Source organism: Pinus tabuliformis, chromosome 2_1, assembly GCF_031772625.1.
Source record: "Pinus tabuliformis cultivar Carrire ecotype Pingquan chromosome 2_1, CPIR1, whole genome shotgun sequence".
Classification (NCBI taxonomy): Eukaryota; Viridiplantae; Streptophyta; class Pinopsida; order Pinales; family Pinaceae; genus Pinus; species Pinus tabuliformis.
Window position 1 is genome coordinate 790,716,542 of NC_142299.1, and position 72,089 is coordinate 790,788,630.

Genomic DNA, 72,089 nt, shown 5'->3' on the forward strand with positions numbered 1-72,089 from the left:
AAATTTTCATAGCCATGGTCATCCATGGTCAACCATGGTCCAACGTCGCATTGTGACAAAGATTGTCTCAATATGAAGATCAACCATGGTCAAAGATGGTCAGCTATTGTCCAACGTCGTATTGCGACAAAGCTTTTCTCAATATGAAAACCAATAATGGTTAACCATAGTCCAACGTCATATTCTAACAAATATTTTGTGAATATCAAAATCAACCATCATTAACCATGTTTATTTTAGAGTTTTTATACCTTGCGTTTATAGTATTTACCCCTTAGGTTTAATATTATTTACTTGGGTTTATAATATCAATCTCTTGGGTTTATTAATCTAAGAGTTCATATTTTTGAAGTGTAATATTATTCATAGGGTTTATAATATCAATATTTGGGTCTAATATAAATCCATTAGTTTATAATCATGGTCAACCATGGTCCAACATCACATGTGACAATAAATTTCTCAATATGAAAATCAACCAATCTCACATTATGACAAGGATTGTCTCAACATGAAAAGCAACCATGGTCAACCAAGTTCCAACGTTGCATTGTGACAAAAGTTGTCGCAACTGTGGTCAATAACCATGGTTAGTCATGGTCAATAGCCATGGTCACAGTATGACAAAGATGGTCTTTTATTCCAACATCACATTTTGATAACCATGGTCCAACGTTGCATTGTCACAAAGCTTGTCTCAATATGAAAATCAATCATGGCCAACCATAGTCCAACTTCACATTGTGACAAATATTTTGCCAATGTGAAAATCAATCATCATCAACCATGGTCAATCATGTTTATTTTAGGATTTATAATATGGTCACATTACGACAAAGATTGTCTCCTGCTCCAACATCGCATTGTCGCAAACATGGTCATCCATGATCAACCATGGTCCAACGTCGCATTATAACAAAGATTGTCTCAATATGGAGATCAACCATGGTCAACCATTGTCCAACATCGCATTATGACAAAGGTTGTTTCAATATCAAAATCAATTATTCAATATTATTTAATTATTTAATAGTTTATCATTATTTAAATTATTATTATTATTTAATTGTTTACTAAAAATTTAATTTTACTATTATTTATTATATTAATATTTTTAACTATATTATTTTTATTATTAATATTATTAATAATATTTTTTTTATTATAATATTTTTTTAAATATTATTTTTATTGAGAGATTGTATGTTTTCACAGTTATTCATATTGGGAGAATTTCCTAGACGAAACTGTGTAAAAGATTTTATATCTTTTCCATCATCTCAGAATTTGAATTCAAATTCTGAGTCCGTGATGATGGGTAGAGAGTGCACCAAAAACATTCGAAAAGATTTAAAGTCCTCTACACAATTTCATTCGAAAAAATTATCGGATTATTTTTACTATTATATATTTATCAATAGTTTATATGTAGTAAATACAAATAAAACCTTAGGCTATATCAACCACATTAATATCTTTAATGTGGTTGTACTAATGAATAAATGTAATGATTTAAACTCCTACATTATTTTTATTAATATACCGTTTTGTTTTCAATTTAATAAATTTAAATTTAACCTCTCACAAAGTATCCACATCTACCAGTTGTCCTATCCATTTCACTGCACTTTCTATCGTTACTGTTCTGCCGTCATTTCAAAAGAGTGATGATTCTTTTACAGCTAAGAGAAAAGCAATGGTGACCAGTACACACCAACTTGAAGAATCCATGCGAAAAGTTCCTTTCAATGATCCAAGAAATTTCCAAAATGTTTCTTTTTTTACCCGTGTCTTACCACGTCCACATTCAACTGACCTACTGCAAATCCCTAAACAGTAGGCTGCACCTTGGAAGGAGTTCGAGAGGGGAAGAACAAGAGCAAGAAGTTTGAATGCCTTCGCTAACATATCCACAACTCTAGCTCTCGTAGCCATAATCTCCGTGGCCCCATTGGCGGCGCAGGCTGACATCTCATGGCTGACGTTATGCAAGGGAGTCGAAGGCTTTCACGAAGAGGGAGAAGCAGTTGATTTAGTAGCTGAAGAGTAACCTCAAGCAATATGCACCCACCATGGCCATCAAAGGCGTCCATTCTGAAGACCAAGAAACGGTTCGAGAACTACCTAGAAGTAGGGTCTCCTCTGCGACACCCACAGGCTGCCTAATATGGTGGTGGACACATGACGAGGGGTGAGTTCATTGTCCCTAGCATTGGCTTCCTCTACATTTCCGACTGGATTGGATTGGCGGGCCGCAGCTATCTGATTGGCTTATGGGGTGAAAAGATGCCCACCTAGAGATGCCACCTAGTAAATTCGGCAATGTTTTTTTGAAAATTTTAATTCTTATATATATATATATATATATATCACAGACTGTGTGCTTTTTAATTATGTTTAGGAATTTATTTATTTTATTGGAATAAATCTAGCGCATTGACAGTTCGAGGTTACTGGTATAGTATGTAAAACATTCATCAAATTTATAAAAAAATATTGAGAAAATCACATTTTGCATATCAAATTCCATCTCTGGATCTCAGGTGTGAAATGCTTGAAAGAAATAACAGCAGTAACACTGTTACTCAATCGATGATAGTAGCATTAGAAAAAATTTAATTTATGGGGAGGCAGAGGAGAGGACTCTGCACTCTCAAATTGGGCAAAGTGTCTTAGAAATAGGTTGCGGGAAAGTAGGCAAAATCAACTTCAATGGCGGCAAGGTAAATCTTATGTTGCAGTGAGGATATCACAACCACATAGGGACTTAATTAAAACATAAATCTTACGCACAACAAAAACAGAGTAAAACAAAAGGATGTTGCTGTAAATCTACTTGCGAAGAATTAATTCCATAACGCAACTAGCCACACTTTGTATTATATGTCAAAACATAAAGAAATTACATTTGTGTGATAAAAGGAGGCTGCAGCTCCAGGTGAAAAACACAACAAACTTACTACGATTTATGCATAACTAGGTTGTGGAGTAAACTTTTATAAATCTCCGTAAAACTGGTTTTCACGCACCCACTAATATTTCCTCCATGATTTTCTCCTCACCACCTCAAAGACTCTCGCTCTCTAGCTTGCCGAACATAAAAAATGACTTTCACATCCATATTTATCTCAACATTTAAATTTGACATTAATACATGACGGAGCAAATAATTAATAAGCAACATGGGCGATTTTACATAGTAATTGATTTTCTGAACTTGCAGGTGTTGTGGAGTGTGGGCGATAGTTGCAGAGTGAATGTTTTCCCATACTTATGTACTAAACTTCATTAAATTCCTTAACTTTTGTGATGTGTTGTGGAATGGTCCACACTGTACTTTTGCTCTGACTTCAGTCCTTTCACCTACAAGCAAAACTGCAATCGTGATGTGGTTGACTAGGCAAGAATGATGTTTATCAATGTGTTTAAGGCAGTGATGGGAATTAATATTTCCAACACTCCCCCTTAATAACAGCTGCCACTATTAGCAACTCCCAAACAGTCTCTAAGATAAAAAAAAACTTTCATGTGCCAATGGTTTTGTGAAAATATCATCAAATTGTTCTCGTGACCTTTAGTGCTACAACACAATTTCATCATTGTTAATCAACTCTTTGATAAAATGATATTTAACATCAATATGCATAGTCCTCTTGTGAAAAACTGAATTCTTTGATAATGCAATTGCGGACGTGTTGTCACTAAAAATAGTTGTCGTTCCCTCTCGGTCGTGGCGAAGATCCCTCAACATCCTTGTGTTGTGGACATCCGACAAATGATGTAGCAATCCACAACCAAAATAACGTTTTACTTGAATAAATGAAAGACACGTCAATTAGAGTATGTGCATGGATTTCTTTCTGGGGTTTCCGCTCACCTAACTAATCTCTGCCATTGATCTCGTTTACCCATTTCCAATGTATATCATGCTATATCGTGTGATAACTAGCACGATAGATATCAGGTTGATAGCATGCAAGATAGGTGGTTTCTTTGTGCTACGTGTCACTTCCTTAGGTTAATCGCGCAATTTGGAAAAATACCATTTCTCATTTCTTTTCCACGTGATATACCACTTACTACTTTGGAATATTTCCCATGTTCCCAATACAGAACGTTGAAGGAAATACTTTTATAACGAAAAAGGGTTTAGCGCTTAATCTTGAAATAAATCCCTTAATGCTAATTAAGTGCGATTATCAATAAAATGCGTAAATGAAAGAAAAATACCAGGTTAGGGTCTAAACACAAATACGCAAATACAAGAAATTTATGCACCAGAATAACTCGTAACACCACACTTAAATTGATTATTCAATCAAATAGGAATTATAGAGTCTTGGCCCTCTCGCTCGATCAATTTTTCTGACCTCTGTTTATTTCATCCTCAAACCCTATTTTTTCTCTCTTACGCTCTCCCTTACTCTATCATTACATTTTTCTCTTTAATGGATCAAATCCTATTCTAACCGCATCGACAACTCAATCTCTATTTTTATCAGCTCAACAATTAAATCCCCATTCTCAGTATTTAATACACACCTATCCTAACAACTTATCTCCTATTACAAAAATAATACAATGTTCTGATTATTACAATAATTGAAGTAAAACAAATTCGAGAGATCCAACCCTCTCTACTAAAATCGTTTTGACCACTTAGGTCGATGAAATTCACTTCATGTTAGCCACAACATGTGAACATAAAATCACATTGTTGGCTAAGTCCGGATTCTCCTGCATCAATCTCCTGAGGAAGAAAAGAATAATTCATCAAAATTTCATGATTTATTCCACACTTCTGTAATTCTGTTGTTGTTAACCAGCTGACATCCTCCATTAGCAGTCATTTCCATTTGACTAGATACTGAAAATAAACCTGTCCTTTGGTTCTTTTGGACACTCTTTTCTCCAGAATAGCTTTCACCTCTTTCTTGATTGTCTATGGCATTTGTTCTTCCCAATTTAAAGTATGAACTTCATCTTTTGCATGTTCATTCTATAGCTCTGACTCTTTCGCCTTGTATGGATACAAATCTGCAACATTGAAGATAGGTGATATTCCAACTCCTTCTGGAAATTCAATTTTATAAGCATTGGTTGAAAACTTTCTCACAATTCTGCATCGGCCTATCTTTTTCATCTTTATTTTATTGTAAATCCTAACAGGAAACCTTTCTTTCCTCAAGTAGACCATCACTAGATCACCCATTTGGAATCCTTTTTCTCTCCTCTTCATATCAGCTCTTTGTTTTTATTTTCCATTTCTTTCTTGCAATCTGTCTTTGACATCTTCCTATAGTCTCTGCATCTACTCTACAAACTCTTCAGAATTCGCACTTCTTTTCTCCTGTTTGCCCAAATTTCCAAGCTCATACACACCTCTTGGATTCATCCCAAAACAATCTAGAATGGACTCATCCCACTACTCCAGTTTGGAGTATCATTATAAGTAAACTTAGCCTGAGAAAGTGTTAAATCCCACTGCTTAGGATTTTTATACACTAAACTCCTCAATATGTTTCTTAGGCTTCTGTTTACTACCCCAGTCATCCCATATGTTTGAGGATGATATGTTGAACTAAAACAAAGGTTGGCACCTATTTTCTTCTAAAGATTTCTCTAGAAATGCCCAACAAACTTTATATCCCTATCAGACACAATAGTTATAGGCCATCCATGTAATCTTACAAGTTTTGAAAAAACTAGATTAGCAAAATGTGTTGCACCACTGGTCTTTTTGCATGCAATGAAATGTGCCATTTTGGAAAATCTATCTACCACAACATAAATGGAATCATTTCCTCTTTGAGTTTTAGTTAATCCCATAAAAAAATCCATACTAACTTCATCCCATGATCGTTCTGGTATTGGTAATGGTTGATATAATCTTATATTTTGGCTTCTCCCCTTAGCATGCTGATAGATCCTGCACCTGTCAACAAATTTCTTAACATCAGTTTGCATCTTTGGCCAGTAGTAAAAATCATTTACATCAACAAAGGTTTTGTCTTGTCCAAAGTGTCTAGATAACCCTCCACTGTGTGTCTCCCTGATAAGATAATCCAACCACTGGCTTCTATTATGAGCTGCTATATTTTGTACAACTACATAAATATCTTTAAATTCTGCATCATCTTTATACATATCAACCATTTCGTCAAATCCCCCAACACCAACTCTTAATTCTTGCACAATGAAATTTACCCTACTCAGAGCATCAACAACTTTATTCAATTTACCACTTGTATGTTTAATCATAAAAGTAAAACTCTGTAAAAACTCTACCCACCTGGCATGCTTCTGGTTTAATTTTTGTTGGTTGTTTATGAACTGTATTGCATGATTGTCAGAATACAATACAAACTCCTTTGGTAGCAAATAGTGTCTCCATTTTTTCAAAGCTTGCAAAATAGCCTAAAATTCTTTGTCATAAGAGGAATATTTCTTCTTAGCTTCATTTAGTTTGTCACTAAGGTATACTATTGGTCTCTGTTCCTGACTTAAAACTCCTCCAATTGCAAAAACTTTTCCAAAATCAGGTAAAGCTAAAACTGGTTTTTCTGTAATTTTCTTCTTCGTCAACTTAAAATTTCGATCTGCTGCTTTTGTCCACTTGAATGGTTGATTAGTCTCTTTGATTGTTTCAATAATTGGTGCACGACCATGGAAGTTTCTTACCTCAAATATGTTTCTTTGAGTTGGCCAGTTCCAAATTGCTTGGACTTTCTCTGGACCGATTTTTAGACCTTCTTTAGATACTACAAACCCCAAATAGATTAGCTCTTCTTTCATCAAACTACATTTATTCAGATTTATTAGTAGTTTCTGTTTCCGTAAAGTTCTCAGAGCCAACATAATATGTTCCATATGTTCCTCTTTTCTTTGACTGAAAACTAGAATATCATTAAGGTAAACAATGATAAACTTGCCTGCATATTCCTTCAGGACTTCATTCATCAATCTCATGAATGTACTAGGTGAATTAGTGAATCCAAAAGGCATCACTAACCACTCATACAACCCACTATTTGTTTTAAATGCAGTATTCCTTTCATGTCCTTCTCTAATCCTGATTTGATGGTATCCACTCTTCAGATCTATTTTAGTAAAATACTTTGACCCACTTAAACAATCCATCAAATCATCCATGCATAGTAAAGGAAATATATACCTGATAGTAATCTTGTTTATGGCTCTGGAATTAGTACACATGCACCATTCAACACCTTTCTTTGGACTGAGTATAGTTGGTACATCACATGGACTAAGGATTTCCCTTATTAATCCCTTATCCATCAGTTCCTGCACTTGTCTCCCAACTTCTGCATTTTCTTGAGGAGTTAACCTGTATGTTGCTTTATTTGGCAAACTTGCTCGAGGTATTAGTTTAATGTGATGACTAATACTCTTGATTGGTGGTAATGAATTTGGCAACTCATCCACAATAATATCAACAAAATCATTCAACAGAGTTTTGATTTCTTCAGATAAATCATCTATGTTTGTGGAAGTCAAAATTAACTTAGGTCTCCTTATGATAGCAAAATGTATCTTTTCATCCTTCTTGACTTCTTGCAGCAATTATTTCCCACTTATCAGCATAACACCATTTCCAGGCACTTCTTTGCCTGCTTCATCCTTCATTGGCAGTAGTGTGTGTTTGTTTCCATCCTTCTCTAGAGTGTAAGTGTTTCTTCTCCCATCATGCATAGCTTTATGATCAAATTGCCAAGGTCTTCCCAATAATATATGACATACATCCATCGGCATTACTTCACATAATATCACATCCTTATTAGTACCAATTTGGATTTCTACCTTGCATTGTTCTGTCACAATAAGATGATGTCCTTTTTGCAGCCATGATACTTTGTAAGGAGTAGGGTGTACTATTTTCACTATTCCTAACTTTTCCACCATTTCTGTAGAAACAAGGTTATTAGTGCTTCCACTATCAGTTATCACTTTACTGCATTTTCCGTTGGACTTGCATGTAGTTCTGAATAGATTCTTTCTCTGGGCTAGTTCTCCTGTCTCCTTTTCTGCATTAACCAACACACTTTTCAATAACAAGGATTCTCCTACTTCGGGTGATTCTTCCTTACTTTCAATTTGAGGATTTTCTTCCTTTGCCTCAGCCACATTCACATTCCATTGATTTGTTGCTTTATTATGAGGACAATCCCATGATCCATGTCCCCATTCCCCGCATGTGTAATACCAAATTTCTCTTCCTTGGCCTCTTCCTTTGGGTGAAAATGTCCCTCTACCAAAGACTCCTCTCTGTGGCGGTCTACTACTTAAAGCTCCTGCTTCACCCTGAGGGTATTGGAATCATGATCTAGTAGTTCCTCTACCTTTTTGTTGGACTTTTTCCTCTATTCCTCTGACTTTTCTTCCTCAACATCTTCTCTTCTACCTTCAAAGCTGCTTGATAGGCATCTTCAATTGTCTTCAGACTCAACAAACTGATTTCATCCTGTATGTCATATCTCAAGCCATTGATGTATCTGGCTACCTTTTCTATGTCATCCTCTACATGTCCTACTCTAATGCTCAACTTATAAAACTCTTCCGTGTATTCTTTGACAGTCATTCCTTTTTGCCTCAAATTTTGTAATTGTCTAAAAAGATTTAACTGATAATCTTTTGGCATGAATTTACCTTTCAATTTACTCACCATTTTATCCCACTGCTTGATCTTGGGCTTCCCCTTTCTCTCTCTAGATGTTTGTAGTTCATCCCACCAAATAGCTGCATGGCCCTTCAATCTAGTAACTGCAAATTTCACCTTCTTTTTATCATCAACCTCCTCATAGTCAAAATACTTGTCTAATGAACTGATCCAGTCCATCAACTCTTCTACATTGAGGTTCCTATCATACAAAGGTATTTCCATCTTTGGTCTTCCACTTGCTTTGGCCAACATTTTGAGAACTTTGGCAGCTTCACTTTCATCCTCTTCTTCTTCCTCAAAAGATTCCTTTGCAGCATTGGCATCTCCTTCATCAGTGCTCTCCTTTGAGCAGTCTCCATTATCTCCATCCTTGTACGCATGTTTTGAATTTCTCCTAGCAAAACTACATTGGCTACAGGTCTTCCCTGACCTATGCCATCTCCTCTTCTAGGTGGCATTTTTGCTGTAGCATAACTTAATCCTTAGGCTCTAATACCAAATGATGTGGACAACTGACAAATGATGTAGCAATCCACAACCAAAATAATGTTTTACTTGAATAAATGAATGGTACGTCAATCAGAGTATGTGCATGGATTTCTTACTGGAGTTTCCTCTCACCTGACTAATCTCTGCTATTGATCTCATTTGCCCAGATCCAATGGATATCGCGCTATATCACGCTATAACTAGCACGATAGATATCAACTCAAGAGCATGCGAGATAGGTGGTTTCTCTTTGCTACGTGTCGCCTCCTTATGTTAATCACACGATTTGGAAAAATACCATTTCGCATTTCTTTTCTAGGTTATATGCCACTTCTTTGGAATATTGCCCACATTCCCAATACAGAACTTTGAAGGAAAAAATTTTATAACAAAAAAAGGTTTAGCACTTAATCTTGAAATAAAACCCTTAATGCTAATTAAATGCGATTATCAATAAAATGCATAAATGAAAGAAAAATACCCAGTTAGGGTGTAAACACAAATACAAAGATACAATAAATTTCTCCACTAGAATAACACATAACACCACACTTAAATCGATTATTCAATCAAATAAGAATTATAGAGTCTTGGCCCTATTGCTTGATCAATTTGTTTGACCTCTGTTTCCTTCATTCTCAAACCCTCTCTTTTTCTCTCTCACGCTCTCCCCTACTCTATCATTACATTTTTCTCTTTAATGGATCAAATCCTATTATAACAACATCGACAACTCAATCTCTATTTTTATCAGATCAACAATTAAATCCCTATTCTCAGGATTTGATACACACCTATCCTAAAAACTTATCTCCTATTCCAAAAGTAATACAATGTTCTGATTATTATAATAATTGAGGTAAAATAAATTCGAGAGTTCCAACCCTCTCTACTAAAATCGATTTGACCACTTAGATCAATGAAATTCACTTCATGTTAGCCATGGCATGTGAACATATAATCACATCGCTTGCTAAGTCTATATTCTCCTGCATCACCTTCTCATCCAAACTTCCTGACACGCTGCTGCTGTTGCAGCGACATATTCAGCTTCTGCTGTTGACAATGACACTATTTCATGCTTCTTGGAGGCCCATCAAACGACTCTAGAACCCAAATGAAAAACATGTCCTGACATGCTCTTTCTGTCATCAACACTTCCTACCCAATCACTGTCAGTGTAACCAACCAACTTGAAATCATCGGTTGCGATGTATTAAACTCCATACTATTTTGTCCCATTAACATACCTTAGAATTCTTTTCGCTGCTTGCCAATGTGTCTCCTTGGGTGTCTCCATGAACCTCGACACCAAACTCACTGCATAGATTATATCCGGCCTAGTGGTGGTCAAATACATCAAGCTTCTTATCATACTTTTGTATAAAGTTGAATTGACATTGCTGCTGCAATATTCTTTGCTCAACTTCAACCCCATGACAATTGGAGTTGGTGTGGGCTTTTTGTCCTACATTTTAAACCTCTCCAAAATTTTTGCTACGTACTTTGCTTGAGAGATATAAATGCCATTTTCTATTTGCTTCACTTTTATGCCTAAAAAGTACCTTAACAACCCCAATTCAATCATCTCAAATTCATTCTTCATGACTTGTTTGAAATCAACGATGAGGAAATCATCACTGCCTATAAAAATCAAATAATCTACATATAAGATGACAATAAGAATCTTATGATTGCTCTCTTTGATGTAGAGGGTATGCTCTCCATCACATTTGTCAAAACCATTGCTGAACAAGTAGGGATATATCTTGTTGTACCATGCACGTTATGCTTGCTTTAGCCCATAAAGAGCTTTCCTCAACCGATACATTTTGTCTTCTTGGCCTTCTACCTCATAACCAGGAAGTTGCATAACATATACTTCATCTTTCAACACTTCATTCAAGAACACTGATTTTACGTCCATTTGATACACTCTCTATTTATGTTGTGCGATAATCACCACAACTATATGCAATGTCTCCATCCTTGTGACTGGTGCAAACGTCTCCGAATAATCTCTTCCATATTGCTGCTTGTATCATTTGACAACTAGCCTTGCTTTGTGTCTTTCAATCTTCCCATCAACATTGCTCTTGGTCGTATAGACCCACTTCATTCCAATGACTTCTTTTCCTTGCGGAAGTTTCACTAACTCCCATGTGTCATTCTTTTCTATTTCTTCTATTTCTTCCTCAATTGCTGCAACCCATTTTTCTTCTTTGAGTGCATATTCAAAACGTATTGGGTCATCTACATGAAAAAACAAAGAAAATAATGAATTCAGACCACCGCTGCTATCAACCTCATCTTGTACATAAATTTCATTTAGATTTCTGAATTTTTGTGTTCTTGTGCTTGCTAAAGATGGGCTTGACATGTCACTTGGTGTTGCACTGCACATCATGCTTGGAGAAGCACTTGCTTGACTGCGTGACATTGTCCTATTATTTGTTGATGGTGTTCATTGTTGCCTGCTTTGTTTCACTTGAATAGGGTTAGAGGGAGTCATTGTTGAGGAATTTCTTGTTGTTGTCAGTTCATCTTTTTCCTCATGTGGTATACATACTTTCACATTGACTGTCTTCTCTAAACTTCCATCCCATGCTTCCTCTTCTATGAACTGCACATCTCTGTTGATTATGACTTTCTTGGTTGATGGATTGTAGAGCTTGTATGCCTTGGATTCATCATTGTATCCAACAAATATGGATTTCTCCCCTTTACTATCCAATTTCTTCCTCAACTCATCTAGTACATGTGCATATGACACACATCCAAAGACTCTTATGTGAGTGACACTACGCTTTCCTCCACTTAATGCCTCTTCAGGAACTATGTTCTAGACGCTTTTGGTTGGAAATCTATTCAAGATATATGCTACACAAGTGACAACTTCAACCTAATAATCTTTTGGAAAATGCTTTTCCTTCAACATACTCCTTGCCATCTCAATACTGGTTCTACTCTTCCTTTCTGCCACACCATTTTGTTGAGGTGTATATCTTGTTGTAAATTGCTTGTGAATTCCATGTTCCCTACAAAAATGTAGGAAATCATTTGAGATGTATTCACCACCTCTGTCAATCCTAAGTACGTTGATGTAGTGTCCACATTGCTTCTCAGCAAGAGCCTTGTACTGGCGAAAGCGCTCATACATTTCACTTCTTTGTTTTAGGAGATAGACCCATGTCTTCCTTGTGTAGTCATCTATGAAGGTCAATACATAGTAGCTGCCACCAATTCATGGCGTTTTCATTGGTCCAAAAAAATCTGAGTGGACAATATCCAAAGGTTCCTTTTCCCTTACTGACTTTCCTACTGGAAATGTCTCTCTATGTTGCTTTCCCAAGATACATCCTTCACATAGGATGTCCGGTTTTTCTATGATCGGTAATCCCTTCACCATGCCTTTCCTATGCAACAAATTCAAACCTCAAAAGTTGAGATGTCTAAATCTCAAATGCCATATACAGTTTTCATCTTTGACCTATGTTTGATAGTTCACTTTTGTGATAGTTGCCTCGTTTCTTCCATCATCTTGTGAGTTCATTGATAATTGTGCTTGTACACCTTCTTCTTTCAAATCTAATCTTATGTTTAGGGGAAACATTCTATTGTTTTTCATCTGAACCTTCGTAATCAACTGTCTTCTTGGAGGCCTATCCAAAATTGTACACTCATCATTTTTGAAGAAGACATTGTAGCCCTTTTGCATGAGCTATCTAATTCTTATGAGGTTATGCTTTAGACTGAGGACAAAGTAAATATTTGAGATGTACTTCTTGTCTCCCTTCTTTGTTAAGAGATTAACTCTTCCTTTGCCCATGATAAAGACTTTTATATTAGTCCCTAATGTCACTTCAGATTTCACACTTTCATCTAGATTGGAAAACATTTCTATGTTCCTTGACATGTGGTTACCACACCCTAAATCTAGATACCATATATCATTTTTCTTTTCTTGTGCTACATTACAAGCTAAAAACATGCTATCATGGTTTTGATTTTCTTTTGTGAAATTTACACTTGATTTGTTACTAATGTCATATTTCTTCTTTCTACATTCATTTGCATAATGACCATACTTCTTACAATAATGACATTGAACTTGAGATTTATCATACCTTTGACCTTGTGCTTGATTTTGGCTTTGGAATTGACTTGGAATTTGATTGCTTCCCCTTCCACTTGAGCTTGAAGGGTTGCTTCTTCCACCTCTGTGTGGACTTCTTCCTCTTCCTCTAGCGTATGATCTTCCTCTACCTCAAACTTGACCAAAGGAGACTTGTGTCTTAAAGGAATGCTCCAATGAGGAACTTGTTGCTATATTCAGTCTATGTTCATGAGAAATCAGTAATGCATGAAGCTCATCCTCTGAGAACTGTGAGAGATCCTTTGTCTCTTCTATGGCCATAACAATGGCATCAAACCTTGTTGGAAAACTTCTCAAAACTTTCTCAACTATTCTCCTTTCTTCAAGTGTCTCACCATGAGACCTGATTCGAGTAACCAACCGAATTACATGTGTAAAAAATGAATTTACATTCTCAAACTCTTGCATACAAAGTGTTTCAAAATCTCTTCTTAACATTTGTATTTTTGTTGTCTTGACTTTTTCCATGCCTTGGTAGGTTGTTTGGAGGGTGTCCTGCGCTTGCTTGGACTTCGTTGCTGCTGCAACCCGTCGGAAAATACTTTCATGAACTTCTTGGAAAATATAGAACAGGGCTTTTGAATCCTTCTTCCTCTTGTCCCTTAACAAATTTTTTTCTGCTTGAGACAATGCATTGTATGCTGCTGCATCTACTGGTTCTGGAAAACCATTCCCCACCAAATCCCAAATGTCTTGAGATGAAACCAGAGCCTTCATTGTAATAGACCAATTATCATAATTTTTTCCATTAAACTGAGGTATCTGAGGATTATTCAAGCTTGTTCTCAATGTTGCCAATTTTGAGTGTTAAAAAAAACTTTCTACCTACTGGTAAATATGCTAAAAACAATCTGCCCTCAAAACAATTTTAACTCTTAGTAAAAATACTTGTTTTTACACTAACAATATTTAACCTGCTCTGATACCATATTAGAAAAAAATTAATTTACGGGGAGGCAGAGGAGAGGATTCTACACTCTTAAATTGGGAAAAGTCAGCTAGCTTAGAAATAGGTTGCGAGAAAGTAGGCAAAGTCAACTTCAGTTGTGGCAAGGTAAATCTTAGGTTGCGGTGAGGATATCGCAACCACACAGGGACTTAATTAAAACATAAATTTTACACACAACAAAACAGAGTAAAACAAAAGGAGGTTGCCATAAATCTACTTGTGAAGGATTAATACCATAATGCAACTAACCACACTTTATATTATATGTCAAAACATAAAGAAATTACATTCGCGTGATAAATGGAGGCTGCAGCTCCAAGTGAAAAACACAACAAACTTACTACGATTTACGCATCACTGGGTTGCGGAGTAAACTTCTGTAAAACTCCATAAAATTGGTTTTCACGCACCCACCAATATTTCCTCCACAATTTTCTCCTCACTACCTCAGATACTCTCGCTCTCTAACTTGCCCAACATACAAAATGACTTTTACATCCATATTTATCTCAACATACAAATTTGAGATTAATACATGACAAAGAAAATAATTAATAAGAAGCATGGGTGATTTTACATAGTAATTGGTTTTCTGAACTTGCAGGTGTTGTGGAGTGTGGGCAACAGTTGCAGAGTGAATGCTTTCCCATACTTATTTACTAAACTTTACTAAACTTCATTGAATGCCTTAACCTCTGTGATGTGTTGTAGAATGGTCCACATTGTACTTCCGTTCTGACTTTAGTCCTTTCACCTACAAACAAAACCGCAACTGTGCAGTGGTTGACTGGGCAAGCATGGTGGTTGTCAGTGTGTTTAAGGTGGTGGTTGGCATTAATATTTACAACAAGTAGCACCTATCAGGGTTGGAATTTCGAAATAAATTCACCCATCAAATTTGATGGTTTTCACACTTTCATGACTTATTTCTTAATATCAAATAAAAATATTGACAACTTTACAAAATTTTAATACATATTTGATGAGAAAATCACCTCATGACAATTAAATTTCCATCACATTCCATGCATGGGACCTATCAATCTCTAACTTTTGATGGGTGGGCCGCATCTATATAATGGTAGTCTCGGGTGAAATATCATTATTGATATTCCCCTTCTTTCTAGGATTCTTTGGAGAGGATTCACCGGGCCTCTCACTGCTCTCAACGTGGTGAGTAATGGAACACTTGTCGGAAATGACACCAAACTTGTTGTTTCTCCATGGAATGGTAGTAGCACCAATCAATCTCTAACTTTTGTTGCCATGAATGGTAGTAGAACCAGTCGGTCTCCCACTTTTGTCGCCATTAAAGATACGAATAAGTGGTTGTGTTAGAAATCAAAACCAATTCCTTAATCTTCACATGCGAGTAGGGATGGGACAGGTGTTGTGAGGGTTATGGGCCATGATGTACGTGTTATCTATAGAGATCTGTCTAGCTTAAATATCATCCAACTACAGTGCTTTTGGTTAATAAATCACTTTCACCATTCATTGTATACTCCTGTTATTAAGTGACGTTAATTACATTACATTCAGCATTTACTGTATCCTCTTCTTGAAACGGATAAATATGGACACGATTTAAGTGATCTGTTCCGTTTGAACTTGGTCTTCTTTAATTTCCAAGATAATAAAACTGTCGAATAAGGTTAATTAACAAAACACCTACTTTAAACATTTAAACATTAATTTTTTCTTTTCTTTTTTCACTTTATAATGGTATTTTTTCTACTTTTATTTGAAATTTATATATATATATATATATATATATATATATATATATTTATATAATTAAAAATGGATAAAAATAAAGGAATTATCAAAATTTAATATGACTAAATTTTACATTTAAATAAATTATGGGGTTTTAAAAATTATAGCTATATTTTTATTAATAAATTATATTTTTTATGATATGTATATTTGGGTTGAAAATGGTTTTATAGGAAATGTTATATTGTAAGTAAATGAGTGTACACATTTAAATTTCGATTCAATATGAGAGAGATGTTGTAGTCATCGTAATTTACTTTAAACATTTAAATGCTACTTAATATGAGAAGAATATTGTAGTGGTGGTGAATCATTAGATGAAATAATAATAATAATAATAATAATAAAAAAAAAAAAATATAATATCCACTCAATTAGGAGAATATGCTCAACATATGCTTACTTTGAATGCTTATCAAGGGTTGTAATGTGTTACAGAGTTTGTTAAGTTGTATTGACTTTCAAGAAATTTAAAAAATTAGATTTGTGCCAAGTGGCTCCATGCCCACCAATTTCCTAGGGATTTGAGATTATTCCAATTCTAATAAGTTTCTCCATAATAAGTTCTTCATTATTATTTACAACATTCATTTATATATACAATTTTATTTAGCAAAATGGTCCATTATTTTTAATAAACTTTAAAAAATCAGACTTGCATTGATCTAGGAAGATCTCGTCAGATCAGTTGCACAGGGTTTAGTTCATTGTCAGCATGTAGTTCATGTGTGTCGTTCAGTTCATCTTCAACATGTAGTTCATGAGTGTCGTCAGTCACCGTCAGTAACATGTAGTTCAGTGATGTGGTCGTTGGGTTTGATGTCACATAGTGACAATTTGTCGTAAAATGGTTTTGGTAACTTGATGTTCCAAGTTATGAAATACTTGTATTCAAAACATTGTACTAAAAACCTATTGACACCTAAAACTACAAACCTAAACCCATTATTCAAAAATTCATTAAAATACATCAACTTTATGTTATAACCCTCTCGGCCTATGTAATATATTGCAAAAAAATTATAATTACAACCCACAGTCCTAACCGTAGCAAAAGCGCATGGGGAGAAGACCGCGGGGACTATAGTCATGTGAGCGATGGAGTAGCAGTCGGAGTTTACATTACCGCCAGGTTGCATGAGCACACGTGAGCAGACAAAGGGATATTGTTAACCGGACAGAGTTCACAGTTTAGACCACAATAACTAATAGTTGTAATCATGTCGGGTTGTGACATGTGAACAGCAAGGGCGTAACCGCAGCAACTAAATCACGCAGGGAACGAAACCATTAGGATGAGAATGTTCCATGTGAGTAGCATGATTACCACTCTGTTAAGGATAGTCACCAGGTTTCTGACAGTGGTTAGACCCTAACTATTCACATGCTAATAGTTAACTTCTACACGCTTTTATCTGACCACCAACAATTCATTGTTAATACAAAGTTCGATTTGGGTTTTTTAGTTACATTTTGTTCTAAAATTAATTCAAAGACCATGCATGTTATCCCTAGGTGGAAAATCATAACTACATCGAACCTTTGTGACCAAAATTAGAAACCATTGATGCCAAGTTTAGTCCAAAGGAGTTCGAATGAACCTACTGAGCCTATAAATTCATCCTTTTACTCATGAAAATGGAGGAGAGTGATTTTTGAGTTTTGTATGCAAATTCTGGAGGATATAGGCTGTTTTGGTTTCAGTGTAGGAGCATCAGGAGTCAGAATTTGGAACAGAAATAGGCGTTGGAAAGCTGGTTCAGAGATATTTCTTATGATAGTGACCAGAAGTACCTGCATGCACATTTATTTTGGTCAATTTTCTGTGTAACCGACCTTCTCAGATTTAATCCTAATAAAGCGGTCGCCCATCTTGAAAGCGGACCCAGAAACGTAGTCCATCAGGGACAAACTCCATAATCAATCTTGTTGTCTAGTATCGCTGTGTATTTTCTATTTTCACTTATGTTTTTCGTCTTACTTATGTTTTCTCCTCTATCATAAAGTCTTTCTTCTTAGGAGGTTCTCACGGTTTCACCACTTTAAGTTAATATTCATTTCATTGTTGGCATAATCAATTCTACTTCAATTTTAACATATGATCATTTTAGATCATACAATTTTGTATCAGAGCAGGTTGCGTTTGTAGAATTTTTTCAGTGAATGTTAACCAAGTCAAAGTTGCAATGTGGAGAAGGAATCCTTGAGGAGATTGATCCAGAAATTGGAAAGAGAAGAGTCATTCATAAGTCAACCATGATAGGATCTGATGCAGGTGAAACGCCAGAAACTAAGATGAGGGATGAACAGTTTCAACAAACATTCTTGAATAACCAGCAGATGTTGGGAGAACTTTACGAAGATAAGAAGGCAAGAGGTGAAGCTTCTTCTTCAAAGACATCAAAGAAGGATAAAGGTAAAGGCAAGGCTGATAAACCTCCTACACCTCCATCATCTCCATCATCATCATCTTCTTCTTCTTCTTCTTCTTCTTCTTCTAGTGTAGAATATGAATTAGAAAAGAAACCTAAGAAAACATATCTTTTAAAACTTGATGTAAAATTTGAGTTACCTATTTATGATGGTGAAATGAATCTTAAAAAGCTAGATAACTGGATTAAGTAGTTAGAAGTGTATTGTCATATTCAAAACATTTCTAATGATAAAATGAAAATTCAGTTAGCTACACTTAGAATGGGGGGAACAACTTTAATCTAGTGGGAAAGTAAAACTCAAATAGATGTAAATCAGAAATGAAAAGTCATCTCTTCATGGTCTAAGTTTTTAAAAGCTCTTAGGAAACAATTCTATCCTTTAGGATACATGCAGCAAGTTGTTATTGATTGTAAACATTTGAGGCAAGGTAAAGGGCAGAGTGTTCAGGAGTTTACTCAGGAATTCAGAAAGAAATCATTGGCACTTGGTATTTCATTAGATACATGTGAAACTTTATTAAAATACATCATCAGTTTACATTCATATTTATAGCATACTTTATTGATGTTTAATCCCGATGATTTTGATGAAGTGTGTGTTCAAGCCATACATGTTGAATCAGGTGGAAGACCATTCAAGTTTTTATAGAAACAATCTAGGAAATTTGAAATCAAGGATTCCCAAGACAGCAAGAAGAAGGGAAATCTGAAGGGAAAGAGATCAGCAACAACTCAAAAGGAAGGTGAAAGACCTACTTGTACTCATTGCCAGAGGATCGGACATGATGAGTCTAAATGTTGGAAACTTCACCTAGAACTCAGACCAAAGAATTTCCAGAAGAAGAAAGGTGAAAAGAAGGCCAATACAACAATCCGGCAATATTTGGGCTTTGACTCAGGTGATGAAGGTAAAATAGCCGCAATGGTTTCCACAAGTAAAACTTCTGATACTGGTTCAAGTTCTAACACTTCTATACCTTCTTCAAACCGAAATCATCTAAATGACGATAAAAGGGTTGAACTATTTCTCATAAGGATAACTTCTAAGCACACAAAGATAGATACATTTTTTGACACTGGATCACAGGAAAATTTAATATCTGAAGATTTAGTTAAGAAATTGGGTTTGGAGACACACAATAATCCAAGACCATACCCTCTAGGTTGGCTAAATAAAGAGACTCAGATTAATGTCACAAAGCAGTGTTGGTTAAAATTTGCCATAACAAATAACTACATTGATGAAGTGGATTTAGATGTGATTCCAGCAGATATATGAGGAGTAGTGCTAGTAAGTCCTTATCTCTATGATTGTGATGCAGCGTTTTATAGGAAAGAGCATAAATATCATCTTAAGAAAGATGGGATTGAATTTATTGTCAGGGCACATAAACTTAAAACACACTTGGATTTAGTTTCAGTTAATTAGGTAAAGAGATTAATAAGTTCAAGTAATAAATATGTACTTATGGTTGTAAAAGAACAACATAAGGATCGATAGGATGTTTCTTAGGTTATGAATCTCAATTCAAAGATAGATTGGTTAAAGCGGTAGATTCTTTTCAAACTCTATTGAAGGAACCAAAAGATCTTCCTCTTAAAGGAGAAATACAACATGAAATACAATTAATGTCAGATGCCCCTCTTCCTAATATCAGAATGTATCACCTATTAGTTATAGAGAATGCAGAAATAAAGAAACAAATAGAAGAATTGATTGAATAAGGATTTATTCGACCTAGTTCGTCTCCATGTGGCTCACCCATAATGTTGGTTCCTAAGAAAGACAGGACATGGAGAATGTGTGTTGACTTCAGGGCCTTAAACAAGATAACAATCAAAAATAGGTATCCTCTTGCTAGGATAGATGATTTACTTGATCAATTGAAAAATTTTGTCTATTTCACTAAGTTAGATTTAAGAAGTGGGTATCATCAAATCCGCATAGCAAAAAATTGCATCTGGAAGACTACATTCAAAACTAGACAGGGACTATTTGAACGGTTGGTAATTCCTTTTGGTTTGTGTCATCCACCAACAACTTTCATGTGGGTTATGAATGATGTTTTCCACCCATACATTGATAAATTGGTCATAATCTACTTAGATGACATTCTGATTTTTAGTTCCAGTATAGAGGAGCTTGTTAAGAAGGTTTTTGAAGTATTGCACAGAGAAAAGTTGTACCTTAAACTTTCCAAATGTGAGTTTAGGAAAACTTCACTAAATGATCTTGGTTACATAGTTGGAGGTGGAAGTTTAAAAATATATCCAGCTAAAATCAATGTGATTGTTAAGTGGCCAAGTTAGAAGTTTTTTATGTCCAATTTAGTATTGGAGAAAATTTATTACTTAGTTTTCTTTGATTGCTTCATTGTTACATGCTTTAACAAGTTCTAAAGTTCCCTTTTAGTGGGGAGGTAAACAATAAAAATATTTTGATACACTTAAGCAAAAAATAGTCACAATACCAATCTTAGCTTTACCAGATATTCAACAGCCATTTGAAATTGAAATAGATGCTAGTTGTTATGCAATGGGTGTAGTCTTACTTCAAAAAGGGAAACCAATTTGTTTTCATTCAGAAACATTTTCTAAGGAGGTAATGAATTATCCGACATATGATAAATAACTATTTTCTTTGGTTAAAAGTTTTAAGAAGTGGAAACATTATTTAATGGGTAAGGAAAGAGTGATTCACATAGATCATCAGCTGATTCAGTACCTTCAGTCTCGAACTAAGTTGCAACAATATTGTCATTACAGATGGATGGGATTTCTTTAGCAATTTCACTTAGTAATTAAGTACAAGAAAGGTGTCACAAAAAAAGTAGCTGATATGTTATCTAGACCATCTTTGAATGCTTCAGTAGTATTGCATAGTAGTTCTTTAAAGCATGAAAGTTATATAGAACAATATAGTACGGATGTTGATTTCAAAGATATTTATGAATCACTAACTCATGGTGCTCAGGTGGAAGAAATCAATTATCATGTTCATGACAGGTTGTTATATCATCTGGGTAAGTTATGCATACCACAGACAGAAAGAGCACATGTTGTCCGAGAAGCACATTATTCTCCATTTAAGGACATTTTGGAGTAAGAAAAACAATGGAAAAAGTTCAAAGGTATTGTTATTGGCCTCGTATGTATGAAATTGTTGCTAAATAAATTAAAGGATGTGTGATGTGTTCGACTAGCAAACCAGGCAATTGAAAGATTGGTTTATACATGCCACTTCTAGTTCCTTTGCGACCATGGGACAGTATTTCCATGGATTTTGTTGGTGGACTTCCTATGTCCAGGAGAGGGCATGATTACCTGTATTTTGTGGTTGATAGATTCAGCAAGATGTCTATTCTTCTTCACGCAAAAAGCAAGTGACAACTGAAGAGACTGCAAAGATGTTCTTCGATCAGGTATGGGTTCATTTTGGGTTACCTACTTCCATTATTTCTAATCAGGACACTCATTTTGTAGGATAATTTTGGTCCACTTTATGGGAACTCATGGACACAAAGCTAAAGAAGAGCACAACTTTTCATCCACAAACTGATAGACAAACTGAAGTGGTGAACAGGGCAGTCATACATATTCTTCGAGGTTATTGTAGTAAACACCCTAAGTTGTGGGATGAATCTTTATCTTATGTGCAACATGCTTACAACCGAGCCTTACATTCATCAACTAATCGATCGCCATTCGAACCATGTTTTGGTATCTACCGAAGTCACCGATGGATCTCATGTTTGGTGAAGAGGATAAAGTGGGTGAACATGATGATGCCAACAAAGCAGTTAAGCTCATTCAACGGATACAACAAATACATGCAAGAGTGCAGGATTAGTTAGAGAAGATTTAGGCAAAGTACAAAATGTGCCACGACAAGCATCGAGTCGGTCATCGTTTTTAGGTCGGCGATTAGGTATGGTTGTATATCAGTAAAGACACGTTGAAAGGAGAAGGTAAGAAACTGATTCCTATCAAGTATGGCCATTTCAAGATTATGGAAAATATTGGAAATAATGCATTTCGATTAAATTTACCTCCTTACATGCGAATTTACTCATCTGTAAATGTGGAAAATCTGAAATTGTATGAACCTCCGATGATCATGGATCCTGAGGAAGATACACATATTCTGACTATTGATGATTTGGCACCTAAGTATAAGAATCAGTTGCAGGAAGATATCATCTTGGAAAGGAAGTTTTGATCTTCAAGGTATGGATATGTTTAATTTCTTCGAGTAGGACTCAAGGGCATGAATCCGAACAAGGCAAGTTGGATGGAAATTAGAAAAGTGAGTGAACTATACCCTCACCTGATATCTACTTAAAATCAAAATTTTGTGGTCCAAAATCTTTCAAGTGGAGAGGATTGATCCAAGAGGATCTCGCTAGATCAGTTGCACAGGTTTACTTCATGCTCAGCATGCAGTTCATGGGTCTCATTCAGTTCATCATCAACATGCCGTTCATGGGTGTCATCAGTCATCGTCAGTAACATGTGGTTCGGTGTTTTGGTCGTTGGGTTTAATGTCACATAGTGACAATTTGTTGTAAAAGGGTTTTGGTAACTTGATGTTCCAAGTCATGAAAAACTTGTATTCAAAACATTGTATTAAAAACCTATTGACACCTAAAACTACAAACCTAAAAGCAATATTAAAAAATGCATTAAAATACATAAACTCTTTGTTAGAACCCTCTCGGCCTATGTAATACATTCCAAAAAAATTATAATTACAACCCATAGTCCTAACCACAACGAAACTACGTGGGGAGAAGACCGCAGGGACTGTAGTCATGTGAGCAGTGGAGTAGGAGTCAGAGTTTACATTACCGCGAGGAATAACCGCCAAGTTGCACGACCAAATGTGAGCAAGAAAAGGGTTATCGTTAACCGAATGGAGTTTGTGGTTTAGACTGCAACAGCTAATAGTTGTAATCGTGTTGGGTTGTGACATGTGAACAGTGAGGGCGGTAACTGCAGCAACTAAACCATGCAGGGAACAAAATTGTCAAGAAGAGAATGTGCCATGTGGACAGCATGATTACCACACCGTTAAGGATAGCCACCTGGTGTCTGACTGTGGTTAGACCCTAAGTATTCACATGCTAATAGTTAACTACTGCATGATTTTATCTGACTGCCAACATTTTAGCATTAATCCAAAGTCCGATTGGGTTTTTTAGTTATAGTTTGTTCTAAAATTTATTCAAAGACCATGCATATTATCCCTAGGTGGAAAATCATAACTAAACCAAACCTTTGTGATGAAAATTAGAAGCCATTCGTGCCAAGTTTAGTCCAAAGGAGTTCGAATAAACCTACTAAGCCTATTAATTCATCCTTTTACTCATGAAGAAGGAGGAGAGTGATTTTTTAGTTCTGTATGTAGATTCTGGATGATATAGGATGTTTTGTTTTTAGTGTAATAGGAGCATCGGGAGTCAGAATTGGGAACTGAGACAGGTGTTGGAAATCTGGTTCAGAGATATTTCGTATGCTAGTGACTAGAAGTGCCTACATGCACATTCATTTTGGTCAATTTGCTGTGTAAACAACCTTCTCGGATTCAATCATAATAATGTAGTTGCCCATCTTGAAAGCGGACCCGCAGACATATTCCATGAAGGATGAACTTCATAATCAATCTTGTTGTCTGGTATCGCTATGTATTTGTTGTTTTCACTTCTTTTTTTCATCTTACTTATGTTTTCTCCTCTGTCATAAAGTCTTTCTTCTCTATTAGTTCTCACAGTTTCCACACTTTAAGTCAACATTCATTTCACTAATGGCATAATCAATTCTACTTTAGTTTTAGCATATGATCATTTTAGATCAAGCTCCAAGTGGCTCCCGCCCACAAATTTCCTAGGGATTTTACATTATTCCAATTCTAATAAGTTCATCATTGTAAATGAGAATGTCTTTCGCATTAATCACATCATTAGGATTTGGTCAACATTTTGAACCAAATAATTTGGTTCCTCATTATTATTTAAAACATTCATTATATATAAGCAAATTTTATTTAGCAAAATGGTCCATTTTAGAGAAAAATGTGTAATTCATTTTTTTCTCAAGTTAAAGTTGACCATAACATTTTTATACATGCTTAATCAAGTAAATGTGTGCACTGGTAAGGCATTCTTCGTGTTGCAATAGTTTTTTTGTTATATTTGTGAAGCATTCGACTATATCAACCACACTAATATTTGTAATGTTGTTGTACTAATAAAATTAATAAATCAATTCAATTGAATATACTATATTGTAATTTTGCTTTTATTAATATTTGTAAACAACTTCCCCATTGAAAAATCATATTATACCTATCACATTAAAATAAATTTCAATAATCATTATTTTAATAGTAATGATAATATATATATATATATATATATATATATATATATATATATATATATATATATATATATATAGATAGATATATATATAGATGGTCATATAAAAAGAGGTATTCAAGAAAGATATACTAGTTACTTTTTTAGAAGAAATGTATTTGGAGGGGTCCACAAAAGGATTTTGGGGGGTTTCTATCAATATCTAGTGAGATTAGGGTATTCCTTAAAATCCCATGAATAGAGGCAGTATGAAAAATATTGACTAAGTTGATATCATGTGACTTAATCATTGGTAGCAAGTTTAACCATAGTCAACCTTGTTTAACCATCTTCAAACAAGCTCAACCATGGTCAACCATGTTTGCCAATGCCCAACCATAGTCAAGAATAATCAACCATGGTTAACATGGTCAAACCATGAACATCCATTGTGAACATGGAAAACATGGAATACTGTATTCATGGTCAACCATAAATTGAACATATTTAACAATAATAAGCTATGTTCAAACATGGTCATCAAGCTTAGCCATGGTCAACCTCATCAACCATCTTCAACCATTAATTTTATATTAACATTAACACCAATGTAAGATCGATCATGGTTAAAAAACATTAATATAATAATACTAAACATCAATGTGACATAAATACATTGTTACATTAGTTTTTTACCATGGAAAATCATGGTTAACCATTGCCAACCTTGTCAACACCCTTAAACCATAATCATTCATTCTCAACCATCAATAACCCTCAACAAACATGGTTAATTATTGTTAACCATAACCAACCCTTGTCAACAATTTTAATCATAGTCAACCATGATTTACTAATCTAACCCATATGCATGGGTAACACAACAACATTAATAAAGTGGTTGATAGAGTTTGATTCACATCCTTTTCCATTTATATAATAATGATTGACATATGAGAAGTGAAAAATAATGTTATCAATATATATGGATTATTTTATTAATATAATTAAACTAATTAATAAATAAATATATTTCAAATAAAACATGAAACAATAAAATTATATTTTAATTTTTCTAAATAATAATAACAATAACAATAACAATAATAATTTCATCAGAAACGATACACTTATATTTTAAATTATAATAATACTAATTTATCTCGTTTATTTGTTCGTTGACATGGTAGTTTGGAAAGTATTTACAAAATATAACATAAACCTATGATATATACAAATTAAAAATCAAAATATAAACCTTGTAAAGCTCTCATCATATCCTTGCTCAAAAGTTGGGTGTTCTCAACAAACTAGCTACTCGTGCACTGAGAATATCCGATGAAAGGAACCTTGATAAAGAGAAAAACCATCTCCTTAATGTTTTTGTTAATAATGGATATAGTAGGCACCAAGGTTTGAATTCTTTCCTTAAAGCTAGTACAGGTCCTAAGGTTAATATAGACCCTAAAGATCGAATATGTTGGGTACATCTACCTTTCATCCAAGGGACCATTGACAAGATTGCGAGAATCATGAAGAAGCATAATGTTCCCTCAACCTTTAGACCCCTTAACACCATTCATAGTTCCCTTAGATCTATAAAAGACCCTGTTGACCCCAAAGACATGAAAGGTGTTTATGTTATTCCATGTTCCTCTGGGACCCCCTATGTTGGTGAAACTGGGTGCTCTATTAATCAAAGGATTCATGAGCACACAACTGACATCAAACGTGGGAGGACCAAGTCTTCAGCTTTGGTTGAACATGCGGAGAGGACTAAACATCATACATGTATTGAAGCGGCCCTGGCTATTGCTAAGATTACTCATTTTCATCACCATAAGTTTAGGGAAGCCATAGAAATTGAAAGGATGCCAAGCAGTCTCAATAGGGATGATGACTGGAAGATTAGTAGTTGTTGGATCCCCACACTTTCCTCTTAACCACACCCCCCGGTTTTCACCCTTCTTTGTCCTTTTTAGTGGTTTCTTTTCTGGTTTTTCTCCCTCGTCTTCTTGATGGTTTGAATTCTCCCTATGTTCCCTTTTCTTTTGATTTGTTTTTTTTGTATTTTTGTTTTGGTACCCATTACATTTATTTAATCATTATTTTATTAATATTAGTAATGTTATTTCTTATAAGTTTACTAATATTTTATTTAGTTTTAAATTAATAATAAGAGGACAATATACTTCCCTTACTGTTTATTTATTAGGTTAATTTTCTTACCTTAGGTTCTTACAAAAAAGAAAATTTTTTACTTAGTTTTTAGTAATGTTGATAAAAAAATTTATATTCAATCATAACTAGGATTATAAGCATATAAAAACTAATTAACTAATTAATTGATTAATTGATAAATTTTTAGGTTTAATCCTTATTTATCCCTAAATAATTTTAGTAACTTATACATTTAAATGAAAATAGATTAATTTGATAAACAAATTAACTAATTATTATTAAACATTTTTATTTTTATCCTAGTATCATTATAAATTTTATTTTATTTAGTTTTAAATTAAAAGATATTAATACATATCTAGTGACATATATATTTGAATAAATAAACTTAGTCAACAATTTAACTAATTAATTATCCTATTAATAAACATTTATTTTTATTCATCCTATAATATTTCCTTCAATAATATTATTTTATATGCAGGAGGATAATAAATTATTTATTAAGTATTAAAGTTCTCATTTTAGGTTCAAAAAATTTAGTTATTTACTAGCTGATATATGTATTTATATATAGATTTAATATAAAAATGAATAGATCTAACAAATTAACTAATTAATTAATTAACTAATTGACAAAATTTTCCCTATCACTTCGACTAGTCAATTTTAGTTGTTACTGAGTCAATTGTAGCCGTTTCCTTTGGTAAAAAATAGTCGTTTCTTTCTAGCCGTTGTATGTTCGATATCTCTTTTTAACTTTTTTCCATGATCTTATTCTTCATCTTGTTTTGATGATGAACAACCGTTGCTGGTTCGAAACACATTTTTCCATGATTTGATTCTTCATCTTGTCTTGACGATGAAACACACTTGCTAGTTCAAAATGCGTCAACAAATGAATTTTAATATGATTATCCCTGAAATCTATTTCAAAATCATGAAACATTTTCAATCTAATAAATTTAAATTTACAATAAATTTGAAATAAATATTAAATCAGTGATTATAAATCAGCTTTCATATAACCTGGTTTTATTTGGTTACATAATTGTTTAATATGTTAATGTAAACGATGTAAAAAAACACCGTTTTGAAACCTTTTAATAGTATACCCGATTTTGAAAAACAATTGAAATTCACTCTTTGTGGGATCTTTTTATGGCTTGTAGCAAGATCTGAAAAAACAATTAAATATGTTTAAGTGGGGAAAGGTTCCTAACGTTAGAAAATAAATATATTTATTAACAAATTTTTTAGATCAATATGAATGTTATAAAAAATAATGATGAACTTATCATGGAGGAACTTCTTAAAATTGGAATAATCTCAAATCCTTAGGAAATTGGTGGGTGGGGAGCCAGGTGGCACGAATTTAATTTTTTAGATTTATTAAAAGTAATTGACCATTTTTCTAAATAATTTTTTCTTATTTGGCCGACGCATTTGGAATCAACAAGTGTGGTTCATCATCAGGACCAGATAAAGGGGCAGACCATGACAAAGGCTTAATTAAAGAGCAATGTAGAGACATAATTTCAAGTAACAATAATATTTGAGCAATAATATTTATTAGAATTGGAATAATCTTAAATCCTTAGGAAATTGGTGGCCGGGAAGACACGTGGCACAAATCTAATTTTTTTAAATCTATTAAAAGTAAATGCAACCTAAAAAACTCTTTGATACATGTAGTTGATAAGCATTAAGACTAAGCTAAGCATATTCCCTTGAGAATCAATCTAGGCACTCAATTAAAAATAAATAAAAGGGAAAAATCCTCATCCACCTTAAGTTGAATAAGAAGCCTTCTGCAATAATGAATAGGTGAATACTAGATATTTAACTCAATATCTATATAATGTAGTTGAACGTAATTGGCATTATCATAATCTAATATTTGTTGACCTTGGTTGAATGTAGTTGTCCATGTTGAACATATTAACCACGGTTGACCTTGTTATCTACCATTAACTATGCTAACCATATACGACCATGCATGACTATGTTGGAGATAAGGATGGGTGGAGTTTCTCAATGTTGATTTTAATTTGGTCATCTATTATTTAGGGGTGGTTCGATGCTCTTAGATATCTCATATTCTATTGGATTAAAAGTGTTGGGGGGGGGGGGGGGGGGGGGGGGGGGGGTGTTGTAACTGGTAGCTTTCAACGGTCTTTGTGGCATTGATTGTACTGGCCTTGTGTTGGGTTACTTTTCTCTTTGTCCTTAATGCCATGACCATAGATGCACAGTGGAAGAGGGGTTGGAGGCCATGGCCAGCAAGTCTAGTGGTGTGCCCAGACCAATTCCCAAGAAGCAATTGCCATTTATCATTCAGTGACTTCTCCTAGCATTTGGGAGGAGATTCGTTGGCTTGAGACTTATGCTACTCATAACTAGTAAGCATATTCAGATACAAAAATTATGGAGGAGGTTTCTAATTGGATTGTTGACCCTCATCATAACAAGGGAAGAAGAAATCAATACATGCGTTCCATAATTTTACCCGACAACTGAAGACCCTGTTAGGTCGAGTGTTAAAGGAGAAACACGAGGACATAAATGATATCATCTCCTCTCTGAAAGAAATTGAGAGTGTTCAATGGAAAAAAAACCCTTGTCCAGAGAGATTGGATGGTTTCTTGGCACACCAAGACAATAACCTCCAATGTGAGTTCAAGCCCTATACGCTAGTTGGTACAAGTGCAAAGAACCCTACCCTAGTGACATCTCTAGAGTTAAGAATATGTTGTTATCTTGTTTTTATGTTATAATGCATAGTCTCATTTTCATATGGCACCACCATATTTAGTTATTGTTTCTTTTATTTTTGTTGAAAATCCATGTCTTCTTATATCAACCCAGATATTTGATTTCCCTTTTGGTAGATTAAGATCTATATATTTTTTGACAGTTGGTCTATCAAGATGTATTTGGATTTCTGAAAGTAATGCAAATCTAACTTACTTAAAGAAAAAAGGCATAAAAAGTTATATATAAAATTAATTTTCTTTAATATATATTTTCTTTACATGATTAAAATGACGACATTGAATAATAAAACATAAGCTACTTTTATTTCCATTAAAAGGTGATAAAAGGGTGAACTATTTTTCTCCTTCAATAGAAATAAAAAAGTGATACAAAATTGAATTGTTTTTCTCCTTCAATACAATTGTAGAGGACCCTACCTTAGTGACATCTTCAATGTCATGAATATGTTGTTATGTGGATTTTATGTTATATCGTGTAGTCTCATTGTTATATTGTACCACTTAATGACCATTTGTTGTTTTTTTTATATTTGTTGAAACTCTATGTCTCCTTATAATCACAAATAGATCCCATTTCCCTTATGGCAGAGCAAGGTCAATGTATTTTTTTTTACAGTTGGTCTATTAGTGATGTATCTTGATTTTTGAAGGTAATACAAATCTAAATTACAAAATAAATATAGATCCCTATATAAAACATTAAATTTCCTTAATATTTGTTACATATATATGATTAAAAAGAGGATGTTAAAGAACAAAATATAAATTGTTTTATTTTCATTAAAATGTGATAAAAACTTGATTTCCTTTTCTCCTTCAAGATTATGAAATAAGTTGTGCGACAGTAAAATTTAATATTAGTGCATCCATATAAATTAAACCGTTAGAAAATACTAATAGGAATCAAGATGCTTGACTCATGACACATCTCAAATTGTTAATATTTAAAAAAAACTTATAAAAACTAACCAAATAGTAATTTTATTTTAAATTATTATTAATTATATAACAAATAATATATGAGTTAAGCATATATACATTTTTAAAAAAATCTAACAATATTATTAACCATGGAGATTCACCCCTCTTTACCGTGGAGATTCTTAAGCTATATATAGTCTTTTATACAATAACATGGAGTACTAATACCACATGCCCAAAAAACCATAACTCATGTTCATGTGACATTATTTTAATTAATTAATTATATTAAGAGAGTAGAAAGTGCATAACTAATTTTGAGATAAATCTCAACCTTTTAGTTACCCTTCTAATTACTCATCAAGGCAACCAAAAGACTATACATTTAATTGTCAACTCAAGGCTCATTCGGACTTGTGAATTCCCATACACCATATATGTAGTTCACACTTTCTATTTCCATTTGTTTGTGTTGTAATTGTAGTATCAACGATTAATTTTGCAGATGAATCATAGTCAATTTATAAGCTTAGAAATGTGTTGAGAAGTTTACAATACTAAGAGGGGAGGGGATGAATTAGTATTGTACCAATGGATCATCAATTATAAATTTTATATTTTCTTTTAATTAATTGAACATACAATTATTATAAGCACAATATAATAACATATTTGAACTCAACATATGAGTAGAAAATAATACATCAATGAACATAAAACAAGAGAGAAACACATAAGCACATGAGAAAATTGGATATTAGGCAAAAACCCTTCTAGGAGAAAACCACCAAATGATTTTTCTTATTTTTATTCTTTGATATAATCTTATGTTACATCAATCACTCACACCCACTAGTGTACAAGAATCGACTTGTAATATGAGAGAACCTACTCACTCCATGCCACTCCCTGATGGAAGCCACCACTTCTACAACTATATGTAGACACCCATCTATTAGAGGCACCAACTCCCAATAAGTTGAAGGCACCCACCTGCTTGGAAGCACCCACTCTTGAATGGCTTTGCAGATACCGATTTGTTAGAGGCACTAAACCCCAAATATTTTCTCACTCCACCACCTGAAGGAATCCACTACTTCTTAAATTGACAAGCCACCACTGGTCTTAAAGGCCCCAACTTTCAAACCCTTGTGTACCACCTTTCATATATTTTCATACTAGGCCCATGAATCTTTGGTTAAAAAACTATAGACCATGTTTCATCAATTTTCATATTGGATCCACAATCACTCTTTTTTCAATCGTAACAAAATCAAAACTCAAAACCTCTTTGCAACATAAAAATTCTCACTCAACCATAAATACATAAGTAAACCCCACATGCTCTTATCTCTTATCAACAAAGCATCCCACTATCAAAACAAGAATCAACATACATACATATTTCTATCAAGACTAGAAACAACATACACAAAAACCTCAACAACAATATCGTACCATAAAATACACTCAATAATTGTGATGCCTATAACCATGGTTATCTCATAAAAATGCATTGTAATTATTTTGACAAAAATAAAATTTAAAAAGGGGACTGAATCAAGGGACATGAATTGTAGAGTTGAGGAGGAGTTTGATTTCTTGGGATGTTGAGGTATTCTTATGCAATAAAATTTGAATTATTTGGAAAACCATTAAATGTTGGTTGGTGTGTTTAATGAATTGATTTTGATCAAAATTAAATTTGCTACCAGGAGAGGTACATAGGCCTGTGTTGCTTGGGAGATCACTCATAAGACAATAAGGATATGAAGGAAAATTCTAGCCAGAAAAAAGTCAAGGAAGGTACAACAAAAGGAGAGGGAAGGCATGAAAGAGGGAATTCACAATCATGATAACATCATTTAGAGAAGGAAGAATGATCCGGATTTAAACAGGAACACAACAAATTACAGAGATAACCATATACACAAAGATGCAGCGGAAATAATACTTCATTTCATTAATGGAAAATACTGAAATATGCTTACAACCAGAAATGGAAATAAACCAGCTAGGGCGATGGTAGCTTATCTCTGAGAAGAGATGTGGTGGCTACATGCCTCTGAACTGTCTTACAATGATGCTCGAAGGCCTATTTATTGTTGAGAAACAATGGAAAACCCTTAACATTCCAAAACCTAACCCTAGGAGGTGAAACGCCAAACTATGGGCCCTGTTTGGGTAAATTGGTACATCAACTTCCCGGGGTCGTAACTTTGGCATACGATCTCTGTTTGACGCATACAATAGCTCGTTAGAAAGATCTATCCGAGAACTACCACTTTGGGAAGGGAAACATCGGTCCATGGACCCATGTTGCCCCCAGATTTCCCAAAAAACGTCGTTTAGGGCCTCAAAACGGCTCCAGAAGTTCAGGACCCAAAAAACTGCTAAAAATAGTAAGTTGTGCTACAATTAAGGAAACTGAAAATGCTGAGAGAAACAATGGTGGGGGTCTAGGTGGACTTGGCAGGTGGCCACCAATATCCACCTGGATCATTCCTCCCCCCTTAGGAAGCAATGGTCCCCATTGCGTTGAGTTCCTCCATGAGATGAGGAAACTTTTGCTGAACTTGTTCCCTGGTGAGCCACTTGCCCTGCTGAAGGAGTTGGCCTCCTTTGACAACTCGATACAATTGGATATTCTGTTGGCGAGTGTTCTTGATTTGTGTATCCATGATACGATTAGTGGCAGCTTGTTCCATGTAATCTGGATTTAATTCTGTGGGTTTGAGCTGTTCTACAATGTCAGATGTGTCTAGCAATGGTGGAAAGTATGGCCGAATGCGGTCCACATTGAACACTGGGTGCAGGCCAAGGAATGGGGGAATGCTGAGCTCAAATGCATTGTCTCCCATAGCGTTAGTAATGGTGTAAGGACCATATCAGAGTGGTCTCAATTTCCGATAGGCTCCAGTAAGGCGTTCCTTTTGCAAATGCAACCAGACTTTGTCGTCCACCTGAAACTTGTGTGGCACCCGATGTTGATCATGTCGATGCTTGTACTTGGCATTTGATTTCTCCAAAATGTCATGGACCTGCTGGCGAATATGTTGGATGCGCTCAGTGAAGCTAGTGGCCTTATCTATTTCGGACTGGACATGAGCTGAATTTATGTGAGTAGCTACAAGTGGCATGGCCACATCAATGGGGCATAGCGACTGTAAACCCAAACCCACCTAAAAAGGGCTATGGCCAGTGGAGCTGTGAAGAGCTCGGTTGTAGTTGTGCTGAACATGGGGGAGGCTCTCGTCCCATATGCGTGGATGCTTTGAGTTATACATGCGCAGAATGTGCACAATCATCCTATTGACAACCTCTGTCTAGCCATTAGTTTGAGGATGGAAGGCTGTGGACTTCGTGAGTTTGGTGTCCAGCATTGACCAGAGACTGGACCAAAATGTGCTGAGAAATCGACTATCCCGAACTGAGATGATGGACTGTGGGATCCCAAAGTGCACCCACACTCGTTCAAAGAAGAGTTTAGCAGTGGCTTCTGCTGTGATATTCTTCTTGCAGGCCGCCATAATGGCCATCTCCGAGAACCTGTCGACGACCACAAAAAACACAGTCATTTCCATGCTTAGTGGAACGAAGGCCTAACATGTAATCCATGGAGATGGATTGCCAAGGTCGACTAGGGGTAGGCAATGGGGTATAGAGGCAGTGCTTCTTAATGGTCGGTTTGGCAATGGCATAGGCAGTACATGATTTGATGTACTTCCCAACATCCTGTCGAAGATTCGGCCAATAGAAGTAATTTTGCAGTACTGCCACTGTTTTCTCGACCCCGAAATGCCCAGCAGCACGACTGTAGTGTGCTTCCCAAATCATCTTGGCACGCTCGCTTTAAGGAACACAAAGGTGACCCAGGTGGCATAACAGGGCATCCTGGAGGTGAAAATCTGGAACATGCCGACCCTCCAAGAGTGTCTGGTATGTGTGGCCGAATTCTGGGTCGCTTTTCTAGAGAAGTGGCCAGTTAGAAGTCTCATGCCCACAAGAGTTGAGCACGGTGGTTAACGCCATGATCGGTGGTCGACTGAGGCAATCTGCAACATTATTGGTGCTGCCCTTCTTATACTTGATATTCAAGTGGAATTGTTGCAGGTATGTAGACCACTTCTGATGGCGATCATTCTGCAATTTCCCTTGGGTCTGTATGAACTGCAGGGGTCGGTGGTCTGTGTGGATGACCGTTTCCTTCCCCAAAATGTAATGCTTCCATTGTTGGCAGGCCTGTACAATGGAATACCTCTTTATCATTAGTGGGGTACTTCCAGACTGTGTCTGAAAGTGTTTCACTATGATATGCCACTGGATGTCCATGTTGAGTAAGGACTGCCCCAATAGCATAGTCAGAGGCATCTGTCTCTACCTAAAATGGTTGTTGTAAATCTCGTAATGTGAGCACTGGTTCCGTGCAGAGGCGATCCTTCAACTCCATGAATGCCTTCAGTTGAGATTCAGAACAAAAGAATTTTGCTTTCGCCCCTCCCTTGGTAACTTGACTCAAGGGCCAAGTAATATGAGAAAACCCCAACATGAACCTACGGTAGAAGTTGGCAAGACCTAGAAAGCTGCAGAGCTCTGTTAGAGTGGTTGGAGATGGCCAATCCCGAATGACTTGGATCTTGGCTAGATCGACATGCGCCCCCTGTTCATCAATGATGTATCCCAGATACTGAACCTGGGTCATGCCAAAAGTGCATTTCTCCAAATTGGCACATAGCTTGTGTTGCCGCAATGTTTGGAGAACCTGTCGGATGTGGTGGAGGTGCTCTTCCCAATTCTGGCTGAAGATCAGAATGTCATCCAAGTATACTACTACAAAGGAGTTGGTGAATGGCTGCAAGATGTCATCCATTAGCCTCATGAAGGTTGCAGGAGCATTCGTCAATCCGAAAGGCATAACCAACCTTTCGAAAAGGCCCTCCTTGGATTTGAAGGCAGTCTTCCACACATCAGAGGGTTCGATTGGTACCTGGTGATATCCTGACTTCAGATCGATCTTGCTGAAATATTTCACCCCCTTTAGTTGGTCCAGGAGGTCATCAATCCGCGGGATCAGGTACCTATTACGGACAGTGATCTTGTTCAGCGCCCGATAGTCAATACAGAGTCTCCACGTCCCATCCTTCTTCTGTACCAACACGATCGGGCTCCCACAAGGCAATGAACTCGAACGGATGTGACCTTTCTGCAGTAATCAAAGAGATGGCAGTAGGTGATGCTACCTCTGGTATCCTGTACAACTTATTTCCCAATGTAATAATAACAGCACGGGGCCTTGATTCATACACAGCATGCCGCTTCCACAAGTATGGCTGTCCTAATAATACATCACAAGCTTCAAGGGGAGCAATGTCACACAATACCTCATCTGTGAAGGGCTTGTAGTTTTATGGGAGGCGACACTACTGGCTCACATGAAGATCTCGTCCTTGGTGAAGCCACCCAATGGTGTATGGTTGTGGATGTGTTGTGGACGGTAAGCCCAACCGCTTCACGACCTCTGCCGAAACGAGGTTCTTTTGACTCCCACTATCAACAATGAACTCTATCGGGGAGCCCTTTACCCACATCTGGGAGTGGAAGAGATGCTCCTCCTCCTCTGGATCTTCAGGTTCATTTTTCTGGATCTTGGCGGTAGCAACAGTGGCGTTGGGATCTGCATCAATGATCTACTTCCCTTTTTCATTCCCCTTATCGGGTTCTGACTCAGAGTCGGAACATGCATCTGATTCTGAAACCTTTAGCTCAGCCACCAGTGACTGCTTGGCCCAACACTCACTTGTGTTGTGAGTGGAGCTCTTATGGAACTCACACCATTTTGCAGTGTCCTTTTTTGGCTTCGCGGCGCTGTTCTTTGCTTGCAGCTTCGGCCGGTTGTCTTGGGCTGTCCCGCCTTGGCTTTGTCCTTTGTTCTGTGGTTTAGGGGCACCTTTCCCCTGCTTTGGATTCGCAGATCCAAAGTCTCACTTCTTTTGTTTAAACTTCTGCTCAACCTTGACGGAATATCAGTATGCTGTGGCGAGCGAGGAGATGTTCAGGAATTGTATTTCTTCCTGGATGTACTTGTGCAGGCAGCCACGGTATTTGAGTATCAAATGTGGCTCCGAATCTTTGATACCCAACTTTGTGCAAAGGGTATGGAAAAGATTGGTGAACTCCGGCACGTCTTGGTCTCTTCCCTGCCGCAGCGTGGTCCACTTTATGTATTCATCCTCATAGCTTCCGACAGGGTAGTACTGCTCCTTGATGGCATCCCAGAATGAATTTCAGGTGGGTGCGGCTGAAAATAGTGAGCCAGTACTTTCATCCTTCTGCTCACAGTAGGTTTCCCACCAGTCCTTGACGTGGGGGGATGCTTTGAGAAGAGCGAAAACAATCTTTTCCCGACTCGAAAATTCATGAACAAAAAACTAACCCTCTAGCAGATTTAACCATTTATCTACGGCATCTGCGTCTATCTCACCCTCGAATATGGGGATTTCAAAATTAACTTGTACCTTAAAGGGCGTGGCATTTCCAGAGTAGCTGCTGGAAGCTGATGCGTCGCTTCTGGGTAGCCGCTAAAGGATCTGGGCAAAGCTGTCCATCATCGCGTTCCGTTGTCGCTCGAGGGCTTCTTCAAACAAGATTTTGATGGGATCTCCTACCCCCTCATCTTTCTTCTCATCCGCCGTGGGAGGCCATCGGGATTTGCGAGGCTGGTCTTGCAAAGGTTCAACCAGTTCAAGCCCTAACTCCTTATATCCCGACCTTGTTGGGGACATGCAAAGAAAAACAGAGAAAAAGCAGACCGCTCTGATACCACTGATCCGGATTTAAACAGAAACACAACAAATTACAAAGATAACCATATACACAAAGATGCAGCGGAAATAATACTTCATTTCCTTAATGGAAAATACCAAAATATGCTTACAACCAGAAATGGAAATAAACCAGCTAGGGCGATGGTAGCTTATCTCTGAGAAGAGATGTGGTGGCTACATGCCTCTGAACTGTCTTACAATGAGGCTCGAAGGCCTATTTATTGTTGAGAAACAATGGAAAACCCTTAACATTCCAAAACCTAACCCTAGGAGATGAAACGCCAAACTGTGGGCCCCGTTTGGGTAAATTGGTACATCAACTTCCCGGGGTCATAACTTTGGCATACGATCTCCGTTTGACGCGTACAATAGCTCGTTAGAAAGATCTATCCGAGCACTACCACTTTGGGAAGGGCAACATCGGTCCATGGACCCATGTTGCCCCCAGATTTCCCAAAAAACGTCGTTTAGGGCCTCAAAACAGCTCCAGAAGTTCAGGACCCGAAAAACTGCTAAAAATAGTAAGTTGTTCTACAATTAAGGAAACTGAAAATGCTTAGAGAAACAATGGTGGGGGTCCAGGTGGACTTGGTAGGTGGCCACCAATATCCACCTGGATCAAAGAAATAAATTAACTAGAGGAAGGCATTAAGTAGAAAAAGATCATGGGTAGGAGGAGGAATAACAGAAGAAAGAAAGTTTCAAAATAAAGGAGAAGGAAAAAGGGAGTGAATCGATTTTGGCTAGAAATTTTGCTGCAGAAATGGTCTCTCATTGGTGAGGAATAATGCCTCTGGATTCCCTATAAATCCAGAGTGTAGAGATGGTTTTATATAGATTCCCTCAGTGGTGTTGGTGGAGGATTGTGGCATTGGATTCCTAAAGGGAGAGCCTCTAAAACTCTTATTGTTGTAGTGGGTTCTCGATTCACCTAAGTGGGTGGAACCATTATGTTAAGGTAAAGACTCCATCTCTAGATTCCCTTGTCACTCTTGGGGTAGAGGAAGTGGGTCTCTATATTCCCTGTGTGTACTTGCGTGGAGAATTAATTTATGTATTCTGTGTGTGCTTGGGTGGAGGTTGTGAACCTCTGGACTCCCTATATGAATGGATTGGCTGCAATTGGGTAACTAGAGGGTGGAGGCAATGGGGCCTATGGACTCCATGTCTATTATTGGGCTGCTTAGTGGTTGGTGGGTGGAGGAAGGAGGTCCTATGGATTCCCTGTTTCAGAAGGAAGTTGGTGTTTAGTCCTTTGAGAAATCCCCCCTCAGTTTCTATAATATGGCTCAAGGGTGACAACTGAAAGTGAACTTGGATGAAACTCCCTATGGTTAGGTGGAGAGTCTTTGTCCTAGACATAATTTACCTGCAAATTTAAAGATAACTATCCTTCTATACTTTTTAAAAGGTTATTGAATTTATGATGCATTTCTGGTCTAAAATGGATCTGGATTTTTGAAATGTAACAGTGTTGTTAATTTAATGAGTATGTGGTTACATTCTTGTGTGGAAATTATGACACTTATATTTGTGATGAAATTATATATATAAATATATTACATGTTTGAAATGAATGATGATGATAAATGAGTTAAGTGTGTGCCTCTAGATTGGAGTGAAGTGTTGTGTGAAATGCTTGTTGGTGTTTCTCATAAAGTATAATATGCAAAAAATGTTTAATGCTTTACATGATAACAAGTATTATGCTATATCCCTGAACTAGAATTACATTATATAGGAAATCCTGATTGTTTTGTTAACCACATATATATAAATAACACCAAAAGTTATGAATTGATACAAGTAGAAGAATGGTCCATGAAAATATGAATTCAAACCAAGAAATGTTGGGCTTGAAGACCCCTTCCATTAATAAATATGATTGCAAGGGACACAATCTACCTTGTTGGGTCTATGTATACACATATATAATTGTTCACTTAGTTACAAGCCTATGAATCCCCTTAGGTGGCATTACACAAATATTGAAAGAATTGTTTCATCTTTTAGGCGTAAGGGTAGACAAAAACCCTTGCATTAAAGCTTAGTGAGACTTGAATTTTAAGCACCTTGGAGGTCTTCTACAAACATCCCGGTGTTGTTCGTTAGGCCCTAAAAGCCCCTGCATAGCACCATAGAACTATTTACAGGCTTTCTTTGGAACATGGAGCTCCTGGAGTGTGGCGAGATAGGAGGATCCCCTTTGGGAGTTCACTACAGGTCGTCAGCAGAGAGGGTTCATAGGATCACGTATGCCAGCCTTCCTCAAATTCCTTATTTTGATACAAGGAATGTCTAAGGACCAAGAACTCATTGGAGTGTTTTTCACCCAAGCTCAAGAGGAGTAGCACTATAGGTTGCTTTAGCAACCCACCACCGCTAGTACCAAATGTTGGTGTTGATATTAATCTTTACAAAACCTATGTGGGACACAATCTACCTTGTTGGGTCTATGTATACACATATATAATTGTTCACTTAGTTACAAGCCTATGAATCCCCTTGGGTGGCATTACACAAATATTGAAAGAATTGTTTCATCTTTTAAGCATAAGGGTAGACAAAAACCCTTGCATTAAAGCTTAGTGAGACTTGCATTTTAAGCAGCTTGGAGGTCTTCTACAAACATCCTGGTGTTGTTCGTTAGGCCCTAAAAGCCCCTGCATAGCGCCATAGAACTATTTACAGGTTTTCTTTGGAACATGGAGCTCCTGCAGTGTGGCGAGATAGGAGGATCCCCTTTAGGAGTTCACTGCAGGTCGTCAGCAGAGAGGGTTCATAGGATCACGTATGCCAACCTTCCTCAAATTCCTTATTTCGATACAAGGAATGTCTAAGGACCAAGAACTCATTGGAGTGTTTTTCACCCAAGCTCAGGAGGAGTAGCACTATAGGTTTCTTTAGCAACCCACCACCGCCAGTACCAAATGTTGGTGTTGATATTAATCTTTACAAAACCTATGTGGTAGAGTAATGGTCAAAATAACCAACGAAAAGTGATTGAAAAAGGGATGAAGCAAGCTCTCATGATGACCATTGAAATCCAAATAGGGCATATCACATAAAGCTTAGAAAGCTTCCTCTGGTCAGGCCATGGAAATGTTCGAGTGAAGTCTTTGATGTGGAGGAGGGAAAAACCTTAAACTTATAATGCAATCATAACATCCCATGGTTGATTTTCTATGTAAGTAAAATATAACCAAGGTCATGGGACACATATTCCAAGCTGAATGTTGGGAAAATCATAGTGATGGGTATCACTAGTGATTAATTAATGGCTATGGAAATTGGCAAAGGAAAACTATCAATAATTAGCATTTATTTATGAAAATAAAGGAAAATAGGAGAAAAGTATGATGAAGAGAAAAAAGTTTGCATTAGGGAAATTCAAAGCAAAATAATGGAAAATGAAGAAAATGGAGGCCTGAATAATAAAAGGGCTTCTGAGGATAAGTTGCTAGCCTTTTGATAGTTTTTATGTGGAGCTCCCATTTCATTCTCTCACTCTCTCACACTCTTTCACACTTAGAGTATTCCTGGAGCATTCTTGGAGCATTTTCACATACATTGGATTTGGAGGAAGAAGAAAAAGGAAAGAAAGAAATCACAAGGGAATAGTTGGATTGATAATCACAACTAGATTTCCTAGGAGGTAACAGGGTGCATGTGTGAGTTCCTTACTAACTTCTAGATGAATGGTATATGCATGTGATTTTCTAGTTATATGTTATCATTGGCACGGAGATTTTCCTATATTGACAATGGTTTCAGCCTTGAAATTCCATTTCCTAGATAACCATGGTGTTGTGGGGTTTCCACATTGTTTTGTGATCGGTGCTCATAATTCCTTATGGTTTTGGGTTCTAACAAACACTCTAGAAACCATGGAGAATCTTAGGTTGAGTTACTAGTCATGGACCTCAAGTTGGGACAAACGCTCTAGAGCCCTTGGTGAGTTGTGCTACTAGTCATGGGAGCCAAGTGATCCGGATTTAAACAGGAACACAAAAAATTACAAATATGACCATAAATATAGAGATACAATTGAAATAATACATCATTTAGTTGATGTAAAATACTGAAATACGCTTACAAATAGAAATGGGAATAAACTAGCTCAGGTGATGGTAGCTTACCTCTGAGAAGAGATGTGGCGGCTACATCCCTTTAAAATGTCTTGCAATGACACTCAAAGGCCTATTTATTGTTGAGAAACAATGAAAAACCATAAATATCCAAAAACCTAACCCTAGGAGATGAAGTGCCAAACTATGGGCCCCATTTTGGGTAAGTTGGTACATCAACTTCCCGGGGTCATATCTTTGGCATGCGATCTTCGTTTGATGTGCACAATACCTCGTCAGAAATATCTATCTGAGGAATATAACTTTAGGATTAGAAACATCAATCCATGGACCCATGTTTCTCCCATTTTCTTAAAAAATGTCATTTAGGGCCTCAAAAAGGCTCCAGAAGTTCAGGACCCGAAAAACTACCAAAAATAGCAAATTGTGCTACAAATAAAAAACTGAAAAACTGAAAGAAACAATGGTGGAGGTCCAAGTGGAATAGGCAGGTGACCACCAGTATCCACCTGGATCATTCCTCCCCCCTTAGGAAGCAATGGTACCCATTGCGTTGAGTTCCTCCATGACATGCAGAATCTTCTGTTGAACTTGGTCCCTACTGAGCCACTTGCCATGGTGAAGGAGTTGGCCTCCTTTAACAACCTGATATAGTTGGATCCTTTGCTGTCGGGTGTTCTTGTTCTACATGTCCATGATCTGATCAGTTGCGGACTATTTCATGCAATCTGGATTTAACTCTGTAGGTGTGAGTTATTCTATAGTGTTTGATGTGTCTAGCAATGGTGGGAAGTATGGTCAAAGGTAGTCCACATTGAACACTGGGTGCAGGCCAAGGAATGGGGGAATGCTGAGCTCAAATGCATTGTCTCCCACAGCATTGGTAATGGTGTACAGAACATATCAGAGTGGTTTGAGTTTCTGATTGGCTTCGGTAAGGCATCCCCTTTGCAAATGCGACCAGACTTTGCCGCCGACTTGAAACTTGTGTGGCACCCGATGTTGATCATGTCACTGCTTGTATTTGGCATTTCATTTCTCTAGAATGTTGTGTACATGCTGGCGGATATGTTGGATATTCTCAATGAAGTTGTTTGCCTTACCCGTTTCAGACTTGACATGAATCGAATCTTTCTGAGTAGCTGCAAATGGCATGGCCACATCAATGGGACATAATGGCTGGAATCCCAAAACCACCTGAAAGGGGCTGTGACCATTCGCGTTGTGGAGAGCCCGGTTATAGCTATGTTGGACATGGGCGAGGTTCTCATCCCATGTGCGTGGATGCTTTGAGTTTTACATGCGCAGAATGTGTACGATCATCCTGTTTACGACCTCTGTCTGGCCATCAGTTTGGGGATGGAAATCTGTGGACTTAGTGAGCTTGGTGTCTAGCATTGACCAAAGACTGGACCAAAATGCACTGAGGAACTTGTTGTCCCGATCTTAGATGATAGATTGTGGGATCCCAAATTTTACCCACACTCGTTCAAATAAGAGTTTAGTAGTGGCTTCTACTGTGATATTCTTCTTACAGGGCACCATCATGCCCATCTTCGAGAATCTATTGACGACCACAAAAACATAGTCGTTGCCATGCTTAGTAGAAGGAAGGCCCAACATGTAATCCATGGAGATGGATTCCCAAGGTCGACTAAGGGTAGGAAGCGAATTATAGAGGCCTTGCTTCTTGATGGTTGGTTTGGAAATGGTGCAGGAAATGTAGGATCTCATGCACTTCCTGACATCTTGTTGAAGATTCAACCAATAGAAATACTTCTGCAGTACTACCACCATTTTGTCAACCCCAAAAGGCCTAGCAACTTGACTAGAGTGTGCTTCCCAAATCATCTTGGCATGCCCACTTTAAGGATTCTCACAAAGGTGACCCAAGAGGCATAACAGGGTGTCCAGGAGGTGAAAATGTGGAACATGTTGACCCTCCAAGGGCGTCTAGTATGTGTGGCCGAATTCTGGGTCTTTTTTTGTAGAGAAGTGGCCAATCATAAGTCCCATTCGCACAAGAGTTGAGAACCGCGGTTAACGCCATAATCGATGGTCGGTTGAGGCAATCTGCAACATTATTGGTGTTTCCCTTTTTATACATGATATTCAAATGGAACTATTGCAGGTATGTGGACCACTTCTGATGGCAATCATTCTGCAACTTCCCTTGCGTCTGTTTGAACTGTACGAGTCGTTGGTCTATGTGGATAACCATTTCCTCCCCGAAAATGTAATGCTTCCATTGTTGGCAGGACTGCACAATGGAATACATCTCTTTGTCATAAGTGGGATACTTCCGGACTGTGTCTGAAAGTGTCTCACTATCATATGCCACTGGATGCCTGTGTTAAGTAAGGAATGCCACAAGAACATAGTTAGAGGCATCTGTCTCAATGTCAAATGGTTGTTGCAAGTTTGGTAATGCAAGCACTAGTGCCGAGGATTTTTCATATCAAAAGGATTTTTCTTTCACTCCTCCCTTGGTGACTTAACTCAAGAGCCAAGTGATATGAGAGAATCCCAACACAAACCTGTGATAGAAATTGGCAAGACCCAGAAAGTTGCGGAGCTCTGTCAAAATGGTTGGAGCTGGCCAATCCCGAATGACTTGGATCTTGGCTGGATCCACATGCGACCCGCGTTCATTAATAATGTATCCCAGATACTAAACTTGGGTCATGTTGAAAGTGCATTTCTCCAAATTGGCACATATATTGTGTTTTCGCAGTGTTTGGAGAACTTGACGAATGTGATGGAGGTGCTCCTCCCAACTTTGGCTTAAGATTAGGATGTCATCGAAGTATACCACTACAAATGAGTTGGTGAATGGCCACAAGATATCATCCATCAACCTCATGAAGGTTGCAGGAACATCCATCAACCTGAAAGGCATAACCAACCATTCAAAAAGGCCCTCCTTGGCTTTGAAGGTAGTCTTCCACACATCGGAGGGTTCGATTGGTACCTGGTGATATCGTGACATCAAGTCGATCTTGCTGAAATATTTTTCCCACTTCAGTTGGTCCAGAAGGTCATCAATTCGTGGGATTGGGCACCTATTCCAGATAGTGATCTTGTTCAGTTCCCGATAGTCAATACAGAGTCTCCAAGTCCCATCCTTCTTTTGTACAAACATGATCGGGCACCCATAGGGTGATGCACTTGGTCGGATGTGACCTTTCTGCAATAGTTCCTAAATCTGCCACTGGATTTTGTCATTCTCCATAATGGAGCACCGATTGATTGGTCCATTGAGCAGTGGTGCACCTAGGGTCAGATCGATGGAGTACTTGACCTGGCAGTGTAGAGGCACCCCTACTAGGGAGGTGAAGATGTCGTCGTACTCCTCCATGGCCTTGTTCATCTATTGTTGTCATGCATTGGGGCCTTGTCTAGAGGTCATGGCCACCGTCTTCTTCTTTCCTTAAGGGTGTATCATCAGGAAAACAAATTTCCCAGTTTTGAAAATGAGCTTACTACATTGTTTTGTAGCAACTAAAAATATGGTGATAGGCGATGCTACCTCTGATATTTTGTAAAACCTTTTTGCCAAAGTAACAATAACAACACGAGGCCTAGACTCATATAGAACATGTCACTTCCACAAGTATGATTGGCCTAATAATACATCACAAACATCAAGGGGAGCAACGTCATACAATACCTCATCCTTGAAGAGCTTGATGTTGTATGGAAGGCGACATTGTTGGCTCATGTGAAGATCTCGTCCTTGGTGAAGCCACCTGATGGTGTACAGTTGTGGATGTGTTGTGGTCGGTAAGCCAATCCGCTTCACGAACTCTGTCAAAATCAGGTTCTTTTGGCTCCCACTATCGACAATGAACTGTAGCAGGGAACCCTTTACCCACATCTAAGAGTGGAAGAGCCACTCCTCCTCCTCTGGATCTTAGGGTTCCTCCTTCTAGATCTTCGTGGTGGAAACGATGGCTTTGGGCTCCACATTGATAATTTGCTTCCCTTTTTCATTCCCCTTATCGGGTTTTGACTCCGAGGTGGAACATGCATATGATTATGAAGACTTTAGCTTGGCCACTAGTGACTTCTTGGCCTGACACTCACTTGTGTTATAAGTGAAGCTCTTACGAAAATCACACTACTTTCCCATGTCTTTCTTTGGCTTCACAGTGTTGTTCCTTCCTTACGGTTTTGGAGGGTTGTCCTGGGCCACCCTACCTTGGCTTTGTCCTTTGTTCAGCGATTTGGGGCACCTTTTGCTTGCTTTGGATTCATAGATCTAAAGTCTCGCTTCTTTTGTTTAAACTTCTGCTCGATCTTGATAGTGTATCGGCACGTCGTGTCGAGCGAGGAGATGTTAAGGAACTCCATCTCTTGCTAGATGTACCTGTGTAGGCAACCACATTATTTTGGAACCAAATGCAGCTCAGAATCCTTGATACCCAACTTTGTGTGAAGGGTATGAAAGATATTGGTAAACTCCAGCACATCTTGGTCCCTTCCTTGCCGTAGCATGGTCCAATTTATGTATTTATCCTCATAGATTTTACCATGGTAGTACTATTCCTTGATGGTATTCTAGAATGAATTCCAAGTGGGTGCGGTTGAAAACAGTGATGTTGTATTTTCATTCTTCTGCTCGCAGTAGGTTTCCCACCAGTCCTTGATGTGGGAGGTAACTTTGAGAAGAGAAAAAGTAATCTTTTCCCGACCAGAAAAATCATGGACAAAAAAATACCATTCTAGCAGATTTAACAATTTATCTATAGCGTCTGCATCTATCTGACCCTCAAATATGGGAATGTCAAAGTTAACTTGTACCTTAAAGTGTGTGGTGCTTTCAGAGTAGCTTCTAGAAGTAGATTTCTCACCCCTAGGTAGTCACAGAAGGATCTGGGAAAAGTTGTCCATCATCGCGTTCCTTTGTCGCTCGAGGACCTCTTCGAGTAAGATTTTTATGGAATCTTGACGCATTAGCATCTAGGCCTAGCTAGCAATGTGATGGTGTGGTCACATGTTGTGGCCAATGAAAGTTTGGAGGAAGAATTGGTTGTTTAATTTTATTAATTGCAAAGTATGAAAGTAGTTAATTGTTTCCTAATTCTGAACAGAATTGGGAATAAGTGGCAAGTGATCCTCCCTGTGCGGAGATCAAGCCAATTAGTTATATTGATTAGTTAGGGTAGGATATGATTTCTAAGTATATAGTAAATTCCTTCATTTGTGGAAGGATATGGTTAGATAGGACAAATATGTATTTCCGTTTCTTTTCTGAAGGGAGGAGGAACAATGAGATAGGATTCACAATGGACTTGTAAGCCTATGGGTAGATTAGGAATAGAGTCCACTAATTTGAAGAATCAAGCCAGAGAGGAAAGATTTAGGAGAGGATTGAGTAGAGCGAGAGCAAGTATAGTGTGTGGATTGTGTTATGAAAACAAAGATCTTTCATTTGTGTAATCGGGCCAAGGCGAGACTCGGTAATTATTTTATTGTGAATGAATGATGTTGTTTTTATGATTGATTATCGAGCCTGCGGAAACCCTTGTATGCTTTCAGATTCTTTCTATTCGGCTTGGGTGATTATGCCTTCCTTTTGTTATGTTTAATGCCTAAATCGTATGATTGATAGAATTTGGGGCTTTATTTCAAATATCCTTGTTTGATGTCGGGTCGTCGAAGTTTATTTCATAGTTTTAGTTCTGTGAGCAAAAATCCCATTTACACTAAGAATTGTCACATAACACAGAACTGGATCCGAAATCTGGATTTGAAATCTTATAAAGGGTGACTTATATCCATATTGGGTCCGTAAGAATATCAGATCAGTGCTTTACAGTGGACAGAGCCTGGCTTGGAGGATTGCGACTATGTGATGTGCGATTAAATCGTAGCCGTTAGATTGCGATCAACCGTGATCATTAGATCGCGAAAGTAGTTGGCTACAGTGCATGGTATTTCAGGTGGCTGAAGAATTGTAGGTGGTATTGAATGGTGATCACCCAATCCCATTCACCCTTCGACACGTAGTAGCGAAGGTGAATTGGGAAACCGCTTTGTCTAGCTATTAATCCCCATGTTAATTATCTACCTGAAACAATTGTGAACTGTTGGATTGGAAAAGGGAATGAACGGTGGAGATCAGCCGATCAGTGATCGGTGATTAGAGTGCGCAATAGGAAGGTGATGGACCGAGAGTGGACCTACGGATATATGTGAATGTGGATATAAAATATTTGAGATGCGAATATATGTGTGGAGCAGGGTTTTTCGTGCATTTCCTGTGTTTCTACGTATTGTGATAAAGTGTTGATCGGGGTTTTAAGGCTAAAGTGGAATAAAACACTTCCGATAATGTAATGTGTTCCAATAGTGTAAGTGATCCCATTTTTAAATGAAAAGCACCAAACTACGCTTCTGATATGTATATGTAGGCATGGAGCTTTAAAGGCTTATAAGGGTGAAATAGTCCTGAAGGTGTTTAGGTTGTGGCAGCCATGTGGTTGCATCATTTTTGGTATCAGAGCAAGGATGTTTTGCTTATGAAGATTTATGATACAAAAGGTATGAAAGTTGCAGAAGTTCAATGAATGGCAAAGTTTGGCACCAGACTACAGTAGTAAGACTATAGAAGAAGTTTTGGAAGTTCTTAGAGACTGTAGTAGAACCTCATTCCAGCCGAGGCTTGGAATAGATAGGGACAGAGGAGTCCTTAAGAGAAGTGAGTGGAGCAACAAGAGAGAGAGAGAGCAAGATTGCTCAATGTAAGTTCTAAGGAAAGAGGACTTGGAGACCAGGCAGAGGAGAAGCTTGGTGAGAAGATCAACTTAGAAGGAAGTTGATTGGTTGCAGGTGTAGAGCTCACACATAAGAGAAGATGGCTATGGAAAGTCATATGGAAGGTTCAGAAGAAGGCTACAAGATGAATGAGAAGGGTTCTCAAACAATCTATAGGAAACAAATGAGTCAAGCAGAGATTGACAAGAAAATAGCTTAGATAAGAGAAGCACTCGATGTGTTAGTAATGCTACTAGAGGAGAACCAAAGACAAGGTTGGGTCTTGAAGAGGAAGCCAGTGAAGTGGCCTAAGTTGTAGAGAAGGCTGCAACAAAGATAGGTAAAGTGGTTGATGGAAAACCTTAAAGAAGTAGAGGCAGAAATGGAAGTTTCCATTTGTAGACCAGAACAGGGTGAAATGTTGGGTGAAGAGGATAATGAGAGATCAGTTGAATATCTCATGAACTATTGGAATAGTTCAGAACAATTAGAAGATATGATGACAAGGGAAGTAGATGAGGTAATGGAGCCTTGTGATTTTAATTCTCATAGTTTGTGTATGTTTGCAGGATATGTAGAGGATGATGGACAGTTGGGTGAAACTGTAACAAACAAGAATGAAGATCTTGAGGTGAAGTATGATGGAGGATGCCTTTTAGAGGAAGAAGGTGCTGATTTATTGCGGTAGAAAGAGTCCATCGATGAATATCTATTTGGTGTAATACAATCAAATGAAGTTGATATGGACCAGAAGTCTAATGAAAATGCCATAGTGGTATTCAAAGAAAGTAAGCAAATGAATTTGTCCGATGAAATTGATGAAAGAAATTTGCAATATGATAGTGCAGAAAACATGATAACTCAGGAGGATTGCAAGATAAAGAACAATGCTGAGAATGGAAGTTGTGATGAACTGTCAGAGAGATTTCACATGGAAATAGAATTCTTGTAAAGATTGCTCAAGGAACCTAAAGGAGAAATGAAACTTTCAGAACCTGACAAATAAAAGGAAATGGTTATTATGCACAATAAGGATGAAATGTCTTTAACATTTATAGAGTTAAGTAATTGTTTAGACTCTTCAGTTAATGATGTAACTGTAGGTATGGGAGACAACATTAATAAATATTTTATTGAAATCAGAGAAATTGAGCAGAGATTATTTGAAGGTGAGATGAAAGATCAGGAACAACAACGAAGTTATGTCCTCAGAGACATGAAGGAGACAAAATAATTAATCCATCAAGATAAAGATGGAAGGAGCCAACAATTTAAAAGCAATGATCAACTACATGGGAGTGAATTTGAGGAAGGCATTAGATTGCAGGAGTATAGAAACTGGAAGCAGAATGAAGAACAAGAGATTAGTCTGGCAGTAATGAGAACATAAGTAAATATAATAACAGAGGAGTTACAAAAGAAGACAAATGAAGATCAAAGATACAGATGGAGAATGAAGAAACTAGTCAAGTGGAAGCTATTGCAACAGAGTTGGAATGACAAGCTGATAAGCGAGTTCAGGGAACTTGAACAAATTCATATTGATTTGTTAGAAAAGGATAGGTTTAAAAGAATGGAGTTAGAGCAAGAAGGATATGTTGAAATCTAGAATATCTATGATGGAATATTGGTGCTTGAAGCATCAAAAGAGGATGGAAGGTATTGTATTTTTAAAACTGAAAATTGTTATTTGTTTGCAGGTCATGTAAACTTGAGGGAAGACAAGTAGATATTGGAAACTATCAAACCAACAGGTGGAAAGATGACTACCCACATTCATATGAAGAATAAAGAGGAAAGTTAAAGTCAAGTGAAGGAAGATGTCCAGTCAGATGACATCCAAAGGATAAGTCAAAAGGTGGATGGCAGAGGAATTATTGAGATCAAAGAAGTGTTTGGAAAGGAAGAGATCCATTTATATGAACACAGAACAAAGAGTTTTCTCAGGAAAACTGATGAAGCTAATACAAACCAAGAGGAGAATATTATGGTGTATTCAGGAAGTGGAAGTCAACTGGAAGAATTGATGATGAAATTATTTGAGGATACCTTGGTGTCTCATAGTTTTGAAACTAATATTTTGTGTGTAAATGAAGGATACATTGAAGTAAGGCAACTGTTTAAGTTTATCATGAGGGAAAGAAAAGAAAAGATATGATTTTTCAGAAGTTAAAGGAAGGAAATTCACATAATCTTGTGATGCAAAGGGAAGAGTAGTTGTTAAACATAGCTGTGGTAAATTATGCAGATATTAGACAACTATTGAAGACTGAATCCAAAGGAGAATAGCTATTGAAGGTTGATATAGAAGACTTTGTAGATATTAAACAATTATTGAAGATTATTGACCTTGAAGAAAGCCAGAGTAAAGAATGACTAAAGACAGATGTTGCAGACAATGAAGTTAGTGAAGATCACGCAAAGATCTTGGGAGAAATTCCAAATGAGATGGCAGATTTGTTGCATGAGTCAATTATTTTGAAGAAGAGGCAAGAAAACCAAGGAATAAGTGATCAAACTATACAAACAGAACTGAATGAGAATGAAGAAGTTGTCATGGATGACAAATATGGAAAAGAAGTTGTCAGAAGTGTTGGCATAATAAGGGAACAAGGTAAAGAATTTGTGTTTTGATGAATTGATTGATTCTGGTGAAGATTTATATGTAGAAACAAGGAAATGTGAAGTCAATTTGAAACAAGGAGTTGATTATAAAGATCAGATCGAAGTAAGGAAGGGTGAGATCAAAATGTCTTAGAAAGATGGAATGATGTTGAACCTACACTATGGAACTGTTCAACTAGAGATGAGTTCAAGAGATGATAGTAATAGGATTACTATTGTACCACAAAGATTTATTGATGAATAAGAGGCTAAAGATGACATTTCAAAAGCAGACAAATATGATACCATGATCCTTGAGGTTGAAAAACTTAAGTTACTAGAAGAAGAGATATTCCAAGTATCTAAGCAAGTAGGAAGAATTCTTAGTTTTCAAGGAATTTGTGGAGTTGCGGGTATACTGAGAATTGAAGTAAGAAGAGGTGAAGCCATGAATGAGAAACCAGAAGAAGGAACTGGAATTATTGCAGGGGATCAATGGAGAAGGCATTTTTACATTTCAGAAATGTATATGGAAAAATATTAGCATAGGGATTATGATGTTCTTATGCAAGAACACATCCAGTTGCAGGACGATAGTGTTCATCACCTGAGAAGTGAAGTGGACAAAGAAATTGATGAGTTGTGGAAACTCATACAACAACATTCCAATAAACTAAATAGAGGACAAAAGAAGGAAGGAAGGTTGGCTGGAAAGAATGGTACAACTAAAGGTAATGGTAAATTGCAAATTATAGTGTGGAAGCTTGTCATAAATTGTGATGAACAAAAAGCAGTAAGATTTATGGAAGAGGCAGCAACAGATAGTGAGAGCATAGCTAGTGTGGCACTGCAACATAAAGTATGGAGACCTTGAGAACAACAAACAACAACAGTAACCAAGGATAGACTACCAAACAAAGTATGGGATCTAGGAGGATACATATTAGAAGCACATGATCAGGAGATCATGATTATTTTTAACCCTGGGAGTTTGATGCATGAGCATCTAGACCTGGCCACTAATGTGATGGTGTGGTCACATGTTGTGGCTATTGAAAGTTTGGAGTAAGAATTGGTTGTTTAATTTTATTAATCGTAATGTATGTAAGTAGTTAATTGTTGCCTAATTCTGAACAGAATTGGGAATAAGTGGCGAGTGATCCTCTCTGCATGGAGATCAAGCTAATTAGTTATATTGATTAGTTAGGTGTTGATGCCTCGAAAATCGCTGCAACAGCAATGGGGGATAACCACCCGGTCTGGACCTTAAAGCAGCTCCTTTTCCATTTGGTGTGGTGGCTCCCACTGGTTTAACTAGGTCCAGTTACCTTCTCCCTATCACTATTGGTTTATTATATATCTTTAACTACCAATAGGTAGGGATATCAGATCAATTCATCTTGCTAATCAAGCAAGAGAATCACCCTTAAGCTGATTTGGGTTCAACCAAGCCACAATTAAAATTTTGCCTCTTTGAGAAGAGGACTTAAAAGAATGTAGAAATTACTCTAAATGCAAGCTTATTCCAAGATGCAAGAAAAAGAAACTAATCTTAATTCTATCTTAATTAGGTAAATATAGATCTAACCCAACCAAGAGCAAGATATTTAATGTATTGGTATTTTAAATATCTCTTGTTTATAATGAATATCAAGTTAATGAAGTAGTTCAATTAACTGATATTATGGATATCAAAACACATTCTATTGAGACCTCTTAACTGAAATAATAAACCAACAACACTCAGGAAGTAGTTCACAAAAGTGATATTGATTATTAGATCAGTAAATCCAATGATTAAAAAATATATGTGAAAATAGTTCACAACACATTACCATTCAATAAATCAATTTATAAGGCAGATTTCTGAGTAAATAGTTACTCAGAAATCAGAAATTAATTCACAAGAACAGAGGTACATAATAACAACATTGAGACAAATTACCCATATTGACAATAGTGCACAAACATGCATAAAATGAGACATTCATGTTACCATAAAAATGAAACTGATATTTGAAACAATAGTATTAGAAATACCAATTTATTGCATCCATTTCTTTGTCCCTGGTCTCCAACAGCTCTTTACATTGCTTGAAATTCTGCCTTCAAACTAAAGCCACAATAGTGCAAACTTTGCCCATCTTGCATAATTCAAGATACAAAGGAAAAATCCTCAATATTCCCCAGATCTGAGATTTTCTCTCCTCTCCTACAACTCTAAATTCCTATTACAAAAGTTCTTTCAGAAGTGTAAAATTCTGGAGGAGAGTAGCCCCTTGTTACATTCTGCAATCTGTTATTTATAATATTTGCAAAGGAATTCTTGAGAGGAAAGTTTGTTGAAGGTAAATCTGCCAAATCCAATTTTATTTGCTCAAAAATTCTAATCTTCAATTGTTGGAGCATTCTTATTGACTGAGATCCTTTTCTCCGTATTTCTTCCACTGTTTTCCTGCAAAAAGAAATCAAAATAAATTAAAATGCGACAATAAAATCAAAATGTCATTGTTGGCATTTAAAACAAATCCAATCAAATACAATTAAATAAATAATTGAAAATAAAATGTAAGCTTTCTATTGATGCTTGGGATGGTTTTAATTGGCCAAGAATATCATTGACGAGCGAATCTGCAATTAGAAGAGGCTTGGGAAAATGAAAATAAAACTCAGAAAATTGATTTTGTTTTCAAAATTCGGAGCTTGATCTTCTGCCTGATTTTTGACCCAATAAATGACCAAATCTGTTAGTGAAACCTCCTCAGAAATATACTCCTTGATTTTATCTTTCCAATGAGCTGTCCTGGGCCTCATTTGGCCAAGTAAAACTCAATCTATGGGCCTCCAAAGTTGGTGAGTCAATTCTGGCACAATTCTGGAATTTCTGTTGCTGGGCTAAAAATCAAAATTCTAGTTAAAAATTAAATCCTAAATTAGAATTCTAATTATCTAATAATTAATTCTAATTTAATTGTTAATTATGAACTAAACTAATTAATTAATAAAATATTATTAATTAATCTAACTAATTAATATAATTAACTATTTATAACCAATTAATATTAATCTAAATAATATCTTAAATTTAATTTATTTAAATTAATTATATTACATATACTAATTAATTTAAAAATTATTATTTAAATTAATAAATATTATTTCTAATATTAAATTAATCCTACACTACCTCACTTCACTTACCTTTCTTTATTCATTCACTCATCGTATGAGTGAGTTGAAACTTAAAACAAAACCCAAAGCTTAGAAAAAGACTTACCCTAATGCACTAAGACACTTGGTTTTCATGATCGACGATCGGGGATATGAGTGTATCGGCAATTGGGGGTATGGTAGGTATCGGGTTTGTTTAAAATATGTCCCGATCAAAACTTTCGACCCGATCCCCCGATGCAATAAAAATTATTTTTTATGTTATATCTTTTTTTTTTATATATATATTTTATGTTTTAAATTTTGATTTAATCAAATTAATTATATTTAATATTAATTAACTTAATTAATTTAAAATTTAATATTGAACATCAATTTTTTATTTTGGTTTTATTTTAATGAAGTAGTTATTTATTTTCTAAACTACGGCAACTTCGATGATAAAAATAAACTACAGCCACTTAGATGTTTGGGTTTTCGAGATTAGTTATCTATTTTGAAAATTGGAATACATTACGAAAATCCCGATGCTTCATGATTTGGCTGGATAACTAAAAATGGAAAAATGTTAGTAAAAACTCACTATGGGTTAATATTTAAAATGAATGCATTATTGAACTAATTTATTTACAAAATACAATATTGTACATTTTATGCATTTTTAACTCAGGGTACATAAATGATCAGATTTTCAAAGGAGTGCCATTTCCAAACCAGTTGACCAAATGAGGCGAAACAAGCATCAATGGGAAGCTTATAAAAAATATATTTTATCAAAGCAATCAAAACAAGAATCCAAAGAAAATGAAAAATTAACAAAAGCGTAGGGCAATCAACTAAATAAAAATCCAAAAAGGTGTTTAGCCAAAAATTTTATAGAAAGGGTCCCCATTATTTGAGTTGAGCAAGTCAATAATGGGGGGGTTGTGTTTTCACCACAACAATGGCGACACACGGGAGAAGAACCAGTTATCTCTGTTTGATATGAATGAGATTTTCCTAAAATTAAAGTAAAAATAATTAAAGAAGAGAGAATTATGTTTGAAATGTTCGACTAGGTTCATTAATCTGAATAAAAGCCAGAATCATCTAACTGTAAATTTTCTTAAAATTTCTCATAAATTAAAATATTTCAAAACTCTATATCAATCCTTAATTAGTTGTAGAGATAAAGCAGGGGTCACTTTACAGCTTAGCTTTTAAAATATACTCATTTGTCATAGGTAGAGCCACTGCTACCAGCAAACATCTATAGTTTCGATAGGGTTACCTTTTAATCATAAATTATTCAGAATCCCATCTATTTAAGAATTATTGATCTAGAGATAAATCCATTTATATATGTTTATTTTTTTTATTTTATTTTATTTTTATTTTTATTGTTCTTAAAAGCCATTGTCCTAGTTTGGTAACCAGATTGTTGACAATGTCATTCACTGGTTATAATTAGGCTGAACAAGTTGGCTCGTGATGAGACCCCTTGTCTTATAATTGTTTGCAATCATAAGCCATTACCCTTGTTTGTTTAGCAGTCTTGGTAATGTCAGCTTATTTTTCCCCTATGATCATGGTAAGCAAGCTCATGATGAGACCTCTTATCTTTTAAGTTTAAATATATTTTTGGATTACACTCTAGAAAAATAAGACTCTTTGGGATGGGGAGAATTATTGACTCCTTAAGAGTTAAGAATGACAATTTCAGAGTTAAAGGTGCTTTGTTGTAAAGTGTCTTTACTTGGTTATTTAATAACTTTTCTTTGACTGATAATAGAACTTTGAAAGAAATTAATAAAATTTTGAAATCTCAAAATAATTACAATTTTGATGAAAAAGAAATTTCTCCAGATTTTATGATACTTTACCAACTTCTCTTTATTGGTAATCTCTTCCTTAAGTATGTCTACCTTTATAATAAGAAAATCAAACTTTACTAAGAGATTTAAAAAAAAAAACTAATAGGTGACCATTAGCAATTTTTCCCCATGCATGCCAACCATTGTTAGGTAACAAGTAGGCCTTCTATATAAATCATGGCAAATTCACCAAAATCAAAATTGAAAACCAAACGAAAAGAATTCTTATGCTAAAATGAGAAAAGAAATCAGCAAACAAAAATGAAGAAATTGAAAAGTGAAAGGAAAATCTAAGTTTTGAAATACAAACTCTAACAAGAATGGTTATACCATTGTCTCAACAATATGAAGAAAAAGAAAATAATCGCGTAAACATTTCTTCTTATGTCGAGATTTAGAAAAATCATACCTTGCAAGGTTGTAAGTGTTTTAGGTTTTTTGGATAGTAGTGACGATAAAATTTAGCCACCATGAAAATTTTCTGTTTGATATCGATCTTCTTGTTTCAAAGCATCATCTTAATCATTTTCTAATGAACGAAATGCTTAAAGAAACAAGCTAAAGGTTCAGAAACATCCTGGTGTAGCTATTTCGATGAAGATTATCACTGCTTATTGAAATAAAGCCAGGAGAAGAGTATATGACTTCGAAAATATGATCTGGCCGAGGATTGAAAGTTTTTATGAAGAGCTGCAAAACAGATTTATATATCAGCATAATTTGCAAGCAAAAACTAAAGTAAATTAACGAAATGGAAATTAATGAAATTGGGTAAATGAATCTTACCATTGGATAATTCCTTTTGATCTTACTTGAAAGGTATCAATTTCTCCAAACTCGCTGACTCGTTATTTTAATTAACATTAAAAACATGAAGAAGTCAAACTAACCAAAATCCTGTAACCCAAATCATTATTTATTTTATTTAAACTAAAGCAAGCAGTAAAATGTAAAAATGGAATGCTTAGTGTTCAAGGGAATTGAAATTTAAAGAAATTCATTAGAAATGAGAATGAGAATTTGCAGTAACGAATGTTTCTCAAAATATTATAAGTTTCATCTAAACTCCATGATTTTATAAATTGTTCAGAATCCAGACCAAATCCAAGATAATAAAATTTAAATATGAAGATAGAGAGGTCTTGAATTCCATTTTTAATTATGGAATTATATATTTAAAACCGAAATATATGAGAAGTCAAAATGATTTAAATATACTGCAAATTGGTCATTAACTGCTTTCTTACCGTCGAAGCTCGCTTTTAAAATAACATATTGCCGTATCGGATGATTCGCATCACATGTTTCTTCACCATGTTTCAAGTTTAATTTGCAAGACTTCACCTTTGTTGCTATGCCATATATTGATTAAATGTTAATGGCTTAGAAGCATGCATTGGAAGTTATCGCATCGGAGGTTGCAATGGCAAATTGCCGATATGAAAAGATGCGATGAGAAGATGTGCTATGAGATGGAGCGATCACATCAATAAAGAAATATTATATCGGGGATCGGGGCATATTTACATTGTGCTTCCCACATCGCACATCGTAGAGTCGGAGATGTGATGTGAGCATCAATACAAATGCGATGAAGCGATTGCGATATCGGTGATGCTAATTGGTGATCGGTAATCGGCGCGATCGGCAATCGGTGATCGCGATCGGCAATCTTAAGCACATGATGTAACAATACTTGATACGCCGATATGCGATGAAGAGTGGACCCGATAATTTTATGATGAAAATTTAATAACATATCGGATCCGAGACATTGGCCCTTTAAAATTATACCCCTACTTTATTGCGATTGAATGGACACGATATTTTATAAACTTGATTTGAATTTCATATCGGATCTGGAATTATGTGGTCATCACAATATTGGTAAAGTCGTTTATCGGAGATCAACGATTCATGATAATGAAAGTATATTCAACTGCAAACCTCCGATATGCAAAATGTGATATGACATATGAGCGAGGTAATACATCAGAGATATTTTATAAACAATTTGTTATAAAAAATGCTAAAAGCTACTTCCGATGAAATATTTCACTACAAATGGTTGTGAATTGAATGATGTGATATCGGAATGAAATTATTAAAGAAGATGAGCGAGATGGTAGTATTGCGAATATGTATTCACCGTAGTATTAGAAATATGAAAACCAAATTGAAATGATGAATGAAAGCAAAGTTAAAGAATGCTCGAATTTCAAATAAAATTTCCTTGAACCTATTGCAAATTTGAAATGGGTTTGCTGCTTACTTCAAGTTTTGAAAACAAATGAAAACCTGTAAATAAAACAGAACAAACATAAATAATAAACTAAGGAAAAGAGAAACTAATAATAGATGAGAACGAACTTGTAAATACGTACGTGGAAGGAAATTGTCTGCAGATTTCACCTCATGAATCTTCAAATACTTCCTTGGATTTATCAAAATTCTGACTTCATTCAACATTATCTTATTATTTATTCTAAATCGGAGTGAGCAATCAACCTAAATAAAATATATTTATTCATGTTCAGGAAATATAAAATTTACCAGAAATAAATATGAAAATAGTCTTCCATTTTGAATTGAAACAACAATTTATTATCTCTGCTTATTCTGAATAACTTGAGAGGAGTCTGTATTGTTATAGTGACTGTTCAATAATGCCTTTAGTAAATGAATATGATGTGTATTGTAGCATCAAATAATCAACTAAAGATCAGAATGGGATAAAGCCACTAATTGTGGAAAAATATCAAAACACATTTGAATGTGTGCACCCAGCAAAATGGACATCCTTAAGGTCAACTTTAGCAAATTCCGAGGAAGATAATATGAACTTCATATGATTACCACAAAAGGTTAGACTGATTAATAATGATTGAATTAGAATTAAGCTTATCATAGACAGTCATACATTTCACAGGATAATGGGATCATGAAGCTTTTATATCCTCAAAACCTTTATCATATAAATTTCAAAAGAAAATCTTAGAAGGAAATCTCAAAATGAAGAAAAGTGGCTTTGAGGCGGTCAATGCCAAGTGCAACCTCAATTGAATTTAATCAAGACATTATTCAAAATAAGCAGAGTAGAGGTATTGCTGCAAGAAATTTAAAAAGGAAAACAAGAATTAAGACTTTCTGATAGGAAGAAAATGTTTTCATTGAACATGTATGAGAAGGGCTGACTGCTTTGTTTTATTTTTTTAATCTACAAAATTGTTAAAAATAAATTAACTACATAAAACAAACTAACTAAATTAATTCTACTCCTATTCTAACCATATACATGAAAATGACTAGGTATAGTCATATTTCCAATGTAACCATTCTCTCATTTTTATTTCTGCATATATGTACAGTTCAAATGTTAGTAATACAAATCTAATTGAACTAAGGAAAATAAATCTGAAATAAGAATGTACAGTTATTGTTAACAACTTTATTAAATTTTCTTTCTCTAGAAATTTCCTTTCCAATTGAATACCAATTGGATCATAAAAGTCTGGATGGATTTCTATTAATGATTGAGAAATGTTCAAAAGAGGAGATGAAAGGCCAGATTGTGGATATGAACTTTTACATTCAAAGGCGTGGAAAAAATTGTTAGTGTTATGTACAAATGTTAAGCTATTAACAATTTTCCTTGAAGGAAAACTTTCCAAATATTTTTCAAATGAATCAATGAAAAATGAATGGAAAACTGTTAAACACAATTGAAAATTATTAATTAAATTAGATTGCTGGCCAGATTGTAAAAATACATTCTCTTGTTGGTATTGCCTTTGAGAAGATAGAAGCTTTCGATAAGAAATGAACATCAATTGACATTGACATGTTAACAGCTCTTGATGTTCATGGTTATAATATGAAACTTCAATTTCCCAATAACGCAATTCATCAATTGAGTGTTTGATAATAAAGTGCTCAATATGGCAGCATAAAGTGTTAAAACTCTGAAAAATAAAATCAAAAAATAAATCTAATTATAAACAAAATAAATGAGGAAACAGAAATAAAATAAAATCACTATTCGTACAACTAATGTTACAGCACAATTGGGATCGTTTTGAAATAATTTCTTTTTCACAAGGATTGGCCAGAATTATGGAATTTGAGTAATTTTGAATTCCAAATTGTGAATTAGAAAACAGATTATGATTATGAGTAGGAATGAGAGCTTGATCATGATATGAATCATAAATTGGAATTTTTTCTTGAATGGTGAAATCATGAAGATAATTTGCCACTCTAAAATGAGGATAGGTTGGAATAATTTCTAAATTGAAACGTTCCTCATTCACAGATGTTATTTGAATTTTCTCATGAGGATTCTCTTGAGAGAAACATAAATCAACATCCTCAATGTCAGAGTAATTATCATAAATGACTTCACAATATTCTCTAAAATTCCCTTCTATCTCATCCAATATATCAAAACAAGGAGGAATAAAAATTTCATGCTCATTAATGGCAAAAGAATGATCAATTATTGTTTCTTTATCTTGATAAAAATTTATTGGTAATTCATTTAGACCATCCTCTTTATTTTCTACAAAATCATTAAGACCAAGAGGGGAAAAATTATCATCATTAAAAATATCAGGATAAAAGGAAAAATGTGAACCTGAAACAATGCATTTAAAATTGTCTCTGTTTAAGAACTCTTGTGCATTATGCTGATTGTAAATTTCACATTCTAAATCATTCCTTTGGGTACTCATACTTTCTTGAAGAAGGCTGTTTTGTTGCTCTGATTTCGGCATTTGCTCATCACAGAAAAATTCAGAAATTTGCATAGCAGTTTGCATTTTATTATTTACTTTGATTGCTGCTTGTACTTGTTGATTTGCAATCTGATTTTCTGAATTTACTTCATAGTAGCTTTCATATTTCAAGGTGGCTCTTTCTCCGAAATTGCTGTTGTTGTCTTCTTGCATTTGAATAGAAATATTTTTCAAGCTTTGTGAAACCACTTCATCACAATTTATTTGTACATCGAAATTGGAATTCTCATTTATGTTGGAAGGGAATAAGACAAACCTTGAACTAATTTCATATGGATTGGGAATGAGAGGAAGAGAACAAATATATTCAAATCAATTTGATGATTCTTCTTCTGTAAGTTTATCTTCAACTTTAAATCTTAAACAATTCAAATGAAATCGAATATTAAAATCATTAACAGACTCATTTTCAAACCTTTGTAGATATTCAATTTCCTCACATACCTGTTCATAATCATAGCCATCAAATTTACAAATGAAAATTGTAACAAATTGATCCCAGCTGTGAATTGAGGCAACTAGAAGAGTTCTACACCAGTTTCTAGCTTTTGCCACAAATGTGAGAGTAAAAATTCTACATAAGATGCCTTCATCAATTCCTTGAAAATCATAATTTGAAACATTTTGAATAAATTGAAGGACATGATTAAAAGCAGAAGAATTTCTCTCACCATTAAACTTTACTTGAGACAAGAGTCTTACCACTTCGGGTGGAGTATTGGAAGATGCACGTCCATGGATACAACTCCAAATTGGAAGCTTAAGAGGAGCCATCGTGATTTAAACAAAGTGTTAAAATTGGAAAGACTCCAATAGAAAAAAAGTCTCAGGCCCTCCTTCTAGCACCAAAAATGTTGATACCTCCAAAATCACTGCAACAACAATAGGGGATAACCACCCGGTCTAGACCTTAAAGTAGCTCCTTTTCCGTTTGGTGTGGTGGCTCCGACTGGTTTAACTGGGTCCATTTACCTCCTCCCTATCGCTATTGGTTTATTATATATCTTTAACTACCAATAGACAGGGATATCAAATCAATTCTTCTTGCTGATCAAGCAAGAGAATGACTCTTAAGCTGATTTGGGTTTAGCCAAGCCATAACTAAAATTTTGCCTCTTTGAGAAGAGGACTTAAAAGAATGTATAAATTACTCTAAATGCAAGATTATTCTAAGATGCAAGCAAAAGAAACTAATCTTAATTCTATCTTAATTAGGCAGATATAGATCTAACCCAACCAAGAGCAAGATATTTAAAGTATTGGGATTTTAAATATGTCTTGTTTATAATGAATATCAAGTTAATGAAGTATTTCAATTAACTGATATTATGGATATCAAAACACATTCTACTGAGACCTCTTAACTGAAATAGTAAACCAACAACACTCAGGAAGTAGTTCACAAAAATGATATTGATTATTAGATCAGTAAATCCAATGATTAAACAATAATATGTGAAAATAGTTCACAACACATTACCATTCAATAAATCAGTTTATAAGGTAGATTTCTGAGAAAATAGTTACTCAGAAATAAAAAATTAATTCATAAGAACAGAGATACATAATAACAACATTGAAACAAATTACCAATATTGACAATAGTGCACAAACATGAATAAAATAAGACATTCTTGTTACCATAAAAATGAAACTGATATTTGAAACAGTAGTATTAGAAATACCAATTTATTGCATCCATTTCTCTATCCTTGGTCTCCAACAACTCTTTACATTGCTTGAAATTCTGCCTTCAAACTAAAGCCACAATATTGCAAACTTTGCCCATCATGCATAATTCAAGATACAAAGGAAAAATCCTCAATAATCCCCAGATTTGACATTTTCTCTCCTCTCTCCTACAACTATAAATTCTTATCACAGAAGTTCTTTTAGAAGTCTAAAATTGCAGAGGAGAGCAGACCCTTGTTACATTCTGCAATCTCTTATTTATAATATTTGCAAAGGAATTCTTGAGAGGAAAGTTTGTTGAAGGTAAATCTGTCAAATCCAATTTTATTTGCTCAAAAATTCTAATCTTCAATTGCTGGAGCATTCTTATTGACTGAGATCCTTTTCTCCATATTTCTTCCACTGTTTTCCTGCAAAAAGAAATCAAAATAAATTAAAATGCAACAATAAAATCAAAATGTCATTACTGGCATTTAAAACAAATCCAATCAAATACAATTAAATAAATAATTGAAAATAAAATGTAAGCTTTCTATTGATGCTTAGGATGGTTTTAATTGGCCAAAAATATCATTGACGAGCGAATCTGCAATTAGAAGAGGCTTGGGCAAATGAAAATAAAACTCAGAAAATTGATTTTGTTTTCAAAATTTGGAGCTTGATCTTCTGCCTGATTTTCGACCTAATAAATAACCAAATCTATTAGTGAAATCTCCTCAAAAATATACTCCTTGATTTTATCTTTCCAATGAGTTGTCCTGGGCCTCATTTGGCCAAGTAAAACTCAATCTATGGGCCTCCAAAGTTGGTGAGTCAATTCTGGCACAATTCTGGAATTTCTGTTGCTGGGCTAAAAATCAAAATTCTAGTTAAAAATTAAATCCTAAATTAGAATTCTAATTATCTAATAATTAATTCTAATTTAATTGTTAATTATGAACTAAACTAATTAATTAATAAAATATTATTAATTAATCTAACTAATTAATATAATTAACTATTTATAACCAATTAATATTAATCTAAATAATATCTTAAATTTAATTTATTTAAATTAATTATATTACATATATTAATTAATTTAAAAATTATTATTTAAATTAATAAATATTATTTCTAATATTAAATTAATCCTACACTACCTCACTTCACTTACCTTTCTTTATTCATTCACTCATCGTATGAGTGAGTTGAAACTTAAAACAAAAACCAAAGCTTATAAAAAGACTTTGCCTAATGCCCTAAGCCACTTGGTTTTCATGATCGGCGATCGGGGATATGAGTGTATCGGCAATCGGCATCGGGGTATGGTGTGTATCGGCAATCGGCATCGGGGTATGGTAGGTATCGGGGTTGTTTAAAATATGTCCCGATCAAAACTTCTGACCCGATCCCCCGATGCGATAAAAATTATTTTTTATGTTATATATTTTTTTATTTTATATATATTTTATGTTTTAAATTTTGATTTAATTAAATTAATTATATTTAATATTAATTAACTTAATTAATTTAAAATTTAATATTGAACATCAATTTTTTTATTTTGGTTTTATTTTAATGAAGTTAGTTATTTATTATCTAAATTCAGCCAATTCGATGATAAAAATAAACTACAGCCACCTAGATGTTTGGGTTTTCGAGATTAGTGATCTATTTTGAAAATTGGAATAAATTACTAAAATCCCGATGCTTCATGATTTGGCTGCATAACTAAAAATGGAAAAATGTTAGTAAAAATTCACTACGTGTTAATATTTAAAATGAACGCATTATTAAACTAATTTATTTACAAAATTCAATATTGTACATTTTATGCATTTTTAACCCAAGCTACATAAATTATCAGACTTTCAAAAGAGTGCCATTTTCAAACCAGTTGACCAAATGAGGTGAAACAAGCATCAGTGGGAAGCTTATAAAAATCGATTTTAATAAAGCAATCAAAACAAGAATTCAAAGAAAATGAAAAATTAACAAAAGCGTAGGGCAATCAACTAAATAAAAATCCAAAAAGGTGTTTAGCCAAAAATTTTATAGAAAGGGTCCCCATTATTTGAGTTGAGCAAGTCAATAATGGGGGGGTTGTGTTTTCACCACAACATTAGGGTACGATATGATTTCTAAGTATATAATGAATTTCTTCATTTGTGAAAGGAGATGGTTAGATAGGACATATATGTATTTCCCTTTCTTTTTTGAAGGGAGGAGGAACAGTGAGATAGGATTCACGATGGACTTGTAAGCCTACGGGAAGATTAGGAACAGAGGCTACTAATTTGAAGAATCAGGCTAGAGAGGAAAGATTTAGGAGAGGATTGAGTAGAGCGAGAGCAATTATAGTGTGTGGATTGTATTATGAAAACACAAATCTTTCATTTGTGTAATCGGGCCAAGGCGAGACTTGGTAATTATTTTATTTTGAATGAATGATGCTACGTTTATGATTGATTATTGAGGCTGCGAAAACCCTTGTATGCTTTCAGATTCTTTGTATTTGGGCTGGGTGATTATCCCTTTGTTTTGTTATGTTTAACAACTAAATCGTATGATTGCTAGAAGTCAGGGCTTTATTTTAAATATCTTTGTTTGATGTCAGGTCGATGAAGTTTATTACATAGTTTTAGTTCCGCGAGCGAAAATCCCATTTACACTAAGAATCGTCGCATAACACAGAGCTGGATCCAAAATCCAGATTTGAAATCTTATAAAGGGTGACTTATATCCATATAGGATCCTTAAGAATATTAGATCAATGCTTTACAGTGGATAGGGCCTAGCTTGGAGGATTGCGACTAAGCGGTATGCAATTAAATTGTAGCCATTAGATTGCAATCAACCGTGACCGTTGGATCACAAAAGTAGTTGGCTATAGTGCATGGTATTTTGGGTGGCTGAAGAACTATAAGTGATATTGAATGGTGATCACCCGATCCCATTCACCCTTCGACATGTTGCAGTGAGGGTGAATAGGGAAATTGCTTGATCAGGCGGTTAATCCCCGTGTTAATTATCTGCCCGAAATAGTTGTGAACCATTGGATTCGAAAAGGGAATGAATGGTGGAGATCAGCCGATCGAGAATTGGTGATCGTAGAGCGCAATAGGAAGTTGATGGACCGAGAGCGGACCCTCCGATATATATGAACGTGGATGTAAAATATTTGAGATCTGGATATATGTGTGGAGTGGGGTTTTCTGTGTATTTCCCACATTTCTATGTATTGCGATAAAAAGTGTTGATCGGGGTTTTAAGCCTAAAGTGGAATAAAACACTTCTTATAATGTAATGGGTTCTCATAGCTTAAGTGATCCCGTTTTTAAAGGAAAAGCACCAAACTACGCTTCTGATATGTATATGTGGGCATGGAGCTTTAAAGGCTTATAAGGTTGAAATAGTCCCGAAGGTGTTTAGGGTGTGGCAGCCATGTGGTTTCATCCGCCATGAGAGGTCATCGGGATTTGTGAGGCTAGTCTTGCAGAGGTTCATCCAGTTCAAGCCATAACTCCTTATAGCCCTGTGATCTATGAGAATTTATAGTATTTAATTGTTGATATTATGGCTGAGTTGCCATGGTTTCTATGTTGGTTATTTTCTGGTTGTATGTTGGTTATATGATGAGTATTATCTATGAATCTTGTCATGAATTTTTTAATTATTGATTGGATGATGAATGAATGGACTAATAAGCGGCATTGCAACTATATGGAGAGGTATAGTGCCTTCTTAGTGATTCTCAGAGGAATGTCAGACTATTATGATCAAATATGCGTTCATGACCTATAGCTTACATGTTTTCCATGTGTTTGATGAAACGTCTAGTTTGTTCTAGGAAGACTAGATCAATTTTTTTATTTGAGCGTGAATGTTTAACTTTTTCCTCATGTCAATAATGATTTTGTAAAGTTTCATGTAGTTATGGGTAGTACTCTAGAAGTTTGCCTGGAATTGCAGCTCAGATATCAGGACCGCACGCTCTTAACTAGGCAAGTTAGGTCACAACTGGATGGAGGCAGTGTTGTGCATGCGATTTTGTTAGGCATACAAATCGATTGCGTGGACAAGAACGATATCCCTAGACATCAGAGAATTCTAGTAACAAAAAAACAAAGAACTACTACATTTCCCTAGGCTACGATTGGTTGAAACAAAAAATATGATAGAGGTCACTTAACATTTAATCAAAATGCCTGATCAATTCCCTTTCAGAGCTTTCGACCATCAACTTCTCCTCAATCCTTTAGAGATCATTCCAGCACTTCCCACAACTTCTCCATGATGTCCTGAAGGAGATCTGCATAGAAATAAACATACACAAGATCAAAGCATCCAATATATAGCATAAAAGATAAATGAACTAATTAACTCAATCATATATCATAAATTGATCAATATACAATAATAATTTATGTGGGTCATCAAGGAATCTCATAAATGATATCAAAGAAGACATAATTGGGAAAGAGAAATTGTTTTAATATTAATAAAATGGAGAATAAACTTAAAAACTCAAAGTCTTTATATTACAAGTCTCTTCTCACAATCTCCAACGCCCCCCCCCCCCCCCCCCCCCCCCCCCCTACACCTTGAATGAATAGCCTCCCAACCTTATTTTTGTGGCATAAGCTTACTTCCAACAATCCTCTGCAATCCCTAGGCCTGTGTTAGCTTTATAGGCCAAGAGTGGGAAGTTTGGGATCAATTTCCCAAGGGATGAGATCTACTAATGGTGCAATATGGGTTCCACAAAGAGAGGGAGTAGCTCCATGATGGGATGGATCACGGTTAAATAGGAATCCATTCAAAGCTTGTTAGTTGGGAAAGATATGACTAAAAATGCTTCTAGACTTTACCTTTTATTTTTACATGGGTTAAGTAATCTACATAGGCCATAGCATAACACAAAGCACAATGATGCACAATTTCTAATGGACCGTTTTGCGTATGCGCAATAATTCACTAGGGAACTATGCAGGAAGCCAAAATAGAATTTAGAGCTATGGGGTGAAAAACATTTATTCTCTTTGGGATAGTTTGGGTTCTAGCCTTACAAGGGGATGCTTTGGAACAAATTTATGGATAGAGAAAGATTCAAATTGTTGGTCACTTGCCTAATGCAACAAAATGACATGTAACGGATTGCCCCCTAAAGTGCAAAGTTAAAAGAGATGTTTCAATGACTGAAGTACTTTATCATGCGAAGGTTTGGGTTAGAGACTGCAATCAGAGACCTGAAACAATTAACCAAACGTTACAATGAAATATATAATAATCGTTGAGGTAGGCATTCCCATACTCAGATTATAAATGTCTGAAAGAACCAATATGGAAATACATCTGAAGATCCATGTTAACAAAAGACATAGTATGGATGCGACCATTAATGGATCCATGTTTATGTTGTAGTAGATACAACCACTCTCCAAAATTTTTCCTTAGCTTTATTTTTTAGCATCTCTACCAAACATCCTTAGTAGGATGTCTTGCACTGTAAAGTACATAAGCTTCATTGGTTTTTGTAGGTTTTAACCCCGTACAAAAATTACTTGCATACGAATTCTAAAACACAGAAAATAAACAATGCGAGAGCATAACACATAAAACACATATACACAGAGATTTTCCCCTGGATTCAAAAACTGACTGCTAGCTTGATTTTTCATTATGTTCCTTTCAATGTTACAATACATATTTATACATGTCGTAGCATCCAGTACCATGGACTGAAAACCATCGTGTCCAAAACCATGGACCGAAAACCATTGCATCCAAAACCATGTGCAAAAATCATGCACAAAACCATAGGTAGGTCTGCCCAACCTAATGGAGGCAGTGTTCTAACCCTTCCACCTTGCAACTTCAACTTCACTTTTCCACGACCAACGATTGTAGACTTCCTATCATCCCCTAAGAAGACATCACCACCATCGTATTTCTCATACTCGCAGAACCACTCTCTATGGGGAGTGAAGTGAAAGGATGCACCTGAGTTAATCAATCATGCCTCATGATCTACATGTGTACTTGAAGAAGCCAAGTACACATCCCCACTTTCATCTAAGGTGATTTTCGCCTTTGCAGAAGGAGCATCATCAGAACCCCTTCCTTTGTCAAGAGCCTTAGAGTTACAGTCCCTTTTGTAGTGCCCTTCCTTTCCGCATTTCTAGCAAACCACCTTTATAGGTTTTCCTGGAGATTTAGATCTCCCTCTAGATTTAGATCTCCCACTCGATGACTTATTTTTGTTTTTGTTCTGGGATCGTCCTCGTATAGACAAGGGATCACCATTCTGGCTCTCCATATTTTTCCATCTCATCTCCTTTATCAACAAGGATGAGACTATTTCATCAAACTACAAGGCAGTTCCATTTCTACCTATTGCAACAACCAGACTATCCCATGAATCTGGTAGAGAACACAACAAACTGATGCACTTATCTTCATCTGAAATTTTAATATCAATAGATAATAACTGACTTACCACAGTATTAAATGAGTTCAGATGCTCTATCACTGAGTCTCCATCTTTCATCTTCAGATTATATAGATTTTTTCATAGGAACAGTTTATTCACCAAAGACTTAGATTGGGACAAAGTCCCTATCTTGTCCTGCAAAGCCTTCATCATAGCTTCCCCTGATCCATTCAACAACACTGAATCTGAGACACACAATCGTATTGTGCTCTTTTCCTTTCGATCCAACTTCTTCCATTCTTCATCAGAAACTCCCGTTGGTTTAATACCCAAATCTACCACGATCCATTGATCTTTATCCACCAACTGATCCTCCATCTTGAGTTTCCATAACTCAAAACTCTGACCATTAAATTTCTCGATCTCTCTCTTTCCACTGCTCCCCATCTTCTTTCACCACCAGAATCGATCCTGCAGATCTCCCACTAAACGGGGTCTACCACAGGCCTGAGTGAAACCCCTTAGCAACGAAGGCATCCCCTTGAAGCCAAAAGAGCTTCGATACCAAATGTAGGTTTTAACCCCGTACAAAAATTACCTGCATACGAATTCTAAAACACAGAAAATAAATAATACGAGAGTATAACACATAAAACACATATACACAGAAATTTTCCCATGGATCACAAAACCAGGACTACCATCTTGATTTTTCATTATGTTCCTTTCAATGTTACAATATATATTTATACATGCCAAAGCATCCAATACCATGGACCGAAAACCATTGCATCCAAAACCATGTGTGAAAATCATGCACAAAACCATAGGTAGGTCCACCCAACCTGATATAGGGTCCAAAAAAAATTTACCAGGGCATTGCCTCAGACCTCGTAGAGGGGCCCCCCTCAAAACTTCTGGATAGGGGGAGCTTCTGCCCCCCCTGTGACCCCACTGCTGCGCGATCGACGCAATGAAGGGGGGGCTTTGTCCCCCCTCTAACCCCACGGTTCACTACGTAGGCTAGTCATGGAAAGAATAACACAACCCAATAGTTTTCAGCAGCTTGCCAACTTGTGCATGATTGTTTTCTTCACTCCCCTCACAGGCTGCCACTCTAGACTTGGGTCAGTGTTGGTTGAGCATCTCCCTCAAAAAATTGTGCAATTCTGGATGGGAACTAGTCTTCCCTCTAGAAATTACACAAATCTAATTGGCAGCCTACTGGGCTCAGAAATTGCACAATCCAGTCAAACAACCTTCCTCGAGAAAATTGCGCAATATGGTTGAGTGCAGCTCAGCCTAGAAATTTCATAATTTTGGGCAGTAGTTAGCTACTTCTCCCAGAAATTGTGCAAAATGCCCTCTTAGTCAGGTAGGGTGTTGCATGTGCCTTCAGGTTGACCGGTTCCCTCTAGACCGAGAAAACTTTACTTTCATGCATTCGTTTCTTTTTCCCGAAATAGAAAAAAGAAACATGCACAAAGCATCCCTAGATTTTAGGGATCTATTTTTAATAGTTGGAGGTTACATGCAGAGATCGTTTTAGAAACTTTCCTCCAAGTGCCTCTTTTCCCTAGATTCGTGGCATGCGCGTCATGAGCCTCAAATTTATTTATTCGACGCTTCAGATCTCATTCTTCACATGGATCTTGGAGCTCTAACATCCCACAACACATCTAGGAGTCTTCGGCACATCCAGCTCAGCCATTTCCACGTAAGTCTGCTTTACTTGTCATTTGCAGCATTTTTGTCAATTTTTGTGTTTTGGCTTGTGTGAGCGTTGTCTCCTTGATTTATGTGAATGCTTGCTATTGTTTGCATGCATGTTAGTCTGTATAAGCATTGTTTTAGTGTTAGTTGGAATCTCACTGTTATCGCATCCATGACACTGTTTTGCACGAAAGGTCGCCAATTCAACGACCCATTTCACACACATGCATGTTTTCCCATTTTCTGAGTCTTGCATTTGTAGTTTGCATGCATGATCATTCACTCCTGCCTACAATTAGTATCTCCATGAATTCACATCTTCATATGCTTTCAGTTGCCCGTCGGCGGGTCTAGGAAACCTTGGCCCAGACTCTACCTTGCCCGGAAAAAATTGCGCAATTCTGAGAGGGAAGGCTCTTCCTTCCTCCCAAAAAATTTGAAATTCTAGCCAATCAGTGCCCTCCAGTCTTGCTTTGTGCAATTATGAGAGGGAGTGACTGCTTGCCCATAAAATTTCGCAATGCAATCCCTGGGCCTACATCACTTGCCAGCTGAAATTGCGCATTGTGCAATCTCATTACCCAACAGGGCAGTCTGGATTGCACATTGGGCAATTCCAGCAGTCAACCAGCCTCCTGACAATCCAGCCTGCCTTTTGCATAGTTCCACCAATCAGTCTCGCGGCCTCCCAGTGAAAATTGTGCAATCCTTGCCAACAATTTCCTAGGTGTGTTGTATGTCATTCCTCAATTTTTCTTTGGTTTTAACTGAAAAAATTATTGGCATGCATGTCTCCATGTCTCCAGATATAGTAGGTTTTCATCTGTCTCTCGGCAGTTTAGGATCAATGGCCTCCAAGAGAGCAGGGTCAAAGGACACTAGCGATAGCGCTACTAGATAAGGAGTTAAGCAAGTGTCTACGAGTTTGCCAATTTATGAAGACACCCGGATGATCATAGACAAAGACATCAAGCTGAAATAGAAAGACATCAATGGTGCATTCTCAAGCACATTTGGGGAAGATCTTAGAGACTGCCAAGTCTATGTGAACATTCAAAAGTCTGACTTGTACTGGCTTTCATGTAGGTATTCTGTGTTCCCATGCGCAGTAGTAAAAAATCTAGACAAAATCATTTTGTAGACTTTGGTAGGAACAAACAACTCCTCACTTTTCCAGACTCTAGTTCTCAAATCACTACCACCACGCAAGCAAAGGTACTCATGGTAACCTATTTCTAGGACACATTATGGTGCAACCAATTTATGTACTTTTTTAGGACTCTCCCATTTTTCTCGAAAAAGTTGGCACTCTACTTAGAGGGATGAAATTGTCATTCTTTCAGAGAGTACATGCTATGTCAACATTATTTAAAATAGCCTTCCGCTTACTTACCCATGTAATTAGGGAAAATGCATGTGATCTAAATCCTACATCTAGTGCCATATTTGACTTT

At 36.0% G+C, this 72,089-nt stretch overlaps 1 protein-coding gene and 1 pseudogene across 1 annotated transcript; one reads left to right on the forward strand and one right to left on the reverse strand.

Annotated features, from left to right (window-relative positions):
* The first annotated feature begins 1,696 nt into the window (after positions 1-1,696).
* LOC149202969 (photosystem I reaction center subunit III, chloroplastic-like) lies at positions 1,697-49,082 on the forward strand (annotated as a pseudogene).
* LOC149202970 (uncharacterized) lies at positions 13,657-14,629 on the reverse strand. The gene is made up of 3 exons (XM_089403673.1): positions 14,616-14,629; positions 13,854-14,103; positions 13,657-13,668 (listed from the first exon to the last, which is right to left on the reverse strand). Exons 1-3 carry the CDS (start codon positions 14,627-14,629, stop codon positions 13,657-13,659), a joined length of 276 nt encoding a protein of 91 aa, XP_089259799.1.
* Positions 49,083-72,089: the final 23,007 nt, after the last annotated feature.